This window comes from Bos indicus x Bos taurus, chromosome 3 (assembly GCF_003369695.1).
Source record: "Bos indicus x Bos taurus breed Angus x Brahman F1 hybrid chromosome 3, Bos_hybrid_MaternalHap_v2.0, whole genome shotgun sequence".
Lineage (NCBI taxonomy): Eukaryota > Metazoa > Chordata > Mammalia > Artiodactyla > Bovidae > Bos > Bos indicus x Bos taurus.
The window spans coordinates 119,368,378-119,425,738 of record NC_040078.1 but is presented as its reverse complement, the minus strand read 5'-3'; the positions used below and the strand labels follow the sequence as shown (position 1 = coordinate 119,425,738).

General features: G+C 45.1%; 4 protein-coding genes and 1 pseudogene across 4 annotated transcripts; all 5 read left to right on the top strand.

Annotated features, from left to right (window-relative positions):
* The first annotated feature begins 7,240 nt into the window (after positions 1-7,240).
* LOC113890377 (olfactory receptor 12-like) lies at positions 7,241-8,191 on the top strand. Its single transcript, XM_027538271.1, has one exon. It carries the CDS (start codon positions 7,241-7,243, stop codon positions 8,189-8,191), a length of 951 nt encoding a protein of 316 aa, XP_027394072.1.
* A 5,257-nt stretch (positions 8,192-13,448) lies between these two features.
* LOC113890376 lies at positions 13,449-28,134 on the top strand (annotated as a pseudogene).
* A 1,433-nt stretch (positions 28,135-29,567) lies between these two features.
* On the top strand, positions 29,568-30,518 carry LOC113890550 (olfactory receptor 12-like). The gene has a single exon (XM_027538386.1). The coding sequence runs from the start codon at positions 29,568-29,570 to the stop codon at positions 30,516-30,518; it is 951 nt and encodes a 316-aa protein (XP_027394187.1).
* A 10,552-nt stretch (positions 30,519-41,070) lies between these two features.
* LOC113890549 (olfactory receptor 12-like) lies at positions 41,071-42,021 on the top strand. The gene has a single exon (XM_027538385.1). The coding sequence runs from the start codon at positions 41,071-41,073 to the stop codon at positions 42,019-42,021; it is 951 nt and encodes a 316-aa protein (XP_027394186.1).
* A 10,051-nt stretch (positions 42,022-52,072) lies between these two features.
* On the top strand, positions 52,073-53,023 carry LOC113890548 (olfactory receptor 12-like). Its single transcript, XM_027538384.1, has one exon. It carries the CDS (start codon positions 52,073-52,075, stop codon positions 53,021-53,023), a length of 951 nt encoding a protein of 316 aa, XP_027394185.1.
* The last annotated feature ends 4,338 nt before the right edge of the window (positions 53,024-57,361 follow it).

Sequence of the window (57,361 nt, the reverse complement as noted above, 5' to 3'; positions counted from 1 at the left end):
GTATGTAGTCCATTTAGATTTTTGAAGAACTAGAACAGAAAAGAGAGATTGGCGTGGACAATCCTCTGTGCCCACCATGTTAGACAAGACCTTGGTAACGGTGTGCCTCATACACCAACAGTCCCCTGAAACCAGGACATCTTGAAAGGGAAGGCTTTTATCTCTACAACTGAGTAGAGTAACTGGATGACAAAACGGAATAATGAGGGAAGAAAAGGAGGCTCCATTATGTAAGATTAACGTTGAAATTAATGAGGTTTAGAAAAAATATGTCTTTATACACTTTAGAGGTGGAAAAATGTCCATTGCATAATATTCATTATTGAAAAACCAAATAAAAAACAAGTAATATAAATGTCTCTCTAAAGAAGATTCTACAACTAATTCAGTTATGTTTTCATGTTTAAAGCAACTGAAATAAGTGATGGAGAAGATGGAAGTGTTGGGCAAGATGATAAAGATCCATGCAGATACACTTTGACATAGAGCGGAGAGGTGATACACCCTAGGGAGAGTGGGAGAGCTGGGAGAGTGAAGGTTTTTGCCGACCTTGCCAGGTGAAAGCAGACCCTCTCTGCCCTCCTGTGAGAGTCACCAGAGTCATCGTAACTGGTTAACACAAAGCGGGTAACTTACAGCCATAGGAATTTATTTTCTCATAAGCTTGAAGGATAGATGTCCAAAGTCAAGTTGTCAGCAGGGGCTGCTGCCCTTGAAAGCTTTAGACAAATATTCTTCCTTGCCTCTTCCTGGGGGCTCCTGGCAACGCTGATGTTCCTTCCCCTGTTCGTGCGTCACTCCAACATCTGTCCCATCTTTACATGCCCTTTGACCTTGTGTCTTTGTGCCTTTTCCTCTTCTTCGATGGACACCGGTTATTGAATTTAGGACCCACCTAATCCAGCATGACATCTTTCTAACTAATTCACTTGGAAAGACCTTATTTCCAAGTAAGGCCACATCCTGAGTTTCTGGGTGCTCATTTCTGGAGGCAGACACTATTCACATAACTACACTGATGCTGTGTCTGATTCGGGGGAGTGTATATTCCGCAGCTGCTGAGTGTGGTGCTGCATCTACGCCACGCAGGTCCGTAGAGCCACCACTTTGAAACAGTGTAACACATGACAGCGATGCTTTGGTTCATTTCATCAACTACTGAGAAAAATGTGATAATATAATCATGATTTGGGTGTTTACATCTCTTCTCTTGTTTTTACTTCATATATTTTAAATTTTCATACTTTGTATACAAACTTAAATTTTTCACATCATCCAGCTTGGACATTTTCATTTTGAACATCCCTTTATAATATGCAAACTTTTCCCTGAAATCTACTTTGTCTAATAATTACTGAGCCATAAGAGCCTCATTTTCCTAAGGATATTCATAACACAACTTTCTCCAACTTTTTACTATAAAACTTTCTATGTTTTTCTAGTAACCATATACAACATTTATAATCTGGTTTTGGATGTCGGCCCAGGGTGAAAATATTTTGTTTTAACATATGTTTACTCAATCTGCATTGATAGAAGAGCCACCTTATGACCGAGAAAGGGCTGTGCTTATTCACCAGGCACAGAGTCCTGCACATCACTCTTGGTCATGCCAACACACCAGGATGAAACAGGAAGGAAGGGCTGTGGGCCAGAAGGTCACAGCTGCAGCCCTGGGGAGGCCTTTCCAAGGAAGACCACTGGGTTCCTCTAAATTGCCTTGCTTCTTGCTCAATGGGCCTCAGTAATTCAGAATGATTTCAGGGAGTCACTCCTAACCGTCCTGTTCTGGGCTGAGAGGTATCAGAGGAAGTTTGGCCACAGGACTACACCTCTCTGGGACCCTGGGAGTAGGAAGCCCCAGTGCACTCAGAGGCAAGTCTCACCTAATTGGCCACTTGAGGCCACAGATCCCAGCTGTGCCAAGTGGAGAGCATCTTCCCAGCAGAGGGACCCGAAAATGCAGGTGCCGTGAGTACCAGCGGGCTGAGGGGACAGACACAGAGGAGCAGGTGAGCTGAGTCCACCCCCACCTTCTGCTTTTACCAAGACCTAAGAGTTTCCTGCAGAAGGCCCTTGGAGCACCTGACCTCCCTCTCACTGTGACCTATGTGCTTTCTGCTGTGCCCTCCCCACCCTCACTTCCCTGCACAGGAGGCCAGAGCTGAACAGGGTGGAGGGCCCTCAGTGCCACATCATTATCGTCAGCACAGACCTGGGTCAGGAGTCCCATCCTCCCCGGGAGCACATGTCCTGGGTGAGCCATGCCCCTCCTGACATCACAGGAGCACCGCGGGCATCACTCAGCAGGGCGTGGTCAGCATCACTGACAGGTGAGTCCTGGGGGCCTGGACCTGGACATATCACTGCCCACTTCCCAACTGCACTGGGCAGGGTCAGTCAGGGCAGCAGGTCTGAACATTAACAATGTAGAAATAATCAGGAGGTCCCAAATAAACATGGACTTAAATCCAGTGGCCTGAGACCTTGCATTTCTGACCAGCTCTAGGTAATGATATTGTCATAGGGCCTCAGACTGCATTTGCCTAACTAAATGTACAAGGGAAAGGACACAGGACCCAGTCAATAAATACAGAGGCTTGCAGACAACACTGGATTCTTCTGCTTCACAGGGGAAGGTACATATCAAGTTTAATCACAGGTTTACTGAAGCGACCACAGCCCCACTGCAGTATCTCAGTAGCCAATGGAATGTGTGAGTTTATTTTCAAAAACCATCTTGCTTGCCAGAAGAAAATGCAAATTGCTTCTCATGTGCTTCACTAGGCATCCTAGGGGTCACTTTTCTCAGGACCCAAGGCCTCAGAAGTGGACAAATTGCCCTGGGAAACAGAATAGAACATGAAGTTGGGAACCACAGGGAACATAAAAGCAAGAAAGCAGGCTTGGGATGGTGGAGGAAAGATGGTCACTCTGGTCACAGTGGCTCTATTGTGTGTATGAATAGGAGGTACACAGAGATGGGCAGAAAAAAGCTTAATTTCAGTTCAGTCACTCAGTCGTGTCTGACTCCTTTTGACCCATGGACCGCAGCATGCCTGGCCTCCCTGTTCCATTACCAACTCCCGGAGCTCACTCAAACTCGTGTCTGTCAAATCAGTGATGCCATCCAACCATCTCACCCTCTGTCGTCCCCTTCTCCTCCTGCCTTCAATCTTTCCCAGCATCAGGGTCTTTTCGAATGAGTCAGTTCTTCGCATCAAGTGCCCAAAGTGTTGGAGTTTCAGCTTCAACATCAGTCCTTTCAATGAATATTAAGAACTGATTTCCTTTAGGATTGAGTGGTTGGATCTCCTTGCAGTCCAAGCGACTCTCAAGAGTCTTCTTCAACACCACAGTTCAAAAGCATCAATTCTTCAGTGCTCAGCTTTCTTTATAGCCCAACACTCACATCCATACCTGACTACAGGAAAAACCGTAGCCTTGACTAGATGGACCTCTGTTGGCAAAGTAATGTCTCTGCTTCCAAATATGCTGTCTAGGTTAGTCATAGCTTTTCTTCCCAGGATCAAGCATCTTTTAATTTCATGGCTACAGTCACCATCTGCAGTGATTTTGGAGCCCAAGAAAATAAAGTTTGCCAGTGTTTCCACTGTTTCTCCATCTATTTGCCATGAAGTGATGGGGTCGGTTGCCCTGACGTTAGTTTTATGAACGTTGAGTTTTAAGTCAGCTTTTCACTCTTCTCCTTCACTTTCATCAAGAGGCTCTTTAGTTCTTCGTTTTCGGCCATAAGGGTGGTGTCATCTGCATATCTGAGGTTATTGATATTTCTCCTGACAATCTTGATTCCAGCTTGTGCTTCATATAGCACAGTATTTCTCATGATGTACTCTGCATATAAGTTAAATAAGCAGGGTGACAATATACAGCCATGATGTACTCCTTTCCCAATTTGGAACCAGTCTGTTGTTCCATGTCTGGTTCTAACTGTTGTTTCTGACTTGCATACAGAATTCTCAGGAGCCAGGTCAGGTTGTTTGGGATTCCCATCTCTTGAAGAATTTTCCACAGTTTGTTGTGATCCACACAGTCAAAGGCTTTGGCTTAGTCAATAAAGCAGAAGTAGATGTTTTTCTGTAACTCTCTTGCTTTTCAATGATCCAACAGAGGTTGGCAATTTGATCTCTGGTTCCTCTGCCTTTTCTAAATCCAGCTTAAGCATCTGCAAGTTCATGGTTCACATACTCTTGAAGCCTGGCTTGGAGAATTTTGAGCATTGCTTTGCTAGCATATGAGATGAGTGCAATTGTGTGGTAGTTTGAACATTGTTTGGCATTACCTTTCTTTGGGATTGGAGTGAAAACTGACCTTTTCCAGTCCTGTAGCCACTGCTGAGTTTTCCAAATTTCCTGGCATATTGAGTGCAGCACATTCACAGTATTATCTTTTAGGATTTAAATAGCTCAACTGGAATTCCATCACCTCCACTAGCTTTGTTCATAGTGATGCTTCCTAAGGCTCACTTGACTTTGCATTCCAGGGTGTCTGTCTCTAGGTCAGTGATCACAGTATCGTGGTTATCTGGGTCATGAAGATCTTTTTTGTATAGTCCTGTGTATTCTTGCCACCTCTTCTTAATAGCTTCTGCCTCTGTTAGATCCATACCATTTCTGCTCTTTATTGTGGCCATCTTTGCATAAAATATTCCCTTGGTATCACCAATTTTGTTGAAGGGATCTCAATCTTTCCCATTCTGTTGTTTTCCTCTATTTCTCTGCATTGATCATTGGGGAAGCTTTCTTATCTCTCCTTGCTATTCTTGAACTCTGAATTCAAATGGGCATATCTTTCCTTTTCTCCTTTGCCTTTAGCTTCTCTTCTTTTCTCAGCTATTTGTAAGGCCTCCTCAGACAACCATGTTGCCTTTTTGCATTTCTTTTCCTTGGGGATGGTCTTCATCACTGCCTCCTGTACAATGTCATGAACCTCCTCCCATAGTTCTCAGGCACTCTGTCTATCAGATCGAATCCCTTGAATCTATTTGTCACTACTACTGTATAATCATAAGGGATTCAAGTCTTACCTGAATGGTCTAGTGGTCTTCCCTACTTTCTTCAAATTTAGTCTGAATTTGGCAATAAGGAGTGCAGAATCTGAGCCACACTCGGCTGCCAGTCTTGTTTTTGCTGACTGTTTGGAGCTTCTTCATCTTCAGCTGCAAAGAATATAATCAACATGATTTCAGTACTGACCATCTGGTGATGTCCATGTATAGAGCCTTCTCTTATATTGCTGGAAGAGGGTGTTTGCTATGACCAGTATGTTCTCTTGGCAACACTCTGTTAGACTTTACCATGCTTCATTTTGTACTCCAAGGCCAAATTTGCCTGTTACTCTAGGTATTTCTTGACTTCCTACTTTTGCACTCCAGGTCCCTATAATGAAAAGGACATCGTTCTGGGTGTTAATTCTAGAAGGTCTTGTAGGTCTTCATGGAACCATTCAACTTCAGCTTCTTTAGCATTACTGGTTGGGGCATAGACTTGGATAACTGTTATATTCAATGGTTTGCCTTGGGAATGAAGAGAGATCGTTGTCACTTTTGAGATTGTACCCAAGTAGTGCATTTCAGACTCTTTCGTTGACTAGGAGGGTGACCCCACTTCTTCTAAGGCACTCCTGCCCACAGCACTAGATACAACGGTCACCTGAGTTTAATTCACTCATTCCAGTCCAGCAAAACTCAGCTGAGACTAATGTGAATGCGTGCACAGGACAGGGATGGGAGGACAGCCAAGGAGTGGGCAGCCGAGGTGTGTAGGGCATCCCACCAACTGCACTCCGACCACCAGCTCCTAACCCATGTCACAATGCCGGGGCAACCCTAGCAAACTCTGACACTCTGCTGTCCTGTGGGGGTTGGAGTCAGGCCAGCCAGGAGAGGAAAGATGGGCAACCCATTCTTTCTCCTGTGTGCTCTATTGTTGGAGAGCATGAACTCTCTCAGACCACCTTCTAAGAGAACTGCAGGCTGAGCGAGTGTGGTGGTTGTCGCTCCTCCACAGGCCCCACTGACCACATAGCTGCTGCCTGTACACCCTGACTCCTGGGGAGGGCGCTCCCTCTGAAGGCGGCCAGCCCTGTGATCCTGCAGCTCGCACCTCTAAAGAATGAAACTGCTCTAAAATCGGCTCTTCTCTCCCACTGATCCTCCTCTTAGGCCTGGGAGGCACTGTGGTGTGCACCTTCCCTCTTCACTCCTCCCTTGTTAGGCTGCATCTCCCCTGACCTCCCCTCTGGGTATCACACAGCTGGTGCCCATGTCCCATGTGAGTGTCGAGTTCAGCCCTGGTCTGGGCTGTGACAGGCACAGGAAGCAGCGTCCAGACGGAGGACCCAGTCACTGAGACAGACGTGACCGTAATGTGGCTCCCACGGCTCCAAGCAATCAGCCCACAGGGTGTGCAGAGGAGCCAGGGGCATGGAAGTCAGGATGAGCGAGGACATGCCACACGCTGACTGTGTCACAACCCCTGACCTGCTGATTTTCAGGCCATGGAGGTGGACTTTCTCCTCTCTGGGAATCAGCTGACATCTGGACATTACAAGAAAGAACCCTTAGATTCTCAAGGATGCAGAGAGCTCAGCTGAGGTTGCCATCAAGAAAATATCTCAGAGACAAAGATGCTAAGTTAGGTCTCTAGTTCTGCAGGAGAGAAAGGCGTAGCTCCACACAAGCCTGGTGAGGGTTGGTCCCTTACCTGCTCCCAGCCTGTCCCAGGATAGAGCTATCACTGGGTCATGTCCTGATGGCCTGAAGTCTGTAACAATTTCTGAAATTTAAGAATAAGTAAATAATGCGTGGGAGGTGCAGGATTTGATACCTGAGCAAGTGCAGAAATAGCACAGCTCAGGAGCATCCCTGTGGGGAGGGAGAGCATGTCCTTGAAAGCAAGGACAGGGAGATGTAAGCCGCCCTTACACAGTAAAGTCTCAGCTTGGCACGACCCCTTGAGTCTTTTCTCATAGTAAATGCCCCGTCTCCCACAGGGTGAGTGCTCCAAGCACACTTGGTAATTAGTAAGTCAGAGGAAATGGTTATGCTTCAGATCAGCCAGTATTTATCAGGAAGAAGAGTGGTATCTACTTGCCCTGCAGTTGGGCACTGAAGGGTGTCTGTTCTCCAAGAGAGGATGACTTTGTGACCCTGACCTGCTCCCTCTCACTGCCTCCCACTGGCTCCTAACTCTCTGTCCTGTGTCACCAGCTCAGGGCCATGTCACCCCAAGGAAACGGAAACCTCTCAGTGATGCCTCTGCAGGAGTTTGTGCTGGATGGATTTGCGGGTGGTCTGCAGACTCAGTCCCTGCTCTTTGCTCTGTTCCTGGCCCTGTACATGGTCGCTGTCCTGGGGAACCTCACCATGATCATGGTCATCACCCTGGATGCCAGTCTGCACTCCCCAATGTACTTCTTCCTCAAGAACCTCTCCTTTGTGGACCTGTGTTACTCGTCTGTCATCTACCCCAAGGCCCTGGCAAACACCGTATCTTCCTCCAAGATCATCACGTTTGAGGGATGTATCATTCAGTTTTTCTTTTTCTCTCTAATGGGAGCCACTGAGGCATTCCTCTTGGCCGTGATGGCCTATGACCGCTTTGTCGCCATCTGCAGCCCCCTGCACTACCCCATCACCATGCGCCCCTCGATCTGTGCCCGCCTGGTGCTGGGTTGCTACTGCGGGGGCTGCCTCAACTCCATCCTGCAGGCCAGCTTCACATTCACTCTCCCGTTCTGCAGCTCCAACCACATCGACCACTTCTTCTGTGATGTGCCGCCTCTGCTCAAGCTTGCCTGTGCTGACACTACGATCAATGAGCTGGTCATGTTTGGCATTTGTGGCCTCATCATCGTGGGCACCACACTCGTGGTCCTCGTCTCCTATGGCTACATCACAATGACCATCCTGAGGATGCACTCAGGAGGAGGGAGACACAAGCTCTTTTCCACATGCGGCTCCCACATGACAGCCGTGTCCCTCTTTTATGGGACCCTTTTTGTCATGTATGCCCAGCCGGGAGCTGTGCAGTCCATGGAGCAGGGCAAGGTGGTCTCTGTCTTCTACACCCTGGTCATCCCGATGCTCAACCCCCTCATCTACAGTCTGAGAAACAAGGACGTGAAGGATGCTCTGTGGAGACTGGGGCAGAGACACACAGCCACATGAAGGAGGGTGGACAGAGAGACAGTGTCCTGAGGGCTGGACAAGAGGACTTGAGGGGAGTCACTAGGTTTAATATGAAGAATTTATTCCTCATTCTTGTAATTCATTCTTTCCTCCAACATTTTATTTAGGCCTTCTTGGAAGAATATCATGGACCTCAAACTGCAAGAGATGGAAAACGAATAAGGCATTTTCTTTGCCAACATAAAATTAATATCCTTAAAAGGTCTGACTCTAATCTGGAAGTTTGAGTAATACAGTGGGCAGAGTGATCAGCAGAGAGTCTTTGACTGAGAATATATTTCCAAATTCAGCATCCTCCAGTGAAGATATTGTTGTTGTTGTTCAGCAGATAAGTTGTGTCCAATTCCTGTGACCCTGTGAACGTAGCACGCCAGACTTCCCTTTCCTGTGCTATATCCTTGAGCTTGCTCAAACGCATATCCATTAAGTTGGTGATGCCATCCAGCCATCCTATCCTCTGTCACACCCTTCTGCTCCTGTGCTCAATCTTTCCCAGCATCATGGTCTTTTCCAATGAGTCAGCTCTTTGCATCAGGTGGCCAAAATATTGGAGCTTCAGCTTCAGCATCATTTCTTCCAATGACTATTCAGAGTTGATTTCCTTTAGGATGGACTGGTTGGATCTCCTTGCTCTCCAGTGAAGGTATGAAACTAGACAAACTCTGATGTTTTTCCCTTCGTTTCATTGTTGAGTCCATGTAAATATGTGCTCAATGATCTCCTTTGGACCACCTAGTAGGGAGGTTCTAGGACACTCAGCCCGGCCCCTTCCTTGGTGATAGCCTGGGTCACCACAGCCAATTAGGGGGCTTTGGAAGACCATGCTTCCCCTCAATCCTGAGCAGGCTGTCCTTCCCCTCCCCCTTCTGTTCACTGATGCTGCCACCCAACACGGCAGCAGGAAGCACCTGCGCTCCTGCTTCAGACGCTCCTAGTGCTCCCTGTCCTGGGTTTCTCCCCTCAGACAGCAGCTGGGAGCCCCAGGGAGTCAACGTGGATGTCTGATACCCAAAGTTCACCATCCAACCTGACAAGTGACACTGTCCTGACTACTTGTGACCCTAAGAAATGGGACCTTGTCAGCACAGACGTCTCTCAATAAGGATGGAGGTCCTGGTGCTGCTGCAGAGATCAGGGGGTGGAGAGAGAAGGGGCAGTTTCCTGGCAGAAGCACAGCTCCTTGGCCCTCTGTCCCACACTCCCTGGGGCAGCTGGATCGTCTGCCTTGACCTCCCTATTCAGAGCTCCAGGCCCCTGCTCCGTGGACCCAACACACAGTCTGCACTCAGATCCCTATGGTGTCTCCCTGTGGTAGAGTCATCCAGTCTCATGGTCTGCTGGGGACCAGCCCCGGCTGATCCAGTGTATTCGAAGGGGAGACGGCGTCGGCGACCTATTCAAATGGTAATTAGAGATATAAAGAGTAATAGAATGAGGATAGCTCAGTAGGAAAATTCAGTGGAGAAAAGAGGCTGAGTAGCTTGGTTTACGGGGAAAATCAATATAACCCATGACACCAGGTTAGCTCTGACCACGGAGGCCACAGGCGCCCTCTCGAATAGCGGAAGGTGCCCCACCTTAGACACCTTCTTGAGTGGGTCTTAGAAGCCCAGGCAAAATAAGTGGTCGCAGAGGATATCCACGCTCCAGATGGAGACTTCAGCCGGAAGTTAAAGGAAAGAATGACATGGGGAGACCAAGCGTTGGTGAGCAAGGCCTGTAGCTTTATTTTCAACAGGGGTTTTTATACCCTAAGTTACATATAGAGGATAATAAGGGATGCAAAGTCAGCAGTCTTTGATTCGTATCAAAAACCAGGGTTTCTTTCCTGCAAATTTATCGTATACAAATGGTTTAGGTGATTTACATCATCTTCTGGCCAGAAGGCCTATTAACATTTTATGACTCTTGATAAGGACTTATCAACAAAGACTTATTTTCTCTAAGAGTAATTATTTTAAGGTTTGGCACCATCTTCCAAAGATAAAATTGCATTCCTATAGGGTGGATGTGTAATGGGTTTACAACAAAGGAAAGAATTTATTACCTTAAGGGTCTAAAGTTACTAACACCAAGGCCACTACTTATTTTTTCTACATACCAACTATTAATCAATACATATTCAAGGATACAATTCAGGGGATGTGAAAACTTGGCAACAAGCATTGGCTCATCAATGAAATCCTTTACTAGTTTATTCTGACAGTTTCTAACTCTCTGAGAGGCTCTAAGCTATTTGAATATCTTAAGCTTCCCGTGCCTCTCAAGGCTGGGAGACTGTAAACAATCGTATGCATAGCTGTAGGAGTCCGGGTAAACTTGTCAGGCGAGTTAGAGAGCCATCTGAGGGGTTTGGATTTAAACACTCCTAATTGCCCAGGAACTTTATTAATTGGAGCTGTAAGTTAACTCTTTGACAGAGAGAGCGAGATGGTGGTAGGGGACAGCCCCCAGTAAAGTCAGAGGTGAGAGCACAAAGCAATAAAGTAGGCAGACTCTGGTTTTTGGGGGGAAAATGCTCGAGAATATCCGGGCGGACTCCTGAGGCTCGATCCCGCCTTTGCGTATGCCGAGCCTCCTTCCTCATGACCTTTGTCACGAGCGGAATGCCTCACCAGCTCCCGGCAATGGTCACTCCCAGGAGGTGGTCCTGTGGACACAGGGCTAGTCTCTTCCCTGTAGGGCCAGTAGGGATGTGCCCTCCTCTCTGATCGCAGCTCTCCATCTCCCTGCTGTCTCTGCTCAGGAGACTCTGGCAAGCAGCCAAAACCCAAGTCATCAGATTTCTGCTCACCATTCCTCAATAGGAACCTACTCCAATGTCTCTGCTGGATTCTGGTAGTATTGTCTCATCTTTGGGCTCCAAAATCAGTTCTAAGTCTGCTGTAGATTACTGTATTCATCTGATGACTTTTATTCTTTGAGGAGTTTTCCCAAAATAACATGCCTTCTTATAGTGCCATGCTGCGATGCTGTTCTCTTTCCCTGCATTCCTTTCTTCCTCTTTTTTCTCCACCTCCTCCTCATTTCCTCCCCTTCTTTCCTTCCTTCCTTTCTCCTTCTCTCCCTCATTTTATTTTTGTCACTCCAAGGAGTATCTTACTATAAATTTCTAAAGGAAAAGAAAAATCCCAATCTTTTGTATGCAAGTGTAGAGTTCTCATCATTATGTAAATTTTAATGGTACAAGCAATAAGGAATCTATGGTTCTCAGTAGAACATTAATTTTCACTTTCAAACAAATCAGGAAAATTGAGTCCAGTGTTACACGGAATGGAAATTGTTCTATAGTCTGGAAGAGAATTATTTTTAAAACCCTACAGGTTGGCTTTACCTCTCCGTAAAACTATATTTCAGATCGCAGTGAATATCTCTATACAATGTGAGAAGTGGTTTACTTGGTTGTTCATCCCATACTATGCTTTGCAAGCTACTGGCAGACACTAGATTCTCAGTCCACATCTAACGCCAGAGTGTAAGTTGAGTTCAGTGTCAGTTAGTCACTGAATTCCAAAATATACATGATACAGCTCGTTTCTTTATTGTGCTTAAGTGGACAATAAACACATTACATTTGAAGACCATATTGTAGTTTTGATGCTGATATTTTGGTGAACTTTAGAAGTTTATACCTTTTAAAAGCAAAATAATAATAAAAACAATAACTTTTGTTGTATTTTGAGTGTAGTTAAGTCCTATTGTTTAGTCGCTATTCAGGTGGTGTTGTTTAGTCACTAAGTCTCTCTGATGCTTTTGCAACCCCATGGACTGTGGCTCACCAGGCTCCTATGTCCATGGAATTTCCCATGCAAGAATTCTGGGATGGGCTGCCATTTCCTCCTCCAGGGCATCTTCCCAACTGTAGAGTTCAGTAGTGTCTGGCATATTCAGCTTGTGTGCATCAGATCTCCAGAACTTTACATTTTGCAAACCTGGACTCCATCCCCCTAAATAACAACTCCCTGTTTCCTCCTTACCTCCACCACTGGCAGCCACCATTCTTCTTTCTCTCTCTACGAATGGGACTTCTTCAGATGCCCCAGGTAAGTAAAACGTAAAGCATTGGTCTTTTGGCATCTGGTTGTTACACTTAGCGTAGTCTCCTTAAGACTTACCCATGTTGCTGCATGTGACAGGATTTCTATCCTCTTTAAGGCTGAATACTATTCCATCACATGTGTATGCAACTTTTTGTTTATCTCTTCACCCACCAAGGGACACTTGGGTTGCCTCCACCTTTTGGCATGCAAATATCTCTTAGAAAGACTGCTGTTTTGTTCTTGATCTTATTTTTTTCTATATACCCAGATATTTGATTGCATAATATTGGAATTCTTTTTTAATTTTAGGAAGAACGCTATACTACTTTTCGTAGTGGCTGTACCATTTTTATGCCTACCAAAAGGGCAAAAGTGTTGCAATTTCTCCACATAACAGTCAGCATATGTTCTTCTCCTTTCTCTTTCATGTCAGCCATTATAATGATTGTGAGGATAATCTCTTTGTTGTTTTTAATATTTCCCTATGATTATCGATTTGGAGCATTTTCTTATATGTTTGGTGGCAATTTGTAGGTTATCTCTAGAGAAATATCTTTAAGTAACATGAAAAATTTAAATTAGGTTATTGGTTTGTTTAATTGTAGTAATTCCTTATGTATTCTGAATACTATCCTCTTATCAGACATAACATTTTAAACATTTTCTTCCAGATCACAGGTTGCCTTTCCATACTGCTACGTAAGTCTTTAAAGCACACATTGTTAGTTTGATGTAGTCACATGTGTCTACTTTCCTTTTTTTTGTTTTCATATGCTGTTGGTGTCATATCCAAAAAATCATTGTTAAATTTAAGGTTATTGAGTTTTTCTCAGATGTTCTCTTCCAGGAGTTTAAGAGACTTAGGTCATACATTTAGGTTTTTAATCCATATTAAGTTAGTATTTGTTCATGAAGCAAGGTAAGGGCCCACATTAGGCTTTTTCACATAAGCAGCCAGTTTTCCAATGCCGTTTGTTGAAGGGGCTGCCTTTTCCCTGTGAGTCATCTTTACACACTTGTTGACCATTTGACTAAATTGATGAAGCTTCATTTCTGAGCTCTGTATTCTGCTCCATTGCTCTACAATCTGCCTTTGTGCCAATACTATTCTGTTCTGATTACTGTAGATTTGTATTATGTTTCCAAGGTGAGAAGGCTGAGAGCCTTTCAGTTGGTGCTGAGTGGCTCTTCAGATCATGTCTGGCAGTTCCATAGATCATAACAAGAGAGAACATGGTGACCACGACCCAGAGGGAGTGGACCCACTGGTGTCATCGAGAGCAACTGGAATGAGGCTGTTGATAACATCGATAATATGAACTTAAGGAATGTCTTATTTGGGGCACCTATGCTTATGCTTTTGAGAAATCATGAGTTATTCAGCAGAGCTATTATTCCACGTATTAAGGAGTATGATGTGATTATCAGCTCAGTCAGGTACTGGCAAGACAGCTACATTTGCTCAATGGTTGGAGACTGAGTTCCAGGAGACCCAAGCACAATATTGGTCCCTGCCAGAGAACTGGCTTGACAGATACAAAAGTAATTCTGGCACTTAGAGACTACGTGGGAGCAACTTGTCATGTCTGCACTGGTGTAGCCAATGTTCTAAATAAAATGCAAAACTGCAGGCAGAAGCACCAATGTTGTTTTTGGCACACGTGGGAGAGTTTCTGGTGTGTTAAACAATTACCTTTTTCCAAAACGGGTCAAAATGCTTGTTCTGGGTGAAGCAGATAAAATACTGAGCTGAGGGTTTAAGGATTAAATCTATTAAATTTTTCAAAAGTTAAATACAAATATTCATGTGATGTTGTTTTCTGACACAAGGCCAACAGCTGAATTGAAAGTGGCCAAAATTCATGAGAAACCCAATTCAAATTCTGGTGAAAAAGGAGTAATTGACCCTTGAAGTTTTCTCTAGTAGTCATGTATGGATGTGAGATTTGGACTGTGAAGAAAGTTGAGCGCCAAAGAATTGATGCTTTTGAACTGTGGTGTTGGAGAAGACTCTTGAGAGTCCCTTGGACTGCAAGATCCAACCACTCCATCCTAAAGGAGATCCATCCTGGGTGTTCATTGGAAGGACTGATGCTGAAGCTGAAACTCCAATACTTTGGCCACCTCGTGTGAAGAGTTGACTCATTGTAAAAGACCCTGATGCTGGGAGGGATTGGTGGCAGGAAGAGAATGGGGAGACAGAGGATGAGATGGCTGGATGGCATCACTGACTCGAGGGACATGAATTTGAGTGAACTCCGGGAGTTGGTGATGGACAGGGAGGCCTGGTGTGCTGGGATTCATGGGGTCTCAAAGAATTGGGCACGACTGAGTGACTGACTGAACTGAACTGAAGGAATAAAACAATTTTATATTAATGTTGAGAGAGAGAAATGAAAGTTGGACATACTTTTGTGACTTGTATGAGACACTAACGATTACACAGGCTGTTATTTTTCTCAACACAAGGCACAAGGTAGACTTAGAGAAAATGCATGGCAGGGACTTCAGAGTTTCTTCTGTGCATGGTGACATAAATCACAAGGAAAGAGTTGTAATCACGACGGAACTCGGATCAGGATCAAGTTTTGTTCTGATCTCTTATTGACTTGCTGGGTTGTGCGACTGATATACAATAAGGGTCACTGATTATAAACTATGATCTACCTACCAATCATGAAAATGATGTTTACAGAACTGGCAGATGGGGCTTATTTGGGAGGAAAAGTGTGGCTATAAACTTTGCTACTGAAGAAGACAAGAAGATTCTTTATGACTTTGAGACTTTCTACAATACTATCAGATCAGATCAGATCAGTTGCTCAGTCGTGTCCGAATCTTAGCGATCCCATGAATCGCAGCACGCCACACCTCCCTGTCCATCACCAACTCTAGGAGTTCACTCAGACTCACATCCATCGAGTCAGTGATGCCATCCAGCCATCTCATCCTCTGTCGTCCCCTTCTCCTCCTGCCCCCAATCCCTCCCAGCATCAGAGTCTTTTCCAGTGAGTCAACTCTTCGCATGAGGTGGCCCAAAGGACTGGAGTTTCAGCTTTAGCATCATTCCTTCCAAACAAATCCCAGGGCTGATCTCCTTCATAATGGACTGGTTGGATCTCCTTGCAGTCCAAGGGACTCTCAAGAGTCTTCTCCAACACCACAGTTCAAAAGCATCAATTCTTCGGCGCTCAGCCTTCTTCACAGTCCAACTCTCACATCCATACATGACCACAGGAAAAACCATAGCCTTGACTAGATGAAACTTTGTTGGCAAAGTAATGTCTCTGCTTTTGAATATGCTATCTAGGTTGGTCATAACTTTCCTTTCAAGGAAACTTATTTAATTTCCTTCTTTTAATTTCATGGCTCCACTCACCATCTGCAGTGATTTTGGAGCCCCCCAAAATAAAGTCTGACACTGTTTCCACTGTTTCCCCATCTATTTCCCATGAAGTGATGGGACTGGATGCCATGATCTTCATTTTCTGAATGTTGAGCCTTAAGCCAACTTTTTCACTCTCCACTTTCACTTTCATCAAGAGGCTTTTTAGTTCCTCTTCACTTTCTGCCATAAGGGTGGTGTCATCTGCATATCTGAGGTTCTTGATATTTCTCCCGGCAATCTTGATTCCAGCTTGTGTTTCTTCCAGTCCAGCGTTTCTCATGATGTACTCTGCATAGAAGTTAAATAAACAGGGTGACAATACACAGCCTTGACGTACTCCTTTTGCTATTTGGAACCAGTCTGTTGTTCCATGTCCAGTTCTAACTGTTGCTTCCTGACCTGCATACAGATTTCTCAAGAGGCAGGTCAGGTGGTCTGGTATTCCCATCTCTTTCAGAATTTTCCACAGTTTATTGTGATCCACACAGTCAAAGGCTTTGGCATAGTCAATAAAGCAGAAATAGATTTTTTCTGGAGCTCTCTTGGTTTTTGATGATCCAGCGGATGTTGGCAATTTGATCTCTGGTTCCTCTGCCTTTTCTAAAACCAGCTTGAACATCAGGAAGTTCACGGTTCACATATTGCTGAAGCCTGGCTTGGAGAATTTTGAGCATTACTTTACTAGCATGTGAGATGAGTGCAATTGTGCGGTAGTTTGAGCATTCTTTGGCATTGCCTTTCTTTGGGATTGGAATGAAAACTGACCTTTTCCAGTCCTGTGGCCACTGCTGAGTTTTCCAAATTTGCAGCATATTGAGTGCAGCACTTTCACAGCATCATCTTTCATGATTTGGAATAGCTCAACTGGAATTCTATCACCTCCACTAGCTTTGTTCATAGTGATGCTTTCTAAGGCCCACTTGACTTCACATTCCAGGATGTCTGGCTCTAGGTCAGTGATCACACCATCGTGAATATCTGGGTCAGAAGATCTTTTTTGTACAGTTCTTCTGTGTATTCTTGCCGTCTGTTCTTAACATCTTCTGCTTCTGTTAGGTCCATACCATTTCTGTCCTTTATCGAGCCCATCTTTGCATGAAATGTTCGTTTGGTATCTCTGATTTTCTTGAAGAGATCTCTAGTCTTTCCCATTCTTTTGGTTTCCTCTATTTCTTTGCATTGATCCCTGAAGAAGCCTTATCTCTTCTTGCTATTCTTTGGAACTCTGCATTCAGATGTTTATATCTTTCCTTTTCTCCTTTGCTTTTTGCTTCTCTTCTTTTCACAGCTATTTGTGAGGCCTCCTCAGACAGCCATTTTGCTTTTTTGCATTTCTTTTCCATGGGGATGGTCTTGATCCCTGTCTCCTGTACGATGTCACGAACCTCATTCCATAGTTCATCAGGCACTCTATCCATCAGATCTAAGGGATTTGATTTAGGTCATACCTCAATGGTCTAGTGGTTTTCCCTACTTTCTTCAATTTAAGTCTCAATTTGGCAATAAGGAGTTCATGATCTGAGCCACAGTCAGCTCCTGGTCTTGTTTTTCTGACTGTGTAGAGCGTCTCCATCTTTGGCTGCAAAGAATATAATCAATCTGATTTCAGTGTTGACCACCTGGTGATGTCCATGTATAGAGTCTTCTCTTGTATTGTTGTAAAAGTGTGTTTGCTATGACCAGTGCATTTTCTTGGCAAAACTCTATTAGTCTTTGCCCTGCTTCATTCCATATTCCAAGGCCAAATTTGCCTGTTACTCCAGGTGTTTCTTGACTTCCTACTTTTGCATTCCAGTCCCCTACAATACTATAGTGGAGTAAATACTGATGAACGTGGCTGACCTCATTTAATTCCTGGGATGAGACAGTTTGGGATGTCGTGCTCACTATCACAACATGCATTATGCTTCTTTCTCTGCGAATATTTGAATCTTGTCTGAGTGCTCATAATGAATCAGAAATAACAGATTTTCATAGCAAAGTGACAGTAGTCATGAGTTCTTGTAAGGAAAGTCATTAGCTTTATCTTGTTTAGAGTGAGACTGTTGGGGTTGGATGTAAAAGACAGGATCTTTAAAAATCTTTCTTTCTAATGAGCTATCACCTCACACCAGTCTGAATGGCCATTATCCAAAGAATCCACAAGCAATAAATGCTGGAAAGGCTGTGGAGAAATCGGAAGATTATTGCACTGTTGGTGGGAATGTAAATAGATATAGTGACTAAGAAAGTCAGTATGGAGATTGCTTTAAAATCTAGGAATACGTGTACACATGTCCCCTCCCTCTTCAACTTCCCACTTATGGCTAATTCATGTTAATGTATGGGTGAAATCAAGCCAATATTGTAAATCAATCATCAATCAATTAAAAATAAATGTATTTTTTAAAAAGAAAATTAAAAAGAACTAGGAACAAAACTGCCGTATGTCCAGTAATCCAACTACTAGGCATATACCCTGAGGAAACCAAAATTGAAAAAGATGCACTTTTTTCAATGTTCATTGAACCACTATTTACAATAGCTAGGCCATGGAAACAACCTGGGTGTCCATGGACAGATGAATGGATAAAGAAGCTGCAGTACATATACACGATGGAATATTACTCAGCCACGAAAAGGAACACATTGGAGTCCGTTCTAATGAGGTGGATGAACCTCGAGTGTATGATACAGAGTGAAGTAAGTCAGAAAGAGAAAAACAAGTGTTGTATATGAATGCATATATGTGGAACCTAAAAAATGGTTCTGATGAACCTAGTTGCAGGGCAGCAGTGGAGGTGCAGACATAGAGGACAGACTTACGGACATGCACAGGAGGAGGAGAGGGGGTGGGACGAATAGAGAGAGTGTCATGGAAACGCATACATCACCACATAAAAAACAGTTCGCCAGTGGGAATTGGCTGTATGACTCGGAACTCAAACTGGGCTCTGTGACAAGCTAGAGGGGTGGGGTGGGGTGGGAGGTGAGAGGGAGGTTCAGGAGGGAGGTGACATGTGTATACTTATGGCATTCATGTTAATGTATGGCAGAAACCAACACAATATTGTAAAGCAATTATCCTTCAATTAAAAATACATAAATTTCTTTTAAAAGTCTGGGACTTTCAACTTTGCTTTCAAGATTGTTTTGACTATTGATCTTTCTTGAGACTCCATACGAATTTTAAAATGTACTTTTCATTTTCTGCAAAATGTAACTGTGATTTTGAAAGTGAGACATTGAAGCTTAGATCACATTGGATAATTTTGTTCTCTTCCAACTCAAGCACATGGGATATCTTTCCTTTTTTAGGTTGCCTTTAATTTCTTTCAGCTATTTCAGCAGTCCAAGGGACTCTCAAGGGTCTTTTCCACATCACTGTTCAAAAGCATCAATTCTTCGGTGCTTAGCTATCTTTATGGTCCAACTCTCACACCTGTACATGACTACCGGAAAAGCCATAGCTTTGACTATATGGTCCTTTGTCAGCAAAGTGATGTCTCTGCTTTTTAATATGCTGTCTAGGTTTGTCATAGCTTTTCTTCCAAGGAGCAAACATCTTTCAATTTCAATGCTGCAGTCACCACCTGCAGTGATTTTGGAGCCCAAGAAAATAAAATCTGTCACTGTTTTCATTGTTTCCCCCTCTATTTGCTATGAAGTGATGGGACCAGATGCCATAGTCTTTGTATTTTGACTGTTGACCTTTAAGCCAGCTTTTTCACTCTCCTTTTTACCTTCATCAAGAGGCTCTTCAATTCCTCTACAACTTCTGCCATAGTGGTGGTGTCAGCTGCATATCTGAGGTTATCCTGGTTTTCCCAGCAATCTTGATTCCAGCTTGTGATTCATCAAGTCTGGCATTTCCCGTGATATATTCTGCATAGAAGTTAAATAAGCAGGGTGACAATACACAGCTTTGATGTACTCTTTTCCCAATTTGGAACCAGTCTGTTGTTCCATGTCCTGTTCTAACTGTTGCTTCTTCACCTGGATACAGGTTTCTTTGGAGGCATCTCTTTAAGAATTCCCATCTGTCTAAGAATTTTCCGCAGTCTGTTGTGATATCATGTTTCATATTTTGAATCAGTCCAATACATGACAACAATATTTTTATTTGTTTCATCAATTACTGAGAGAAGTATGATAAATTTAAATCATGATTTTGATGTTCACATTTCTAATTCTGTCAGTTTTTGATTCATATATTTGAAATCTTCATTAGTGGTGAAGTGAAGCGAAGTGAAGTTGCTCAATCATGTCAACTCTTTGCAACCCCGTGGACTGTAGCCTACCAGGCTCCTCTGTCCATGGAATTTTCCAGGCAATAATACTGGAGTGGGTTTCCATTTCCTTCTCCAGGGGATCTTCCCAATCCAGGAATTGAACCCAGGTCTCTGCATTGTAGGCAGATGCTTTTACCATCTGAGCCACCAGGGAAGTCTCTTTAGTGGTATACAAATTTAAATTTTCTGATAATCCACGTGGATTGAACATTTTTATTTTGAAATATTCCTTTATAAGGAAACCTTTCCCCTGAAATTTATTTTGTCTAATAATTTTTGAGCCTTAAGAGCCTCATTTTCCTTAGCATATTCATAACACAACTTTCTCCAGGATTTTACTCTCATACTTCCTATAATTTTCTAATAATCATATATCACATTTATAAATTGGCTTTGATTTTTCAGTGCAGGATTAAAATATCTTAACAGATACATTTACTCGACCTGCAATGAGGGAAGGGCCATATTATGACTTAGAGAGGGTTGTGCTTCTTCTGCAGACACAGAGCCCTGCACATAACTCTTTGTCACACCAACACGCCAGGATGAAGCAAAGGAGAATGGTGTGATGTGGGCCAGGAGGTCACACCTGCAGCCTGAGGAGACCTTTCCAAGAAGGGCCACTGGGTCCCTCTGAGTTGCTTCTCACCCGGTGGACCCCAGTGCTCCCAGAGGAATTTCAGGCTTCCTGCTCCTCCTGTTTTGGGCTGAGATGTATCAAAGGAAGGTTAGCCACAGGATTGCATCATTCAGGGACTCAAGGAGTTGGGAGTCCCAGCGTACTCAGAGCTCAAGTAAATGCTAATTGGCCACTTGAGACCTCGAATCCCAGCTGTGCCAGGTGGAGAGTATCTTCAATAGAGTCATCCAAAGATGCAGGTGCCATGAATACTACTCAGCTGAGCGTAACACGTAGAATTGAGCCAGTCGCATCTCCTGCTGCAGTCCATGGGGTCGCTAAGAGTCAGACACGACTGAGCGACTTCACTTTCACTTTTAACTTTCACGCATTGGAGAAGGAAATGGCAACCCACTCCAGTGTTCTTGCCTGGAGAATCCCAGGGATGGGGGAGCCTGGTGGCCTGCCGTCTATAGGGTCGCACAGAGTCGGACACGACTGAAGCGACTTAGCAGCAGTAGCAGCAGCATCTCCTGCTTACACCAAGACCCAAGACTTTCCTGCAGCAGGCACTTGGAGCACATGGCCTGCCTCTGACCGGTACCCTAGGTGCTCTCTGCTGCCCCCTCCTCACTCTCACGTCCCTGCACAGGAAGCCAGAGGTGAAGGAGGGAGCAGGATCCTCAACACCACATCATTATCGTCAGCACAAACTTGGGTCAGAAGTCCTCCCCAGGAGCACATGTCCTGGGGGAGCCATGACCCTCCTGACATCACAGGAGCACTGCAGTCATCACTCATCAGGGTGTGGTCAGCATTACTGACAGATTAGTCCTGGGAGCCTGGACTCTGAACAACATGATCCCCTACCTCTCACTGCACTGGGCAAGATCAGTCAGGGCCACAGGTCTGAACTTTAATGAGAGTGGAAATAATCAGGGGGTGTTATATAAATGTGGGTTTATCTTTAATGAGAATAGAAATAAGCAGGGGGTCTTGAATAAATATGACCTTAAATTCAGTGTCTGAGACCTTGCATTTCTGACCAGGTCTTAAATGATGCTGCTGCTGTAGGGCCTCAGACACACATGATAACTAGATATATTAGGAAAGGACTCAGGACCCAGTCATTACAAATAGAGGCTTCTGACAACACTGGATTATTCCGATTCACCCCCTTAAGGCATTTCTCAGGCTCAACTCACAGATTCAGTGAAGCCAGCACTGCAGCCACTCTGGGTCATCTCAACAGCCAAAGGAATGTGTGAGTATGTTTTTATAAAGCAAACTGAGAGACTGGCTTCCCAGATGAAAATGCAAATTGTTCCTCATGTGCTCCCCCAGGCACCCTAACGGTCACTGTTTTGATGACCCAGGCTCCTGAGGTGGACAAATAGCCCTGGGAACCAAAGACCAGAAACAGGAAGCTGGGAACCCCAGGAGCAGAGGAGCAGACAGCCAGCCTGGGGTGTGGGGAAAAGATAGTCACTCTGGTCACAGTGAATCTATTGTGCGTATGACCAGGGGGTAAGCAGAGACGGACAGAAAACTTGGTCATGATGAATGTGACTACTTCCACAGGCCAGGGGTGGGAGGCCAGGGTGGTTGGCCATGGAGCATAGGGCAGACCACCAACTCCACTCTTAGCAGCAGCTCCAAACACATATCAGAGTGAACCCTGCCTGCCCCAGGCCAGACTGTCCCCTCTGTTCTCATGTGAGGCTTGGAGTCAAGTCTGCCAGAAGAGGAAGGCTGGACAACCTACATGGTCATGCACACTTCTACTGCTGGAAAGAATGAACTCTCTCAGGCCTCCTTCTAGGAGAACTTCAGGCTGGGAGGGTCATGGCTCCTTCAAGGAGCCCATGACCAACCAGGCTCCAACTGCACACCCTGACTCCCAGGGAGCTCACTCCTGCCAAAATCAGCCAGTTCCAGGATGGCAAAGATCTCACCTCTAGAAAATATGAAACTGCTCTAAAGCTGATTGACCTCACCCTCTCACTAATCCCCTCAACTTTTTAGGGGCCCCATAGCTCTGTGTCCCCTGCCTTCTACACTCCTTTCTATTTAGGATAGATTTCCTCTAGCATTTTCTCTGGCCATCATAGAGCTTGTCCCCATGTTCCATGTGAGTGTGGTGGTCAGCTCTGTGCAGTGCAGACAAGGGAGGTCTGGGCTGTGACAGGAACAGGAAACAGCACTCAGCAGAAAGACTCAAACATTGAGGCAGATGTGACCGTATTGGTGGCTACCATGGCTCCAAGCAATTACTTCAGGGGATGTGCCAACGCGCCAGGGGCATGGGAGTAAGGACAGGGAGGATTTGCTCACGTCCTGAATGTGTCCCAGCCTTTGTCCTGCTGTTCTCAGACCATGGAGCTGGGCTGTCCCCTCTCCACGAATTGTCCAACTTCTGGGCATTTAAAGAAAGAACCCTTAGGCTCCCAAGAATGTGGAGAGCTCTGTTGATGTTTGCCACCACAGTCTTATCTCAGAGACAAAAATGCTCAGAGACATAGGGTCTGTCTCTCAGGGTCTGCAGGAGAGGCAGATGCAGCTCCACTTTAGCCTGGTGAGGGCTGGTCCCTGATCTGCTCCCGGACTGGCCTGGAGTTAGAACCATCACTGGGTCAGTTCCTGATAGCATCAGGTGCTTAATGATTTCTAAAATTAAGAATGAGTAAAATAGGGGTGGAAGGTGCAGGATTAGATATCTGAGCCAGTGCGGGAATGGCACAGCTCAGGACCATCCCCGTGAGACGGGAGTGCATGTCCTGCCAACAACGACAAGGAGATGGAAGCCATCCTTATGCTGGAGACTCTCAGCTCAGCAGGACCTCTTGAGCCATTGACAGCCTATGGTGAACCATGTCAGATTCATGATCTCTGAAAAAGAAGATTTAAGTTCAGGACCAAGGACCAGCCTGGATCACTCAGGAGCTTTGTGTAGCAGAGTTTGATTAAAGTAAGAAAAGGGCCAGAGAAAGTTTCTGACATAGACATCAGAAGGGGTGGGAGAGTGCCCACCCCCTACTAGTCTAAGAAAGGGAGTTATATACTTTTTAAATTAGTTATTACAATAAATCAAAAGAATGTGTTAAGGTTGTAAAGATCTTACTAGGCCCACTCCCATAATTTATATTTTAAGATAACAGGATTAGCCAGGTTTTCAGGAAGGAGAAACTGTCCTCAAGCAGGATACATTGCTGTTATATAATCCTTACTAAGGAATATAGAAGAAAAAAAATAAGTTTGGCCTTCCCTCCTCCTTGAGAATTCCAGACCCCTGTCTCCTCTTTGAGAACCCCAGACCCTTCTCTCCTCCTCAGGGACCCTGGACTTCTTATCAACCTGCCTAAGAATTGACTCTCTCATTCCCCTCCCCCCTCCCTTTCTTTTAGGAGAATTATGTTGCCAAGAGAAAGGGGCATCGTTTTCATTCCATAACTAGTTCCTGCTGTTGAGGGGCATAATCCCAAACTGTTGAGGCAACATATTCTGCTAACCCTCATAGGAGGGTCTTTGACCAGGGGCCCCAGTAATAGTTGGGGGAGGCCGCAGCACTTGTAGGAACCTGGACAGCCATCTGTAACTTAAGAGCTTTCAGACGGTTAGAAACAAACCCCATTTTACAGTTACAGATGTAAGGCAAAATAGTCATTAAACCAAGTTAAAACATAAAATTTTAATTCTAAAATTGAAAGTCACATTCTGTGCTTAGTTAAGTTATACCAGTCCATCTTAGGATTGTTAGATGTCATCAGATCAAGAAGAGGCATCACGTACGATTGTTGTTGGTGGTGAAGGTATTCACAGAGTTGAAGAAAGTCCTTCCCTTGAAGTGGAGAAACCCACCATAGGAAGCCATCAATTGATGAGGAGGTTGAAAAACTGAAAGCTGAGTCACATAGTTAATTCTAAGGCTTCAGGGTCTATAACAATGTCTGTGCATAAGAAGGGTCTTCCATAAATACATTCAAAGGGGAACAGTCCCTCCTTTTGGGGGACAGTTCAAACCCTCATTAAAGCTATGGATAGAATTTTAAGACAATTTTCCTGTGTCTCTTGAGTTAATTTGTGCAGACGTCTCTTCATAATGTCATTAGTTTTTTCAACTTTTCCTGAGGACTGGAATCTCCAGTAATAATATAAGTAATATTCTATTCCTAAAGCTTTTGACACCTGCTAAGTAACAGCAGCTTTAAAGGTGGAGCCATTGTCACTCTGGAGGCTCTGCAGCAGCCCAAACCTGGGAATAATTTCAGGGATTAAAATTTGTATAACTTCCTTAGCCTGTTCATTACAGCAGGGAAAGGCCTCAATCCATCCAGTAAAAGTGTCTACCCAGACCTGTAAGCAAGAAAATCCATTTGTTTTTGGCACATGAGTAAAAGGAACCACAGCCTCATTTATTATTCATAAATCTTATTATGAGATAATAAGATTATTCATAACTCTTATTATTCATAAAATTAGTCTCCATTTATCATTTGATTTTTGTATACCCAAAATAGGAGTGTTGCATGGACTGTTACAGGGAATTAACAGACCCTGCCCCTTTAAATTCTCAGTGAGGGGTTTTAACCCTTCCTTAAACTTTCAGTGGGTACTGCTTTTGATGTGGAAATAGGTGAGGGTCTTTGAGCTTGATAAAGACAGGAGCAGCATTTTGTGCTCGACACACAGTTTTTCCATCAGCTCACACTTTAGGATTTACATTTTGTTCAATTAATGGGAGAAAAGGAGCAGGCTCCACATTTATGAAAACAGGCCTGGACCTTGCTCAGTGTATCCCTCCGCAGAAAGGGTGAGTGAGACTCCAGCACGAATGGAAACTCAGGAGAAAATAGTACAGAGTCCAAGTTGCAGCTTAAATGATGTCTGAAATAATAACATTTGGCTTGTCCAGATAGTCCCATTACGGTAGTGGATTGGAAGGAAAGCAGGCCAGGGGCTTCAGTGAGGACAGAGAAATTTGCCCCAGTGTCCAAAAAAAATTTGACTGATTGGCCCTCCACAGTTATTAATACCCAGGGTTCCTCAAGGGTTATTAGGATGGGGGGTTGTGTGGGGACCCTGGGCACCTTCAGTCCTGATTGTCCGGAGAGTCTGACCCCTGGGGCCTATGCCTCAGAGGGCAGTTTCTCCTCCAGCGTGGTCCTTTGCAGACCAGACATGGAGCCAGGGGCAGCTTAGATGCCTGAGGGCAATCCCGCTTGAGATGCCCCTCCTCTCCACAGTGATAAAAAGTCCACCCTTTTTCACCTGGGTCCTTCTGGGCACTTTTCTCTTCAGGTTGATTCATAGCAGTTCTCACAGCCATGACTACAGCCTGGGTCTTTTCTTTGGTTCTTGTCTGTTGTCGTTTTTCCTCATTTCTCTACTGTAATATACTGTCTGAGCCAGCTGCAACAGTTTTTCTAAAGACTGATTTGGTCTGAACGCCTGTTTGTGTAACTTACAGCAGATTTCTGGAACCAACTGAGTGAGAAACCTATCTTTTAAGATCATTCCTCCTCTGCATTTTCAGGATCAATGTCAGTAAACTTGCAGAGAGCCTCCCATAATTATCTAGGAATTTGCCAGGAGTTTCCTTCTCATCCTGCTCTATGTCAGCCAACTTAGCATAAAGTCTTAGTGTGTATTCGCTTGAGTCCCTCAAGAATACATCTGGCAAAGTGATTCTGATCCCAGTTAGCCATGTTATAGTTCCAGTCTGGCTCTGTCGTGGGAACTGCTTGGCTCCCAGTAGGGAGGAGGGCTATTTCATGTTCCCTCTTTCCCCTTATCTCACGTTCAAGCCATTCATCTCCAAAAGTAGTAGCTTCCCTCAGAACTCGAGCTCTCAAGTCAGGAGTCAGCATCTGTCCCAAGACATGTATTATATCTCTCTAAGGAAGCTCATAAAGTAAGGTTAGTCCCATAAAGTCTTCTATGTGCTTTTTGGATCCTCCAATAGTCATGACCACAATTCGAACTGTGTGAATTTCTACCTAGACTGAGGCAACCCCTCCTGGAAGTGTGTCCTGATTCTCAGCCTGTTCATTGGGAACCCCAGATGCAGGGGCAAAGTAAGAGGACTGGGGGGAACTGAAAGTTTCACACCGAAATCTGCACCCTTGGGACCCAAGTCTTGAATATCTCACAGAGAGATAGAGAGCCGCACATATGGTACTTGTACCCATTTTCTCTTCTTTTCTACAGAACTGGTCTAGTTGTAAAACAGTATCATAATTGAGAGACCCTTTAACCGGCCAGTGCTCCCTGTCTTCCAAAGGATACTGTGCCCATTCAATATCACAGAAGAAGATCAGGTGTGTCTTTTTAAATTGTAGGGATCAAACTTGTCCCAGCTTTTTTTTTTTTTTTTTTTTTAATACATTTTAAAGGAGTGGTTTTGGAACTGCTAGCTCCCATCTGTAAGAGAGAAAAAAGCGGCATCCACAGCCATGGCTTCTTTCCATCGGAGGCATCCCTCCCTGCTCTAAATGGGGGTGTAGACAGAATTTCAAGTGAAGCTTTTTTCCCTGGTCAGACAGTCTGTCCCTTACCCACACGGGCGCCTTACTCATCCCTCCCGGTTCTTCCACTGAGGAGGGGTGGAGACGCACCAGGGGTAGACCTGATGGCATCCCAGATTGATTTCTAGCTCCTTACCACCGAGATCTTTGTTTGACTTCGCCTTTTCTCTGCTGCCACCCAGAATGTAACAGAGTAGCTGTCCCGGAATGTTGCCCAAGCTAGGACTGCTACGGGAAGCATCCGCGTTCCATGTGCCATTCCCATTCCTGAATACAACCCTGACTGCAGTAGAAGCGGTGAGTCACGAAGGGACGAACAACGATCAAGACGTCCCTTCTGAGCATCACCAAGCTAGTGTTCATGATAATAAAAGAGGTGGTGGAGGGTCGGCCAGTGAGGAAAACGTGAATTTTGTCCTGAAGCTACTAGGAGCAATCCTTCAAGTTCATTTCTACAGATTCCACAAAAAGAATATCTAAGGAGTTGAGACAAAAGCCACCAGAGAGCCTCCCCTGGTCCACTAACAGCACTAGCAAAGGAAGAAGCCCATTGCACTTCCAATCTGACCAGATCCTGCAATTCCTGATCTGTGTCCTCAAAAACCTCATGGTCACCAGCAGCACTTCTATCCACATAGGGTGGAGGCACAGCCATGACAAAGACTCACGTTTAGGACTCTGGCCCCTGAGGCAGACAGCCAAGGGAGTGACCTCTAGCCTGAGAGATATTCCTGGAGCTAGAGTTCTGCCTAGTTCCCGAACATGCTGCTGGAGCCAGAGTTCCCTCTCGCTCCATATATGCTCCTAGTAACTTTCTGACAAGGCTAAGCACTCCCATAGAGGGGGTCTAAGTAAAAGTACACAATAACAGCATGGATCACAAGTCCCTTGAAAGTTTATGGTCTGACAGATTATGTTAGTAGCTTTAATTTCCCACGCAATTACGAAATGGTCAAAGAGACCAGGAAAAGGTGACCGAGAAAGGAAAGTTTGGTCCACATGCTTTGCCCATTTCTGGCCGCTCCCCTCGCAGGGATGTTTGGTGTCTCTTGGCATTCGCAGGTCGATATAAACCCCTGACAAGGTTCCCCTTTCTGGGGCTTCCATCAGTCATTACACTGCACTGTGAAACCATAGAGCAGGGCTCATCAGTTGCTTCATGTAGGGCATGTCATTCATTCACAAAAGCACACAGAAGCATTATTAAAGTAAAACAGAAAATGTGCATACTGAGAAAGCAGAGAGTCTAGAGCTCTGAGAGTTCTTATGTTGTCGTGAAGATCCTGGACGAGCCCCCAGAAAGATAGCTTACATTGAACAATGTCGGATTCATGATTCTTGAAGAAGATTTAGCTTTGGGACAAGGGACCAGCCTTGATCACTAAAGAGCTTTTGCGTAGCAGAGTTTTATTAAAGTAAGACAAGGGCGAGAGAAAGGTTCTGACATAAACATCAGAAGGGGCATGGAGAGTGCCCCCCTCACTAGTCTAAGCAAGGGAGGTATGTACTTTTATATTGGTTTTTACAATAAATCAAAAGAATGTCTCAAGGTTGTAAGGATCTTACTAGACCCACTCCCATAATTTACATTTTTAAGATAACAAGCTCAGCCAGAAGGTTTTCAGGAAGGAGAAACTGTCCTCAAGTTTCTCAAGCAGGATACACTGTTGTTATATAACCTTTACTAAGGCATGTAGGAAAAAAGCGTTTGTCTTTTCCTCCTCCTTGAGAATTCCAGACCCCTATCTCCTTTTTGAGAGCCCCAGACCCCTCTCTCCTCCTCAGGGACCCCAGACTTCTTATCAACCTGCCTAGGAATTGACTTTCTCACCACCTCTTAGCAAACACTGGGCGTCCTCCACAGAGTGAGTGCTCCAATCATACTCTGTTGTTCTGTTCAGTCACCAAGTCGTGTCCAACTCCTTGCGACTCCATGGACTGCAGCACGCCAGGCGTCCTTGTCCTCCACTGTCTCCTGGGGTTTGCTCAAACTCATGTCCATTGAGTCAGTGATACCATCCAACCATCTCATCCTCTGTTTCCCCCTTCTCCTCCTGCCTTCAACCTTTCCCAGCCTCAGGGTCTTTTCCAATGACTTGGCTCTTTGCATCAGGTGGCCAAAGTATTGGAGCTTCAGCATCAGTCCTTCCAATGAATGTTGAGGGTTGATTTCCTTTAGGATTGACTGGTTTGATCTCCTTGCAGCCCAAGGGACTCTCAGGAGTCTTCTGCAGCACCACAATTCAAAAGTATCAATTCTTTGGTACCTGGCCTTATTTATGGTCCAAACATACTTAGGAATTGGTGAATTAGAGGAAATTTTTATGTTTCAGGTCAGTTGGAGCTCATCTAGAAGAAGGGTGAGTATCTAGTTGTCTGTTAGTCAGGAGGCAGTGGGTCACTGAGAGGATCCTGTTCTCCAAAAGAATACAACCTTGTGACCTTGACCTGCTCCTTCTCATTTGCTCCCACCTGCTTTCTGCTGTCTGCTGCTTCTTGCCTTGCTGAGAGCCATGTCACCCTATGGGAATGGAAACCTCTCGGTGATGCCTCTGCAGGAGTTTGTGCTGGATGGGTTTGGGGGTGGCCCACAGACCCAGGCCCTGCTGTTTACTCTGTTCCTTGTTCTGTACTTGGTGGACGTCCTGGGGAACCTCACCATGATCGTGGTCATCACGCTGGATGACCGTCTGCACTCCCCAATGTACTTCTTCCTCAAGAACCTCTCCTTCCTGGACTTGTGCTACTCATCTGTCATCTACCCCAAGGCCCTGTTTGACTTAATGTCGACGACCAAGGTCATCACCTTTGCAGGATGTGTCACCCAGTTCTTCTTCTTCTCCACCATGATCACCACTGAGGGATTCCTCTTGGCCGTGATGGCCTATGATCGCTTCATGGCCATCTGCAGCCCCCTGTGCTACCCCATCTCCATGCGCCCCTCAGTCTGTACCCTCCTAATGCTGGGCTGCTACTGTGGGGGCTCCTTCAACTCCATCCTGCAGGCCAGCTTCACATTCAGCCTCCCATTCTGCAGGTTCAACCACATCGACCACTTCCACTGTGATGTGCCGCCTCTGCTCAAGCTTGCCTGTGCTGACACTACCATCAGTGAGCTGGTTATGTTTGGCGTCTGTGGCCTCATAATTGTGGGCACCATACTTGTGGTCCTCACTTCCTATGGCTACATCACAGTGACCATCCTGAGGATGCGCTCAGGAGGAGGGAGACACAAGCTCTTCTCCACCTGCGGCTCCCACATGACAGCCGTGTCCCTCTTTTATGGGACCCTTTTTGTCATGTATGCCCAGCCAGGAGCTGTGCAGTCCATGGAGCAGGGCAAGGTGGTCTCTGTCTTTTACACACTGGTCATCCCGATGCTGAATCCCCTCATCTACAGTCTGAGAAACAAGGATGTGAAGGATGCCCTGTGGAGACTGGGCCAGAAGCACACAGCCACATGATGGAGGGTGGACAGAGAGATCCAGTGTCATGAGGCCTGGACAAGAGGGCTTGAGCGGAGGCACTGGGTTTGGTTTGAGGAATTCATTCTTTATTCGTCTAATTGATTCTTTCATCCAGCATTTCATTCAACCCTCCTGGAAACAAATCATGGGTCACCCATTTCAAGGGTGAATGGCAAAATCTTTGCCATCAGATAATTAATGGTTCATTATGATGAAGACCCTAATCATGAAGCTAGGGTAATATAGTCAGTAGAATCATGACTTTCTTGGTGGCTTAGATGGTAAAGAGTCTGCCTGTAATGCAGGAGACCTAGGTAGGACCCCTGGCTCAGGATGATCCCCTGGAGAAGGGAATCGCAACCCTCTCCAGTATTCTTGCCTGAAGAATTCCATGGACAGAGGAGACAGTTCATGGGATCACACATAGTTGGGCAAGACTGCTGACTAGCACAACACCAGAGTCATATAAGTAGGATAGGTAGGAGTCATAGAAACAGGGTACATTCTCTCCCTCAACTCTACATAAAAGACCTTTCCACTCATGACTGATACATGAATCTCTTGAGGCTGAATGGTTTACTGATGGGAGCAATTTTGTAGAAATGGGAACCTGAAAGGCAAGCTGTGCCACAGTTAGTCTAGATGAAGTCATAGAAGAAGAAAGAGAAGGAGGAGGATGAAGAAGAGGGCAAGGGGGGAAGGAGAGGAGGAGAAGGGGAGGAGGGGGATGAGAAGGAGAGTGGGGAGGAGGAAAAGGGGGAGGGACTGGAGAAGTTGGGGAGAAGGAGGACGGGGGAGGAACTGAGACAGAGACACAGAGAGAGGAGGGACACAGAGAGGAGAGACACAGAGAGGAAGCCTGCCCTCTTAGCTGGGACTTAGAGACATTGAGTCAATCACAGAGAGCATCTGTTTTGGTACCAATTAAAATAAATGCCATTTGAAAGCATTTATTACATTTATGAGATAGACATTCAAGCAACAGCTGATATTTAACGATATTAAAGAATTTATTTATTGTGGATATTCTTTTCTTTTAGAGATGCATGCTGAAATACTTATAATTGAAACCCTATTTGTTTAATACTTACTTCAAAATAATACAGGGGCTATGGGAGTAGGGTAGGGGCTGGACAAGCCTGGCCAAGAGTTGATGGCTGTAAAAGCTGGGCATTGAGTAATCGGGGCTCATTACACCATGTGCTCGTCTTCTTGTGTATTTAAAATTTCCTCCTCCCCCTCCTCATCCACATCACGATGCTTAGTCAGGATGCGTCTTGGAGTTCATTGCTCTGCAACACCCTCCCTTCCAAAAAACACATTGCCAATGGGATTCCTTCTTCAATGCTCTAAGACTCTCTTCTATTCGTTTTTGAAAATATTTTCTCTTCTATTGTTGGTTTTTCTCTATCAATGTTAGTTAATTTTATATTGAATTTTACATATCTGTCCTTTATACTTATTAACTTCCCTTTAATACATTTTTTTTCTTTTTTTTCTCTATACTTATCAGAAAGGCCTTAAGACTTTCTTCTGTGCCAGAAATTTCTTTTTTGGTTGTGTAAAGTCCACTTGCTTTATAAACAGTTTTGACTCCCGTGTTATGAAAGCTGATATTCTAATTTTGTGTTTTTGTAGCTTTAAACATGCTTAGCAAGATGACCTGTATGAACATGGTATTTTTCTCTTTGTTATAGGTGAGTTGCAGAAGTTTTTTTAAATTCCATTTCATGTTGGTTCCCTGCCCCCCCCCCCCAAAATAATGGGAGAGCACATGTGAAATCTGAACTTTCATTTCATTTGAAAATCAGAAGATCTAGCAACACAAACCAGCACTACTTGGCTGGAGACGGAAGCAGTTACAGCCACCTCCATCTTGATATGACGTTCACCCACCTCCATCTCCTTCTAGGTGTTGACTCTGCAAAGAAGGACAACCCATGGATAGAAAAAAGAAAAAAGAGAGCTTATGAAATTATTGTGGGACACCAAGAAAAGCTATTACAATGAAAAACTTAATGATCAAAAATAATTATAGTAAAATTGTCCTCATTATAACTTATGACCCTGCAATCCCACTTCTGGGCATATATCCAGAGAAAAATATAATTTGAAAAGATGCATGCACCCAAATGTTCATAACAGCACTGTTCACAATAGCCAGGAAGCAGCCACTGACAGATGAATGTATAAAGAAGAGGTGGTACATATACACAATGGAATATTACTCAGCTGGTGAAGAATTTGCCTGCAATGCAGGAGATCCAGTTTTGATCCCTGGGTCTGAAGACCCCCCTGGAGAAGAGAATGGCAACCCACTCCAGTATTCTTGTCTGGAGAGTTCCATGGACAGAGGAGACTGGCGGGCTACAGTCCATAGGGTCACAAAGAGTTGGACACAACTGAGTGACTAACACACTATAAAAAAGAATGAAATAACGCCATCACAGCAACATGGATGGGCCTAGAGATGGTCATACTGAGTGGAGTAAGACAGATAGAGAAAGAAAAATATTATATGATGTCACCTATATGTGGAATCTAAAAGAAGGATACTAATGAACTTATTTACAAAATGGAAATAGACTCACAGACATAGAAAACAAATTTGTGGTTACCAAGAGAGAGTGAGGGAGAAAGATAAATTAGTTTGGGATTAAAGTATGTACACTACTATATATAAAATAAATAATCAACAAGGACCTACTGTATGGCACAAGGAAATACACTTTATACCTTGTTCAGTTCAGTTCAGTCGCTCAGTCATGTCTGACTTTCTGCAACCCCATGGACTGCAGTACATCAGGTTTCCTTGTCCATCACCAGTTACTGGAGCATGCTCAAATGCATGTCCATCAAGTTAGTGATGCCATCCAACCATCTTATCCTCTGTCATCCTCTTCTCCTCCTGTCTTCAATCTTTCCCAGCATCTGGGCCTTTTCAAATGAGTCAGTTCTTTGCATCAGGTGGCCAAAATATTGGAGCTTCAGCTTCAGCATCAGTCCTTCCAATGCATATTCAGGACTGGTTTCCTTTAGGGTTGACAGGTTGGATCTCCTTGCAGTCCAAGGGACCCTCCAGAGTCTTCCCCAACACCACAGTTCAAAAGTATCAATTCCTCAGTGCTCAAATTTCTTTATAGTCCAACTCTCACATCCATACATGACTACTTAGACAGACCTTTGTTAGCAAAGTAATGTCTCTGCTTTTTAATATGCTGTCTAGGTTGGTCGTCACTTTTCTTACAAGGTGCAAGCATCTTTTAATTTCAAGGCTTCAGTCACTATCTGCAGTGACTTTGGAGCCCCCAAAATAAAGTTTCTCGCTGTTTCCATTTTTTCCCGTCTATTTGCCATGAAGTGATGGGACTGGATGCCATGATCCTAGTTTTTTGAATGTTGAGTTTTAAGCCAACTTTTTCACTCTCGTCTTTCATTTTCATCAAGAGGCTCTTCAGTTCCTCTTTGCTTTCTACCATAAAGATGGTGTCATCTGCATATCTGAGGTTATTGCAATTTCTCTCAGCAATACCTTATAATAACCTATAATGGAAGAAAATGTAAAAAACAATATGTATATTTATATATATGTATACTTGAACCATTTTATTGTACACTTGAAACTAATACATTATCAGATCAGATCAGTCGCTCATGTCCGACTCTCTGCAACCCCATGAATCGCAGCACGCCAGGCCTCCCTGTCCATTACCAACTCCCGGAGTTCACTCAAACTCACGTCCAATGAGTCAGTGATGCCATCCAGCCATCTCATCCTCTGTCGTCCCTTTCTCCTCTTGCCCCCAATCCCTCCCAGCATCAGAGTCTTTGCCAATAAATCAACTATATTTCAATAATTTTTTAAAATGTAGTAAAATTTTAACAGGATTTTGTTATTAATATGAATAAAGTAATAACACTACTATAAGATATAATATTGTATTTTTAAATTTTTCCTTTTCAGTTGCATTAATAGGAAACAGTGATGACTAACACATATCAGTTCAGTTCAGTTCAGTTGCTCACTCGTGTCCGACTCTTTGCGACCCTGTGAATCACAGCACGCCAGGCCTCCCTGTCCATCACCAACTCCTGGAGTTCACTCAGACTCACGTCCATTGAGTCAGTGATGCCATCCAGCCATCTCATCATCTGTCGTCCCCTTCTCCTCCTGCCTTCAATATTTCCCAGCATCAGGGTCTTTTCCAAAGAGGTAACTCTTCACATGAGGTGGCCAAAGTTCTGGAGTTTCAGCTTCAGCATCATTCCTTCCAAAGAAATACCAGGGCTGATCTCCTTCAGAATGGACTGGTTGGATCTTCTTGCAGTCCAAGGGACTCTTAAGAGTCTTCTCCAACACCACAGTTCAAAAGCATCAATTCTTCGGTGCTCAGCTTTCTTCACAGTCCAACTCTCACATCCATACATGACCACTGGAAAAACCATAGCCTTGACTAGACGGACCTTTGTTGGCAAAGTAATGTCTCTGCTTTTCAATATGCTATCTAGGTTGGTCATAACTTTCCTTCCAAGGAGTAAGTGTCTTTTAATTTCATGGCTGCAATCACCATCTGCAGTGATTTTGGAACCTCAAAAAATAAAGTCTGACACAGTTTCCACTGTTTCCCCATCTATTTCCCATGAAGTGATGGGACTGGATGCCATGATCTTCGTTTTCTGAATGTTGAGCCTTAAGCCAACTTTTTCACTGTCCACTTTCACTTTCATCAAGAGGCTTTTTAGTTCCTCTTCACTTTCTGCCATAAGGGTGGTGTCATCTGCATATCTGAGGTTATTGATATTTCTCTCGGCAATCTTGGTTCCAGCTTGTGCTTCTTCTAGCCCAGCATTTCTCATGATATACTCTGTATAGAAGTTAAATATGCAGGGTGACAATATACAGCCTTGATGTACTCCTTTTTCTATTTGGAACCAGTCTGTTGTTCCATGTCCAGTTCTAACTGTTGCTTCCTGACCTGCATATAAGTTTCTCAAGAGGCAGGTCAGGTGGTCTGGTATTCCCATCTCTTTCAGAATTTTCCACAGTTTATTGTGATCCACACAGTCAAAGGCTGTGGCATAGTCAATAAAGCAGAAATAGATGTTTTTCTGGAACTCTCTTGCCTCTTCTTTAACTTCACTCAAAACTTTAAAATCCAAATCAAAATAATAATATATGATTTTTCACCTATCAAATTTAAAAAATCATATGTTTTGGAACATCAGTTGTCAGTGAGAATGTGGAGAACAGAGATAGTTTTATATATTTTGAAGAAATAACATTAAAATCAAAATGATTTCAGTAACTAAGGAAAGGTCAAAATATTCAGTAAACTTTTTCTGCTTGGCAAAAATTAGCATCAGCTTCACAGAATACACCAGTGTGGATTCTGGATGTATTAACAATGTGATTGTTGAAAAAGTAAAGACTCCAAGGTTATGAGAAGAACATGAAGAAGGAGTCTTCATTGAGGGTGTACTTGTTAGCTTGATGTGTAGTCAAGAGGGTAGTCAATCCTTAGGAAACCCAATTTCCTCAGGAGGAGGGTGAGGAGAGGATGGGGGTATCCCTGGAGAAAGTCATATGGGAGCCAAGGAGACCACTCAAAAGCCAGCAGTACATTGAACAAATGTAAGATATACAAGGTATGTAAGATGGTTGGATGGCATCACCGACTGAATAGGGAGTTGGTGATGGACAGGGAAGCCTGGCATACTGCAGTCTATGGGGTTGCGAAGAGTAGGACACGACTGAGCAACTGAACTGAACTGAATATGGAAAGAGCTCAGAATCCATGAGGAAAGTGAACATTTTGTTGTAAAATAGAAAGTAGAGACTGAGAGAGCAAAGATTGACTGTTGTGTGGGAAGTTTTCCTCCCAGCAGGGAAGTGGACCAGAGTTTAGTCTAGGATAAGGTTGGGTAGGATTTTTAAGGCCAAAGACTGAAATAAATGGGATGAGCTCTGCCTAACACTGGAACAGCAAGTGTGTGAGTCACTGAGCCCAGTGATACGGGCTATCAGGCCAGTGTTCCTGGGGCTGTGGTCTGCAAAGTAGTGGGCAAGTCCAGGCTCAGCCTCCCCTGCTTGTCTAATTTGGATCATAGCCCCCAGGCAGGACTGCGTTACAGTAATGTGCTTGTAAAGGAGCAAATAACAGAATTAGAAACACAAACAGCCAACGACTGTATGGAAAGATGTTTGTCCACACTAACAGTGGTGCTCGTTAGAAGTAGATACTAGTGTTAGTGGATCAGTCGGGGTTTCCCAGAGACCCAGAGCCTGTAGGACATGTACAGACATGTATAGAGCTTCCCTGGTGGCTCAGTGGTAAAGAACCCACCTGCCAATGCAGGAGACATGGGTTCAATCCCTGGGTCAGGATGATGCCCTGGAGAAGGAAATGGCAACCCACTGCAGTAGTCTTACCTGGGAAATTCCATGAATAGAAGAGCCTGGCAGGCTATAGTCCATGGGGTCACAAAGAGTCAGATATGACCTAGCAACTAAACAACAACACAGGCATATATAGAAAGAGCGTGAGTATAAGGAATCACGCCCACACTATTATGGATGCCAGCAGGCCCCCAGATCTGTGGTTGGCAGGCTCAAGATTCAGGAAAAGCTGCTGTTTTCAGATTTGAGTACCAGAACAGGAAAACCCTGATGTCCCAGCTTAAAACGCAGTCAGGCAGACAGAATCCCTTCTTATTTAGAGGTGGGTCAAGGTCTTCTTCTATTCAATCTTTCAACTGATTGGACAAGGCCCACCTACATTAGGGAGTGCAATCTGCTTTGCCCTGTGTACCAATTTAAAATCCATCCAAAAACACCCTCACCCAAATAGCTAGAATCATGTTTGACCAAATATCTGGACATCCCTGGCCCAGTCAAATTGATGCAGCTAGTCATCACACCATGTGAAATGCACAAATATTCAGAAGATGAAAGATGTTAAGTACTGAGGGGAGACCCATGTGCATTTTTCGTGTGCTGATGCCAGAGGTGGAAATTGTACCAGGTCTGAGAGGGCAGTAGGGAATAGGCATAAATATCAGCTTCCAGTCCCCAGCAATGTGACCAGGAGGACAGAGTGAGCATTCTTCCCCATATTGTTTATAACAGAAAAAATAGTCTCATGGTCCACTAATAGGATGGATAAATAAATTTAGTTAATATACCCATTAAAGGCAAAAAACTGACTTAGATATTTGTAGAATTAGTGAAAAGATCATCTTGTAGAATTAATGAATGTCGTGATCCATATTTTAGAAAAGTTAAAAGCAATAAAATAAAACCCACCAGCATGCACACACGTCTGTAGGGAATCCACCTGGTGCTCGATAGGACTGAGGTTTTTACGTGGGTTAAAGTTTCTTTTTTTCCTTTTTCACATCTTCATTGCTTGAATTTCTGCAAACAGATGTTCATTTTGAATTTTTAAAAAATATATAATTTTAAATATGTGTGTTAGAAATAAAAAATGTAAAAAAGGATGTATTTAAATTAACCGATACATATGATAAGGACAGAGCTATTTGCACAAGGTCATGGGGCTTGAGGGAGGAGAGCCATAATAGAAGGGAGGGACCCAGTTCCTCAAGGCAGGACTCTTTCACACCAGGTCACTTTTTCTCAACCAACATAGTGGGAATATAGCAGGAGGGCTTGGTTATGAGGAGGGGCTCTAGGCCCAGGGATTCACACCTCTTGTCCCTGAGGGAAGGCCATGGGGTCTTCTGTCAGATTCAGTGCTCACCTCCTGTTCATTGCTCTGAGGTTCAGAGGAATTTCTGGGTTCGGTTCCCAGCCCTGCAGGTGAGAGGGGTCAGAAAAAGGGTGGCCACAGGGGACACAGTATAAGTGGAAGTCCCAGGGCACTTTAGAGGCCAGAACACAAACAACTGCAGCTAATTGGCCATTCGAGGCCCAAAGACCTGCTGTGCCCGTGGAGAGATCTTCCCAGCAGAGTGTCCCTAAGGTGCAGGCACCTTAATGTGCTTCCCAGATGATGGACAGTGTGGAGGGGCAGGTGAACTGAGTTCATGCTCTGCTCTGCTTCTATCAAGACCCAGGAGTTCCTGCAGCCAGAGCCTGCTGCCCTCCTCTGTCCACCTCCTCACTTTCACTTCCCTGCACAGGAGGCCAGAGGTGGACGAGGGAGGGGGCCCTCAACACCACATCATTATCATCAGCACAGACCTGGGTCAGGAGTCCTGTCCTCCCAGGGAGCACAGGGTCCTGGGTGAGCCATGCCCCTCCTGACATCACAGAGGCAGTGCAGTCATCACTCAGTAGGGCATGGTCAGCCTCACTGACAGGTGAGTCCTGGGAACCTGGATCCTGGACAATAAGGTCCTCCACTCCTCACTGCCCTGGGCAGGGTCAGTTAGGGCAGTGGGTCTGAGCTTAATGAAAGTAGAAATAATCAGAGGTTCTACAGTAAATGTGGGTTTTACTTTGGTGCCCAAATCCTGCATTTCTGACAATCTCTTGGCTTCTCAAGCTGATGCTGTAGGAGCTTAGACCACATGAGTAACGAGAGTTCACAAGGAAAGGGCTCAGGACACAGTCACTACAAATAGACACTCATAGACGGCATGGATTCTTCTGCTTCGCCTGGGAAAGTACTTCTCAGGCTCAACTCAAAGGCAGGTTTACTGAACCTACCACCACAGCCCCACTTGGGTCAACTGAAAAGCCAAAGGAATGTGAGTTTGTTTTTTCAAAAACCAAACAAGGCGCTTGGCTTCCCAGATGAAAATGCCAATTGCTTCTCATGTACTCCCCCAGGCATCCTAGGGTCACTGTTGTGATGCCCCAAGGGCCCGTGAGGTGGACAAATTGTTCTGGGACATAGTTTCAAATATAAAGCCGGAAACCCCAGGGGACACAGAAGCAGGGTCACCCAATCTTGGGTGGTTTGTGGGAGTTGGCCCCTCTGGTTGCATTTGACATCATTATGTGGGTGAACACGTGGGTGGGCAGAGAGGAGGGCAAGGGCATGGCCCCTCAGGTGTGAGTGTGTGGGCACAGGGTCTGGCCAGGCGCACAGCTAAGGTGTATGGGGCAGACCCTCAACTCCACCCTGAGCACCAGGTCCAACCCTGAATTTGAGGGGGTCTACCAGCATCCCCTCTGCTGTCATGTGAGGGTGGGGTCACGTAGCCCAGGAGAGGAACACTGGACCACCCACTCTTTCACCACACCCTGTATTGTTAGAATGCCATGGCTCTCACAGACCACCTTCCAAGAGAACTTCAGGATGAGAGGGAACGTGAGGATCATCCCTTCTTCCCCCTTCACTGACCATCCAGCCTCAGCCTGCACACCCCCGCCCACATGGAGCTCACTCCCTGCAAAGAAAGCCAGATCCATGATGCTACAGCTCTGATCCCTAGAAAACATGGAATCTCTCTGAAATCAGCCTCCACCTTCTCACTGATCCTCTTCCCCTCCCTGGGAGGCACAGTTGCTCTGTGCCCACCTTCCTTCCCCACTCCTACCTCCTTAGACTCAATCTCCTTGGACCATTCCTCTGGCCATCACACAGTGAGTCCCCATGTCCCATATGAGTGTGGTGGTCAGCCCTGCTCAAGACAGACAATGGAGGTCTGGGCTGTGACAGACAGGAAGCAACACCCAGCAGGAGGACCCAGACACTGAGCAGATGTGACAGTGTTGGAGGGCTCCCATGACTCTGGGCAATCACCCACAAGGATATGCCAAAGAGCCAGGGGCATGGAAGTAAGGACAGGGGAGGACATGCTCAGGTCCTGAATGTGTCACAGCCCCTGTCCCACTGCCTCTCAGACCATAGAGTTGGGCTGTCCCCTTTCTATGAATTATCCAACATCTGGACATTAGCAAGAAGCACCCTGAGGTCCTCAATGATGCAGAGAACTGGTTCAGGCTAAAAAAGAAAAAAAAAAAAATGCTGAGTTGGGGCTGAGCATCCACAGGGAAGAGAGACAGAAAGCACTCGAATTAGCCTAGTGAGGACTGGTCCCCGCTCTGCTGCCAGCTTAGTGTAGTGGTGGAACAATTACTAGGTCAGTTCTGAAACAGAAAGTGCTTAATAATACTTCTGAAATTAGTGAATCAGTAAAATAAGGTGCAGAAAACACAAGATTACATACTTGAGCAAGATGTGTAAATGCAACAGCTTAGGAGCATCCTTGAGGTGAAGCAATATTTCCTTGAAAGGAGTGAAACATGGCTGCATTGTTGTTTTACACCAAAGGCTCTCAGCTCAGATAGACACCTGTGACGCCCCCTCAGATCCTTAGCAACACTCAGTTTCTCACGGAGGGAAAGCTCCAAGCAAGTATACGAAGATGTGAATCAGAGGAATATCTGCCATTTCAGGCCAGTCTGAGCTCATTTGAAAGCAGAGCTGGGCAGCTGGTGGTTCCTTGGTCAGTGGGCAGTGAGGCACTGAAGGGCTCCTATTCTGCAAGACAGTATGACCCTGTGGCCTTGACTTGCTGCCTCCCCTGCCTCCCACCAGCTCTCTGCTCTCTGCCCCATGTCCCCCAGCTCAGGGTCATGTCAACCCCCCAAAATGGAAACCTCTCAGTGATGCCTCTGCAGGAGTTTGTGCTGGAGGGCTTTGAGGGTGTTCTGCAGACCCAAGCCCTGCTCTTTGCTCTATTCCTGGCCCTGTACATGGTGGCCGTCCTGGGGAACATCACCATGATCGTGGTCATCACCCTGGATGCCCATCTGCACTCCCCAATGTACTTCTTCCTCAAGAACCTCTCCTTTGTGGACCTGTGTTACTCATCTGTCATCACCCCCAAGGCCCTGGTCAACTTCCTGTCCTCCTCCAAGGTCATCACCTTTGGGGGTTGTGCCATACAGCTGTTCTTCTTCTCCTTACTGGCTACCACTGAGGCATTCCTCCTAGCTGTGATGGCCTATGACCGCTTCATGGCCATCTGCAGCCCCCTGCTCTACCCCATCACCATGCGCCCCTCGGACTGTGCCTGCCTGGTGCTGGGCTGCTACTGCGGGGGCTGTCTCAACTCCATCCTGCAGGCCAGCTTCACATTCACTCTCCCGTTCTGCAGCTCCAACCACATCGACCACTTCCACTGTGATGTGCCGCCTCTGCTCAAGCTTGCCTGTGCTGACGCTATGACCAATGAGCTGGTCATGTTTGGCATTTGTGGCTTCTTCATCGTGGGCACCACACTCGTGGTCCTCGTCTCCTATGGCTACATCACAGTGACCATCCTGAGGATGCACTCAGGAGGAGGGAGACACAAGCTCTTCTCCACCTGTGGCTCCCACATGACAGCCGTGTCCCTCTTTTATGGGACTGTCTTTGTCATGTATGCCCAGCTGGGAGCTGTGCAGTCCATGGAGCAGGGCAAGGTGGTCTCTGTCTTTTACACCCTGGTCATCCCGATGCTCAACCCCCTCATCTACAGCCTGAGAAACAAGGATGTGCAGGAAGCCCTGTGGAGACTGGGGCAGAAACACACAGCCACGTGAAGGAGGGTGGACAGAGAAAGAGTGTCCTGAGAACATAACAAGAGGGTTTTAGGGGAAGCACTGGGTTTTGTTTGAGGAATATATTCTTCTTTCATGCAATTCATTTTTTCACCCATTTCACCCAGTCCTTTGTGGAAGCACATGTTGGACCACACATGCAAGTCTGAGATGTAGAGATGGATAATGCCACTGGAAAAATAATGGCCCATGATGGGGCAAGATTCTAATCTCAAAGTCTGGATAATATAGCAGGCAGAGTAATGAGCAGAGTATTGAAACAAAACGTGTATTCCAGGTTCAACATCCTCCGGGAGAGGTATGAAACTAACAGTCTCAGGCCTCTCTCTCCACTTCATCTATGAATCTAATGTAAATATGTGCTTAGCAATCTCCCCTGGAGCACATAGAAGGGGCAGGCATCATGACACTCATCCTGGCCCCTTCCTTGGTGATAGCCTGGGTCACCATAGCCAATTAGGGGGTTAGGAAGACCGTGCTTCCCCTCAGTCCTGCAGCAGGGCTGTTCCTCCTCCTTCCCCTTCTGTTCACCGATGTCACCACCCAACAAGGCAGCAGGGAGCACCTGTGCTCCTGCTTCAGATGCTCCTAGTGCTCCCTGTCCTGAGTTTCTCCCCTTAGACAGCAGCTGGGAGCCCCAGGGAGCCAACATGGATGCCTGACACCCAAAGTTCACCCTCCAACCTGACAGGTGACACTGTCCTGACTACTTGCGACCATAAGAATTGGGACCTTGTCAGCACAGACACCTCTGAATAAGGATGAAGCTCACGGTGGCTGAAACAGAGAGCAGGCAGTGGAGAGGGAAGATACACTTTCTTGCTGGTGAGCACAGCTCCCTGCTCTCTGTCCCAGACTTCCTGGACCCTTAATTTTGACCTGCCCATTCAGCGCTCTGTTCTTGTGCTCCATGGACCCAACACACAGCCTGGACTCAGAGCCCAGTGGCCTCCTTAACATGTCTCCTTTTAGTAGAATCATCCCCTCTCAGTCACTCCCAAGGCCCCTGGACATGGAGATGGTCTGTACTCTGTAGGGTCAGTAGGAATGTGGCCTGTCTGTCGGATCACGGCTCTCCATCTCCCTGCTCTCCCCTCCCAGGAGAACTGCCTGAAGGGGCTGACAGCTAAGTTATTGTTCTGCAGCTCACGATTACTCAATTTAACATGTATGACACGGTCTCTGTCAAACTCTTTTGCCCACTGATCTCCAAAATTAATTCTATGTCTGTCCTACTTGACTATATTTATCTGAGAATGCAATTTTTAAAACGAAATCCCCACATTTTCTGCTCCACAAATGACATGGTTTCTTAACTTTCAAGTGATAGTGTCGTTCCACCCCCAGCCTCTTTTCCCCACCCTCTTCCTGCTCCTCCTCTTCCCTCTTTTCTCTTCCTGCTTGTTTCACTCCCTTTCTCTCACTTGTTCTCCCATTCCATGGGTTTTCCAAAGCACTGGACTCCTAATCTTAAACCAGATTTGGAATGGAAAAAAGCAAGTGCAATCTTCTTTTCTTCTTACACAAGAGTGTAATTATCATCAACATGTAAAATTTAAATGTACAAACAGTGAAGTATCCATTGTTCTTAGGCTTCCCTGGTGGCTCAGTGGTAAAGAATCTGCCTGCTGATGCAGGAGATGCGGGTTCAATACCTGGTCTAGCAAGGTCCCCTGGAGAAGGAAATGGCAGTCCACTCCATTACTTTTGCCTGGAAAACCCCATGGACTGAGGAGCCTGCCAGGCAATAGGCCATCAGGTCACAAAGAGTTGGACATGACTTAGTGACTGGGCAACAACAACTTATTGTTCTTAGAAAAGCATTAATTAATACTTCGGAATAAATCAAGAAAGCTGGTCAGATATTAATGGAATAGAAATTCTCCAATAATCTGAAGGAAAAGATTATTTTTTAATCCTCATATTGTCTTTTTGTTTACATTACGTACATTTCAGATGTCATTGGAAATCACTGCACAACGTTCAGATCAGATCAGATCAGTCGCTCAGTCGTGTCCAACTCTTTGCAATCCCATGAATTGCAGCACGCCAGGCCTCCCTGTCCATCACCAACTCCCGGAGTTCACTGAGACTCACGTCCATCGAGTCAGTGATGCCACCCAGCCATCTCCTCCTCTGTCGTCCCCTTCTCCTCCTGCCTCCAATCCCTGCCAGCATCAGAGTCTTTTCCAATGAGTCAACTCTTCACATGAGGTGGCCAAAGTACTGGAATTTCAGCTTTAGCATCATTCCTTCCAAAGAAATCCCAGGGCTGATCTCCTTCAGAATGGACTGGTTGGATCTGCTTGCAGTCCAAGGGACTCTCAAGAGTCTTCTCCAACACCACAGTTCAAAAGCATCAATTCTTCAGCGCTCAGCCTTCTTCATAGTCCAACTCTCACATCCATACATGACCACAGGAAAAACCATAGCCTTGACTAGACGAACCTTTGTTGGCAAAGTAATGTCTCTGCTTTTGAATATGCTATCTAGGTTGGTCATAACTTTCCTTCCAAGGAGTAAGCGTCTTTTAATTTCATGGCTGCAGTCACCATCTGTAGCGATTTTGGAGCCCAGGAAAATAAAGCCTGCCACTGTTTCCACTGTTTCCCCATCTATTTCCCATGAAGTGATGGGACCGGATGCCATGATCTTCATTTTCTGAATGTTGAGCTTTAAGCCAACTTTTTCACTCTCTACTTTCACTTTCATCAAGAGGGTTTTTAGTTCCTCTTCACTTTCTGCCATGATGGTGGTGTCATCTGCGTATCTGAGGTTATTGATATTTCTCCCGGCAATCTTGATTCCACAACGTTAGAAGTGGTGTATTTTGTTTGCATATCCCATACAATGCTTTGCAAGCTGCTGTCAAAAGTAAGTTCTCAGTACATATCTTTTGGTGATTATCAGTTCATTCAGTCACTCAGTCGTGTCCATCTCTTTGCAACCCCGAGGACTGCAGCATGCCAGGCCCCCCTTTCCAATACCAACTCCCAGAGTTTACTCAAACTTATGTCTATTGAGTCAGTGATGACATCCAACCATCTCATCCTGTCATCCCCATCTCCTCAAGTCCTCAATCCTTCCCAGCCTCAGGGTCTTTACAAATGAGTCATTTATTCCCATCAGGTGGCCAAAGTATTGGAGTTTCAGTTTCAGCATCAGTCCTTCCAATGAATATTCAGGACTGATTTCCTTTAGGATGGACTGGTTGGATCTCCTTGCAGTTCAAGGGACTCTCCAACACCACAGTTCAAAAGCATCAATTCCTTGGTGCTCAGCTTTCTTTATAGTCCAACTCTCACATCCGTACATGACTACTGGAAAAGCCATAGCTTTGACTAGACAGACTTTTGTTGGAAAAGTAATGTGTCTACTTTTTAGTATGGTGTCTAGTTTGGTCATAGATCTTCTTCCAAGGAGTAAGCATCTTTGAATTTCATGGCTGCAGTCACCATCTGCAGTGATTTTGGAGCCCTTAAAAATAAAGTATGTCACTGTTTCCATTGTTTCCCCACCTATTTGCTATGAAGTGATGGGACTAGATGCTATGATCTGGCATTGCCTTTCCTTGGGATTGGAATGAAAACTGATCTTTTCCAGTCCTGTTGGCACTGCTGAGTTTTCAAAATTTGCTGGCATATTGACTGCAGCACTTTCACAGCATCATCTTTTAGGATTTGAAATAGCTCAACTGGAATTCCATCACCTCCACTAGCTTTGTTTGTAGTGATGCTTCCTAAGGCCCACTTGACTTTGCATTCCAGGATGCCTCGCTCTAGGTGAGTGATCACACCATGATGATTGTCTGGGTCATGAGATCTTTTTTGTATACTTCTTCTGTGTATTCTTGCCACCCCTTATTAATATCATCTGCTTCTGTTAGGTCCATACCATTTCTGTCCTTTATTGTGCCCATCTTGGCCATTCAGGTATGACCTAAATCAAATCTCTTACGATTATACAGTGGAAGTGAGACATAGATTCAAGGGATTAGATCTGATAGACAGAGTGCCTGAAGAACTATGGACAGAGGTTTGTGACATTGTACAGGAGGCAAGGATCAAGACCATCTCCAAGAAAAAAAATGAAAAAAGCAAAAATGATTGTCTGAAGAGGCCTTACAAGTAGCTTTGACAAGAACAGAAGTGAAAGGAAAAGGAGAAAAGGAAAGATACGCTCTTTTGAATGCAGAGTTCCAAAGAATAGCAAGGAGAGATAAGAACAGCTTCCTCAGCTTTCTCTTGGCAAAACTCTATTAGCCTTTGCCTGCTTCATTTTGTACTCCATGGCCAAATTTGTCTGTTACTCCAGGTGTTTCCTGACTTCCTACTTTTGCATTACAGTTTCCTATAACGAAAAGGACATCTTTTTGGGGTGTTAGTTCTAGAAGGTCTTGTAGGTCTTCATAGAACCGTTCAACTTCAGCTTCTTCAGCATTACTGGTTGGGGCATCGACTTGGATTACTGTGTTATTGAATGGTTTGCCTTGGAAATGAACAGAGATCATTCTGTCGTTTTTGAGATTGCATCCAAGTACTGCATTTCAGACTCTTTTGTTGACTACTACTAGAATGGCTACTCCATTTCTTCTAAGGGATTCTTGCCCACAGTAGTAGATATAATGGTCATCTGAGTTAAATTAACCATTCCAGTCCATTTTAGTTAACTGATTCCTAAAATGTTGACGTTCACTCTTGCCATCTCCTGTTTGACCATTTCCAATTTGCCCTGATACATGGACATAACATTCCAGGTTCCTATGCAATATTGCTCTTTACAGCATAGGACTTTACTTCCATCACCAGTCACATCCACAACTGGGTGTTGTTTTTGCTTTGGTTCCATCTCTTCATTCTTTCTGGATTTATTTCTCCACTCTTCTCCAGTAGCATTTTGGGCATCTACCAACCCGGGGAGTTCATCTTTCAGTGTCCTTTTCATACCATCCTTTTACCTTTTCATACTGTTCATGGGGTTCCCAAGGCAAGAATACTGAAGTGGTTTTCCATAAATGGCATAGATTTGATATACCCATCAATATGACCAAGGATGGGAGAAACAGAGAGTCCTACACTGCTGGATGTGTTACATTGCTACAAAAGTTTTGTAAGAAAATTGGCCAGATGAGTAGAGAAAGGAGGACTTTTATATACTGCAGTTGCTCACCAAGAACTCTGAACAGCCAGAATGATTTACAGCAAGAACAATTCATCCTCCTGTCCTCGTGGAAGTCATGAATGTAGACAGTCCAGACACACAGAGACTAGGTGAAGAAACTAGAACAGAAGAGATGGATCGGCTTGGGTAACCTTTCTGCTGACGCTTAGTCAATACTGTGTCACTAGGGCACCTTATAGACTGCTTCAGTTCCACAGAACTTCATTAAAAGGGAAGGCCTCTAGCCTGAGTACTGAGTAATTGGTTGACAAAAACGAAGAAAGATGTAAGGAAGGGAACCTTCATAATGTAAGATTAATATGAAACTTAATGAGGTTGAGAAAAATGCATCTTTCTACTTAGGAATCCATTTCTTTTGTAGATATACACTTAGAGGGGGGAAATGTCTGTTACATAATATACATTATTGAAAAATTAAAAAAAAGGCAATATAAACGTTTCTCTAGAGAAGATTTCAGAAGTAATTAGAGTATGTTATCATGTTTAAACAATAGAAATAAGTGAACTAGAATAAGGAAGAATTAAGAAAGGTGATCAAGATCTCTGAAGAGTGCATTTTACATAGAGCTGGAGAGATGGCCCACCCCTAAGATAGTAGAGTAGAGGTGTATTTCTGGCCATGCCAGGTAAAAGCAAACTCCCTCCCTGCCCTCCTGTGTCAGTCACCAGGGCCATTGTAACTAGTTAACCCAAAACTGGTGACTTATAGCAACAGGAATTTACTCTCTTGAGGTCTGGAGAAAGATGTCCAAAATCAATTTGTCAGCAGGGCCTGCTGCCCTTGAAAGCTCTAGACAAGCATTCTTCCTTGCCTCTTCCTGGAGGCTCCTGGCATCCTTGGCATTCATTCCCCTGTTCCTACATCATTCCAACCTCTGCTCAGTCTTTGCAGGCCTTTCATCCGTGTGTCTTGTGTCTCTGTATCAGTCCTTCATCTTACAAGGACACCGGTCATTGGGTTTAGGGTCCGCCTAATCCAGCATGACCTCATCCTAACTCATTCATTTGGAAAGACCCTATATTAAAGTAAGATCACCTTCTGAATGTCTGGGTCGACACTTTTGCGGGAGACACTATTCACCTTTCTACAGTGATGTTCAGTGTGCTTCAAGGGAATTTATGTTCTGCAGTTGCTGAGTATAGCGCTCATCTATGCCAAGTGGGTCCATTAAATTAATATTTTGACTCAGTCTAACAAATGACTACAATTTTCCCTTGTTTCATTATTATTGAGAGGTATGTTAACACATCAACTATAATTTGAATGTATGCATTTCACTTTAATTCTATCAGTTTTTATATTTTAAATCTCTATTAATTGTACACAAATTTAAAATTTCACATTATCCAGTTGAAAGCTCACTTTATCCAGGATAAAACATTCTCATTATGAAATGTCACCACATGAACATTTAGTCCTGAAGTCTACTTTTTCAAATAATTATTGAGCCACCCAGTCTTATGTTTTTTTAAAAGAATGTTTACAATACAACTTTATCCAACATATTTTCTGTTTTAATATTAAACATTTATCACATTTGTATATTTGTTTTCCTTTTCCAGCCAGGATTACCATTTTTTTAGTGGATATATTTAGTGCTTCCCAGGTGATGCTAGTGGTAAAAAATTCTCTTGCCAGTGTAGGAGATAAAAAATGTGAGTTTGATCCCTGGGTCTGGAAGATCCCCAGAGAATGAAATGGCAACCCACTCCAGTGTTCTTGACTGGAGAATCCCATGGACAGAGGAGCCTGGTGGGCTACAGTCTATGGGGTTGCAAAGAGTTGGACACATCTGAAGCTGCTGAGCACATTGAGTGTAGGGCTGCCTTGAAGAGAATGCAAATAGCCAAAACAGGACAATTTTAGCATGAAAAAGGATCATAATGGTAATAGGTGTCATAGAAAGGGCTGTGCTGTTGCCCTGGGTACAGATTCCCCACCTGTCACTTTTCCTCACAACCACAGATGAGGATGGAGCAGAGGAGGAGAAAGGGCTGTGGGCCAGGAGGTCCCACCTGCTGCCCAGGGACATCTTTCCAAGGACATCCACAGACTCCGTATAAGTTGTCTGAGTTTCTCTACTGTTAGCACCACCCACACTCAGGGCTCCCTAGTGGACTTCAGTCTTCCTGCCTCCCCTGTACTGGACTGAGATGTATCAAAGGATGATTGGCCACAGGATTGCAGCTCGTGCGACCCAGGGGGTTGTGAGTCCTAGTGCACTCAGAAGCCCAGGTTTCACCTAATTGGCCATTCGAGGCCTCAAGTCCCAGATCTGCAAATAAAGAGCATCTTCCCAGAAGAGTGACCCTCAGGTACAGGAACCTGACATGTTGCCTAGATGACAGATAATGTGGAGAGTCAGGTGACTGAGTCCATCCCCTGCTCTGCTTCTATCAAGACCCAGCAGTTCCTACAGCCAGAGCCTGCTGCCCTCCTCTGTCCCCTCCTCCCTCTCACTTCTCTGCACAGGAGGCCAGAGGTGAACAACGGAGGGGGTTCTCAGTGCCACGTCATTATCATCAGCACAGACCTGGTGAGGAGTCCTGTCCTCCCCGGGAACACAGGGTCCTGGGTGAGCCATGCCCCTCCTGACATCACAGGAGCAGTGTGGTCATCACTCAGCAGGGCATGGTCAGCATCACTGACAGGTAAGTCCTGGGAGTCTGGATCCTGGACAACATTGTCCCCCACTCCCCACTGCCCTGGGCAGAGTCAGTTAGGGCAATGCGTCTGAGCTTAATGAGAGTAGAAATAATCAGGGCATGTTGTATAAATGTAGGCTTTAATTAGTGCCTGAGACTCTGAATTTCAGAATAGCTCACAGTCCTGCTCTTTCTGTGGGACCTCAGACCACACCTGAGTTACTAGATTCACAATGAAAGGACCCAGGATGCAGTCACTAAAACTGAGTCTTGCAGACAACACTGATTCTTCTGCTTCATCTGGGAAAGTATTTGTCAGGATCAACTCAGAGGCAGATTTACTGAAGCCACCACCACAGCCCTACTGGGTCATTTCAACAAGCCAAAGGAATGTGAGTTTGTTTTTCGAAAATCAAACCACAACTTGGCTTTCAGGATGAAAACGTCAACCTCTCCTCATAAGCTTCCCCAGGCATCCTAAGGGTCACTGTTGTGATGACCCAAGTTTTCTGAGGTGGATGAATTGTCCTGGGAAACAGAACAGAAACAGGAAACTGGGAAGCCCAGGGGACAAAGAAACAAGACAGCCTGCCTGAGAATGGTGGATGAGAGAGCTGGTCACTCTGGTCAAAGTGGCTGCATTGTGTGCATGAGCAGGAGTGAGCAGAGATGGACAACAAGGGCATGGCCATCTGGGGAATGCACAGAGGGGGTCCATGTACAGGCTGGGTGACCAAGGTGTGTTGGGCAGACCCCAGCTCCACCCGTAACACCCATCTCAAAACCTGATTTGAGAGGAGCCATCCTGGGCATCCCTGGTCTGACTGTCCCCTCTGCTGTCATGTGAGGGTTGGAGTCAAATAGCCCAGGAAAGAAATGCTGGACAACCCACTCTTTCACTTGCACTTCTACTGGAAAGTCTTGCCTCTCATGGATCACCTTCTAAGAACTTCAGGCTGGGAGGGAACATGGGGGCCATTGCTCCTCAACAGGCACCACTCACCACCACCCTCTGCCTGCACACACGCACTTCTGGGGAACTCTCTCCCTCCAAAGGCAGCCAGCTCCATGATGTTGCAGATCTGACCTCTAAGAAGCATGGGATCTCTTTGAAATCAGCCTTCACCCTCTCACGAACCCTCCGTCCCCACCCTCCACCCCCAAGAGGCACTGTGGCTCTGTGCCCACCATTCTTCCCCACTCAACCGTTCCTCAACCATTCCTCTGGCCACCACACAGCGGGTCCCCATGTCCCATGTGAGTGTGGTGGTCAGCCCTGTGCAGTGCAGACAAGGGAGGTCTGGGCTGTGACGGGGACAGGAAGCAGCACCCAGCAGGAGACGCAGACATTGAGCAAATGTGACCGTGTTGGAGGCTCCCATGGCTCCAAGCAGTCACCTCACAGGGTGTTCCCAGGAGCCAGGGCGGGGAAGGCATGCCCATCTCCTGAGAGTGTCGCAGCCCCTGTCCTGCTGCTTCTCAGACCATGGAGGTGGTGTCCCCTCTCCATTTTTTCCAACATTGGGACATTGGCAGGAGGCTCCCTGAGGTCCTCAAGAATACACAGCGCTCTGCTGACACCATGACACTGTGGTCCAGGCTCCAGACAGTGGAGCTGAGATGGGGCTCAGGGGTTGCAGGAGAAGCAGACAGAAAACACACATTTGCCTCATGGGGGCTGGTTCCTGCTCTGTTCCCTGCCTGGAGATGGAGTCATCACCAACTCAAGAGCAGGTAGGTATGAGGCCCTCAGTTCGCATTTCTAAAATTAATGAATTAGTTACTGAGGCACAGATAACTTAAGGTAAAATACATGAGCAAGTGTGGAAATGGCACCATTAGGAGGCATTTCCTTGGGGGTGGAAAGCTTTTCTCTGAGAGGAGGGACAAGGGCCTGCAATGCTGCTCACACTGCAAGGTCTCACTGAAGCACCCAGCCCCTGCCCCAATAAATAGCAGCTCAGACTTTACCACAGAGGGAATGAATCTGCATGTTTGTGATTTAGTGAATTGGAGGAAATCTTTGCATTTCAGGTTAGTCTGAGTGCATCAGAAATGGGCAGCTGTGGTCTCTTAGTCAGTGGGCAGTGAGGCACTGAAGGCTCTCTGGTTTACAAGAGATATGACCTTGTGACCTTGACCTGCTCCCTCTTGCTGCCCCGGCCTGCTCTCTGCTGTCTACTCTGGGTATCATCAGCTCAGGGCCATGTCACCTCACAGAAATGGAAACCTCTCAGTGATGCCTCTGCAGGAGTTTGTGCTGGATGGATTTGAGGGTGGTCTGCAGACCCAGGCCCTGCTCTTTGCAGTGTTCCTGGCCCTGTACGTGGTGGCCATCCTGGGGAACCTCATCATGATGGTGGTCATCACCCTGGATGCCCGTCTGCACTCCCCAATGTACTTCTTCCTCAAGAACCTCTCACTTGTGGACCTGTGTTACTCGTCTGTCATTGCACCTAAGGCCTTGGCTAACTTCCTGTCCTCCTCCAAGGTCATTACCTTTGAGGGATGTGCCACCCAGTTCTTCTTCTTCTCCCTGCTGGTCACCACTGAGGGATTCCTCTTGGCCGTGATGGCCTATGACCGCTTCATGGCCATCTGCAGCCCCCTGAGCTATCCCATCTCCATGTGCCCCTCGGCCTGTGCCCGCCTGGTGCTGGGCTGCTACTGCGGGGGCTGCCTCAACTCCATCCTGCAGGCCAGCTTCACATTCACTCTCCCGTTCTGCAGCTCCAACCACATCGACCACTTCTTCTGTGATGTGCCGCCTCTGCTCAAGCTTGCCTGTGCTGACACTACCATCAATGAGCTGGTCATGTTTGGCATTTGTGGCCTCATCATCGTGGGCACCACACTCGTGGTCCTCACCTCCTATGGCTACATCACAGTGACCATCCTGAGGATGCGCTCAGGAGGAGGGAGACACAAGCTCTTCTCCACTTGCGGCTCCCACATGACAGCCGTGTCCCTCTTTTATGGGACTGTCTTTGTCATGTATGCCCAGCCAGGAGCTGTGCAGTCCATGGAGCAGGGCAAGGTGGTCTCTGTCTTCTACACCCTGGTCATCCCGATGCTGAATCCCCTCATCTACAGTCTGAGAAACAAGGATGTGAAGGATGCCCTGTGGAGACTGGGGCAGAAACACACAGCCACGTGAAGGAGGGTGACCAGATGGGGACAATGTGTCCTGAGGAGAGGACAAGAGTGCTTTGGGGGAGGCACTGCGTTTGGTTTGACAAATTCATTCCTCATGACCCAATTCATTATTTCATTAAACATCTTATTCAACCTTTCAGGGAAGCACATCATGAAACACGTATACAGGTGTGAGATGCAAAGATGGATAAAGTATCTTTGCCACCAAAAGACTAATGGTCCACAGATAAGACCCTAAACTTGAAGTTTGGTAACACACAGTAGGCAGAGTCATGAACAAGGAGTCTTTGAAGCAGGATATGGGTCCCAATTCAAAATCTACCAGTGAAGGTACATGACTAAGAAATTGTGAGATCTCTCTCTCTACTTTAAGGCTGAATCTTTGTAAATCTGCATTCAGCAATCTCCCTGGACTTCCTAGCAGGGGCCTTGGGATGCTCAGCCTTGGCACCTCCTTAGAGATGGCATGGGGTCACCCAGAACTAACTAGAAGAATTAGGAAGACCATCTGCTGCTACTGCTGCTAAGTTGCTTCAGTCGTGTCTGACTCTGTGCAACCCCATAGACAGCAGCCCATCAGGCTCCACCATCCCTGGGATTCTCCAGGCAAGAACCCTGGAGTGGGTTGCCATTTCCTTCAATGCATGAAAATGAAAAGTGAAAATGAAGTCACTCAGTCGTGTCCGACCCTTAGTGACCCCATGGACTGCAGCCCACCAGGCTCCTCCGTCCATGGGATTTTCCAGGCAAGGGTACTGGAGTGGGGTGCCATTGCCTACTCCCCTCAATCCTGACGTGGCTGTTCCTCCTCCTCCCCTTTCTGTTCACTGATGCCGCCACCCAACAGGGCAGCAGGGAGCACCTGTTCTCCTGCTTCAGACACTCCTAGTGCTCCCTGCCCTGGGTTTCTCCCCTCACACAGCAGCTGGGAGCCCTAGGGATCCAACATTGATGCCTAACACCCAAAGTTCCACTGGCCCTTTGAGAAAGTTAACTTAGGCAGGTTGATAAGGAGCCCAAGCCTAAGTAAGACCCTTCAAGGAGGAGGTAAACATTCCTTCTTTTTCACATTCTTTTGCCTTAGACAAGTAGGTCTTGTAGGCAGCAGTATCTCTTGTTCAAAGGCATGCCTTTTTTTTTTTTTTTTTTTTGAGCTTTGGATGTATGTTAAGGAAGACAGTCCAGGTGAAAACTTCCTTAACCTTGAGCTCTGGGTTAACCTGTTCCTTCTGGCTAATCTCATACTGATGTCATCCCAGGATGTATGTTCTGGGAAAGGGTCTGGACAAAATTCCCACAGCCTTGAGGTATATTTTATCTGTTCCCAGCAGCTAGTTGAGAAGTATACAAGGCCCTGCTTAAACTAGTGAGGTGGGTACTCTCCTGCCCCCTTCTGATGTGTACGCCCCCTTATGACGTCTTCTATATGACAGAGGATTTCTCCGTCACTTTCACTTTTAGCAAAATTTACACAAAAGCCTGAGTGACTGAGACTGGCTTTGGTCCTGGAGTTAAATCTTTTCCTTCAGAGACCACGAATCCGGCAGCACCTCCTCCAGGGCATCTTCCCAGGGATCAAACCCAAGTCTCTTACATCTCCTGCATTAATAGGTGTGTTCTTTACCACAAATGCCACCTGTGAAGCCCATATAGTACTTTTCATCATGGCTGTACCATTTCATATCCCCACCAGCGGTGTGAAACAATTTCAGTTTCTTTACATCCTAGTCAACATATGTTTTTTCTCACAGTATCCCTCATCATGATTGTGAAGTGTTATGTCTTTCTTCTTTTCATTTTCCTAATGATTAGCGATTTTGAGCATTTTCTTATATGTTTGCTTGCAATTTATAAGTCATCTTTAGAGAAATCGTCAAGTAGTATGAACACTTTCAATTTGGTTATCGGTCTGTTTAATTGTAGAAATTATTTATATATTCTGAATATTATCCTCTTAGTAGAGATCAGATTTTTCAACATTTTTGGGCTTCCCAGGTGGCTTTGTGGTCAAAGAATCTGCTTACCAATGCAGGTGACATGAGTTTGATCCTGATCCAGGAAGATCCCACATGCTGCGGAGCACAAAGCCTGCACACCGCAACTACTGAGCCTGTGCTAGACCTGGGGAGCTGCAGCTACTGACGCCTGCATGCCCCAGAGCCCGTGCTCCACAAAAGAGGAGCCAGGGCAGTGAGTGTGTGCCACAGCAACGAGAGTGTGCAAAGTGAGCAGCTGCACACCACAGTGAGGAGTAGCCCCACCATCTGCAACTAGAGGAAAGCCAGAACAGCAACAAAGACCCAGCACAGCCAGCAAATATAAGTAAGATCATTTTCTAAAGGATTTCAACGTTTTCTTCCACGTTGTATGTTGCTTTCTCACAATGTCGTATATGTGCTTTAATGCTTTGATGTTTAATATAAGTTGTAGGAACTCTATATATATATTCTGGATACTACTGTGTATCAGACATAAGATTTGCAAACACTTCCCACCATCCCACAGGTTGCCTTTTCATGCTGTTAAGACTTTAATGCACAGATGTTCAACTTTGATGGAGTCCCTTGTGTCTATTTTTACTTTTCTTTGGTTTGTTTTTATTAATTTTTTTAACTGAAGGATAATTGCTTTACAGAATTTTGTTTTCTGTCAAACCTCAAAATGAATCAGCCATAAGTACACTATATCCCCTCCCTTTTGAAACTCTCTCCCATGTCCCTCCCCATCCCACTCCTCTAGCTTGATACAGAGCCCCTGTTTGAGTTTCCTGTGCCGTACAGAAAATTCCCGTTGGCTATCTATTTTACATATGGTAATGTAAGTTTCCATGTTACTCTTTCCATACATCTCACCCTCTCCTCCCCCTCCCCATGTCCATAAGTCTATTCTCTATGACTGTTTCTCCATTGTTGCCCTGCAAATAAATTTTTCAGTACCGTTTTCCTAGAGTCTGTATATATGTGTTAGAATACTATATTTACCTTTCTCTTTCTGACTTACTTCACTCTGTATAATAAGCTCTAGGTTCATCCACCTCATTAGAACTGACTTAAATGCATTCCTTTTTATGGCTGAGTAATATTCCATTGTGTATATGTACCACAACTTCTTTATCCATTCATCTGTCGATGGACATCTAGGTTGCTTCCATGTTCTAACTATTGTAACTAGTGCTGCAATGAACAATGGGATACATGTGTCTTTTTCAATTTTGGTTTCCTCAGGGTATATGCCTAGGTGGGGTTGCTGGGTCATATGGTGGTTTTATTCTTAGTTTTTAAAGGAATCTCCATACTGTATTCCATAGTGGCTGTATCAATTTACAGTCCCACTAACAGTGCAAGAGCATTCCCTTTTCTACACACCCTCTCCAACATTTATTGCTTGTAGACTTTTTGATGATGGCCATTCTGACTGGTGTGAGGTGATTGATATCTCATTGTAGTTTTGATTTGGTTTTTTCTAATAATGAGCAATGTTGAACATCTTTTCATGTGCTTGTTAGCCATCTGCATGTCTTCTTTGGAAAAATGTCTCTTTAGCTCTTTTTCCCACTTTTTGATTGGGTTGTTTGTTTTTCTGGTATTGAGTTGTATGAGCTGTTTGAATATTTTGGAAATTAATCCTTTGTCAGTTTCATTTGCTATTATTTTCTCCCATTCTAAGGGTTGTCTTTTCACCTTGCTTATAGCTTCCTTTGCTGTGCAAAAGCTCTTAAGTTTAATCAGGTCCCACTTGTTTACTTTCATTTTAAATTCCATTTCTCTAGGAGGTGGGTCAGAGAGGATCTTGCTTTGATTTATGTCATGGAGTGTTCTGCCTATGTTTTCCTTGGAAGAGTTTTATAGCTTCTGGTCTTACATTTAGGTCTTTAATCCATTTTGAATTTATCTTTGTGTATGGTGTTAGGAAGTGTTCTAATTTAATTCTTTTACATGTAGCTGTCCAGTTTTTCCAGCACCATTGACTGAAGAGGTGGTTTTTGCCCCGTTGTATATTCTTGCCTCCTTTGTCAAAAATAAGGTACCCATAGGGCATGGGTTTATTTCTGGGCTTTCTATCTTGCTCCATTGGTATATATTTCTGTTTTTGTGCCAGTACCATACTGCCTTGATGACTGTAGCTTTGTAGTATAATCTGAAGTCAGGAAGGTTGATTCCTTCAGCTCCATTCTTCTTTCTCAAAACTACTTTGATTATTCAGGGCCTTTTGTGTTTCCATATGAATTGTGAAATTTTTTGTTCTAGTTCTGTGAAAAATGCCATTGGAAATTTGATAGTGATTACATTGAATCTGTAGGTTGCATTTGGTAGTATAGCCACTTTCACAGTATTGATTC

What these genes read in the sequence shown, in the direction of transcription:
- LOC113890377 (XM_027538271.1), top strand. Translation starts at nt 7,241, where the DNA reads ATGTCACCCCAAGGAAACGGAAACCTCTCAGTGATGCCTCTGCAGGAG.
- LOC113890550 (XM_027538386.1), top strand. Translation starts at nt 29,568, where the DNA reads ATGTCACCCTATGGGAATGGAAACCTCTCGGTGATGCCTCTGCAGGAG.
- LOC113890549 (XM_027538385.1), top strand. Translation starts at nt 41,071, where the DNA reads ATGTCAACCCCCCAAAATGGAAACCTCTCAGTGATGCCTCTGCAGGAG.
- LOC113890548 (XM_027538384.1), top strand. Translation starts at nt 52,073, where the DNA reads ATGTCACCTCACAGAAATGGAAACCTCTCAGTGATGCCTCTGCAGGAG.